A 72,089-nucleotide genomic window follows, 5' to 3' on the forward strand; every position below is an offset into this window, starting at 1 on the left:
GGGTGACTCTCCAAAGAAGGTTGCAACTTTAGCTATGCCTTATAGGTGTAACACAGGCCTAAAAACATTTGTACGTGGAGCCTAGTCTCAGTTGTAAGAAGTGCAGAGAAGCCGAAGTTGTGCAAGGGTATGGAAAGGGATATTTAGGGGTTGATTCAAGCCCAGACATATAGCATAGAGAAAGGGGATCACTGTGGGAGGAAGCCACAACAAGTGAGGGTTGTGTGGGTGACTATGTTAGGGTTGTTGCACTATCCAAAGGTGCCCTGACCAAGAATAGTTAATAACAACAGTCTCCATCAGCACTTTGTGTCATGGGATTTGTATGGGTGATGTGTTTTGTGTAGGATTGAATGCTGGAGGATTGGTCCTAGTTTGGATAGTTTTATAAGCAGCTTGTGGAAGCTAAGGAGGGAGGGATGATGTGGAGGTCAGAAGCCCTAACTAGTGGGAAGTTTCCACAATGAAGATTGGTGCCTAGATTTGTGCAATAGCTCCTCTATTACAGAACAAAGGGAAGATATGGAGAAGTCTGTTGGCAATCGTGTGTAAGGGTCTCCTAGGTGTGAGGATTCCCTAACTAGGCATAGATACTACAACATGGACTTGGTCACTCATGGATAGTTGGTGTTAGGTAAACTTGACTCGGGATAGAGTCAAAGTTGACCAGGTGAAACAATGATGGTTTTGGGGAACATGGTATTGTGCACCCATAGTATTCTGCCCATGGTATTATATGTAATGGAGCTTATAAAAGGCTGGAAGGACTTTATTGTAATGTAAGGCCTAGAGGTGAGCGGTGAATGCTCACTTGGTCGGATTGGCCAGGGTTTTTGGCCAATGCTAATGAGGTATCATTAGGTTGGGTTTTTCCCCGAATTTGGGGATTTCCCGGATAAACATGTGTGTTTATGTGATTATGGTTGTTATTGGTTATTTTTATATTTATTCCTTTCGGTAATTATTTATGTTATGCAGTCAATTTCTCAACAATTAGTATCGGAGCCGAAGGTCTATTTGGCTAATAAACTTGCAGGAGAGAAGGGTTCCTGGTTCGAGTGGGAGCAAGGCGAGAGGATGGGTCAGAATAGCAGCAGCCAAAAAAAAAAAAGGTCAAAATTATTGCATGTAAATGGGCATACTACTGTAAGACCTGGTAAGGCATGTGTACCCCTGGATAATCACTAGTAAAGTCTGGTTAGACCTAGGTGATAGGGGGGATGTCGGGTTAACAATACCCCGTGTAAAAACTCTGAGGAGGGTAAGAGCTAGAGTGAGCGGGATTGTCTCACTTAGCAGGTTTGGATGGAGTTAGTCAAGGAATCCCAAGTCAAGTTTAAGGGGGGAATCGTTAGCTAAACTTGACTCGGGATAGAGTCAAAGTTGACCAGGTGAAACAATGATGGTTTTGGGGCACATGGTATTGTGCACCCATAGTATTTTGCCTGTGGTATTATATGTAATGGAGCTTATAAAAGGCTGGAAGGAATTTATTGTAATGTAAGGCCTAGAGGTGAGCGGTGAAGGCTCACTTGGTCGGATTAGCCAAGGTTTTTGGCCAATGCCAATGAGATACTATTAGGTTGGGTTTTTCCCCAGATTTGGGGTTTTCCAGGATAAACATGTGTGTTTATGTGATTATGGTTGTTTTTGGTTATTTTTATATTTATTCCTTTCGATAATTATCTATGTTATGCAATTATTTTCTTAACAGTTGGAGGGTAGCGTGAGTGTGAACCAAGTTTGAAAGTGGATTGGGCACTTATGGTCTACTAGAGGATAGCATGATAGTGTCCAAGTTGGAGCCTGGTCAGCAACACCTTGATGGAAAATGTTAGTTCCTAGAGTGGAAGTTGATGAGCTCAAGGGTTTGATCAACTAGGAGAAGTTTGAGGAGCCCTAGACTTGTGTGTGGTGAAGGGATTCTACACCAAATGATGGGAAATCCTCCTAGCCTGTGTTCATTGTGGGAGATGGAAATCTTGCAGTGATAGGTGGTAGCCCTTCGTGCCCTATGTTGGTCTTCATCAGTGCAGTGCAGGAAGACCATAGTGGGCTGAAGTCCCTGAGTAGCTGAGGAGCAACAATGTGAAGATTGATAGTTGTTCATAAGTGGAGTTTTGAACAACTCAATAGGATTCCTGATGTGTTGATGGACGAACGATCAACTAGTGAGCAGATTGGAGAGCCGAGGTTCAGTGGTCAGATGGACTTGGATCATTGATAGAGGCAAGAGTTGCAGATCGGGAGTCGAAGGACTGGGAAGGTACAGGGTACGACTGAGGGGAGATGAAAGAGTCGACTTCATTAGCCAAATGGTCAGAGTGTCTTGTTAAGGGCAGATTGTTCGTCAATGTACTAACACCAAGCCCTAGTTTGTCTCTTGTACTAGTGGATGTATAAGGGCCATTATCCCCAGTACATGAGCCTTAGACTGTTGTATTATATGTTGTTTAATATAACGAAGTTGGGTTGAAAATTGTAAAAAATTGTCCATATTCTGTGCATGTGTGATTTATTGTTGTTTATATTCCGCTGTGCAAAGTAGTTCTGTTGAGATTCTTGGTTTGGTAGCGTTCAATATTTTAAGATTCTATCCTAGACCCAAGGTCGTGGAAATTCAACACTAACCAACCTCTCCCACATTTACCCACTTTCATTGGCTTGTCAGGGTAAACATGAGATGGAGAGTACTATGATATGACCTAACTTCGTAGATCCCCTTAAGGAAGTGGGGCCAACTAATAACCACAGACTGACCACTTGACACCTCCTATAGGAGCTACATGTCACTCAGGGGATGAATAACCACCCCAGGTGGCCAAACCTTGAGCTAGACCTATTTTTCTCAGCCCTCGACTCTCAACCTCTCGCACAACAAGTCATCCATGAAATTAGGAGCCTCCAACTGCATGAATAAGCCTACATCCTAGCGGTTTCAACCCAAAATTTCCAGTTTAGAGCACGCGGTCCTAAATTTTGAGCCTAAATTCCAGGTCAGACTCTAGACCACTTCCCATAACTTAGCAAGACTTTCCATAATGATAAATGACATCAACACAAAGTCATTCATACAAAATTTCTCAAAGACTTGACCTAACCAAGGCTAACCATGATATACATTTCGTCAAACATATTGAGAACATGTAATCTACAGGTCATGAATGCATATTTGAATATAGGGGTTTGATACTTATCTAAGAATCATCAAGTAGGTGTAATTCCCTCTCATAATAGCTGCAATAACATCTATTAGGTAATGCATTCAATAACCATTCATCAATAAATCAAACATATCAAGAGCCATAGTCAGGGATTCCATGTACCACCTGACCATAGATTGAGTTGAACCAAATATTTATTTCAACCAATCACCTTTGTGCCATATTCCAAGCATGAATATGGGACTCACAACAAAACAACCAGGGCTTCCCGGAGATTAAACCACCTCCACCCTCAGTCTTTACCACAATCCGACCAAAATCATCCAAGGTATTCCTAGTCCCAACGTGCAGATAAATAATCAGTCTTAACCACAATGCCGCCAAAATTGGTTAATGGATTATTAGGCCCAAAAACAAGAACATACAGTACTAGGATTTATCGCAATCCCACCAAAACGAGTCAAGGGATCACTAGGCCCAAAACAAGCTTAGACGTCTTAGAATTTCTTCACCAATACCTTGAGGAGTTTTCCCATCTCCACCCTTAGGCTTTACTACAATCCTACCAAAACAAGTCAAGGGATTCCCAGGCCCTTGGGAATTTTCCTGAGACCACCTAACCCTGTTCCAAAACCATTCGAAAATCCAAATATCAACCAAATGAAATAACCCCATCATACCGTGGCTATTCAAAAATGGAAATGCGAGGCTAAAACCACTTTCAAACTTGGAAAAACCCATGCCAATGATAGCAAGAGAACCAAATACACACATGCATGTACCATCCATTTACAAACCAGCTAGGAAATCACGCATGTAACCCGTAACCTGCAAGTATTCTTGTTGAAGCTGCTTGATCCAACTTTTCCTTGTTTGATCCTTTCTTTCCTATGTTTTCTTGTCCTTCTTTTGCCTTCCTTTCTCCAATGCTATAGTGCTCCAAGAATGCTCTAAGTGTGAAAGAGTATGAGATAATAGAGAGAGAGCTCCAAAACTAAACTAATAAAAGTTGTGAATTGATCCTCATAAGCCTTTTTTATCATTGAGGCCTCTATTTTCTTCATTTTCCTCTATTTTTCCTTCAATTTTCCTCACATGCAATCGTGTGACCTTTCACCTCCCTTTTATCCTAATTTTTATTATTTTCATAAATAAATTCCAATTAATGCCTCTTTTCCTTTTCCAATTTCCCTTAGCCATAATAAACCAAATGAACACCCACTAGGATTTTTTTCCCAACATTCAACTTTGATTACGTGTCCCATGACATTGGTCTTATATTTCCTTTATTAACTTCATTACATGAACTTTTAACCTGAGGTTGTTACAGACACCTCCCCTTAGAGGAACATCATCCTTAGTGTTCTATGACACCTATGACCAACAAGATTGTTGCAATAAAACATACTTTGTATGGATCTTTATAACTTAGCTTGATGTAGTATTTACAATGAACAACCTGTTGAAAAGAAAACCATGCCGCTTATTGGAGCTTTATAACACAAATCATTGTGGTGTTTACAATAACAACCATACATATATATATGTACACATACCAAAACTCCTTTACCTCAATCAGAAAATAATGAAGGATACATAGCCCACATCTGATCAAACATCTCCCATGTAGCTTCATTGGGCCCAAATGATTCCATTGCACTTTAATTTACTCAATTGCTCGGTTCCAGAGCACGAGTTGTTTCCATTTCAAAATGCACTGAGATTTTGGTTGGAATTATCCTTCTAGTTGCACCTGCAATGCAGACCAATCAATCACATGATAAACATATTTTACATACTTCTTAAGCAATGAAACATGGAAAACATCATGGAATTTCATTATAGGAGGCAGTGCTAGTCTGTAGGCCATTGGTCCAATCCTCTCAAGGATCTCGAATCGCACACAATACCAAGGTTCCAACTTCACACATGATCCAATCCTCAAGGAGCTCTTCTTGGGCTTGATGCGCAAGTGCACATGATACCCAACCTGAAACTCCTTAAATGACATGTGTTGATCTGCATAATTATCTTGTATATCCTATGTTTCCTTTATCTTCTTCTTGATAACCTACATTTCCTATTCTATCTCGCCAACATGTCTATTTGAATCAGTACCCTATTCAAGTATTACAACTCCACCCATAAAGTGCCTCAAACAGACTCATCATCAGTGACTCTTGATACCCATTTTTTCCAGCAAACTCTACCAGTCGAAAATACTCCTCATGCCTCCTCTACTAATGCATAAAATACATCCTCAAAATGTCCTCCAGAATCTTGTTGACCCTCTTTGTCAGTCCATCTTTCTGTAGATGATAAGTTGTATTGAAGGCCAACTCTATCCCCAAACCTGCAAACAACTATTTCCAAAACCTGGAAATGAATTTGGCATCTCTGCCTGACACAATCTTCCTAGCAATACCATGTAACTCCATTATCTCCCTGATAAAGACCTAGGCTACCTCACTAGATGAATAAGTAGAGTTAATCGCTATGACGTGAGCTAACTTAGTCAACCTATCAACTACAACCATAATAGAATCATGTTGTCTATATGTTCTCGACAAACCTATGTTAAAATCCATAGAAATGACCTCCCATTTCCATTTTGGAATCATAATCAGATGCAATAGACCACTTGGATGCTTGCACTCTGCTTTTATCTGTTAATAGTCTAAATACCTTGTGATGAACTGAAATACCTCTTTCTTTATATTCAACCAATAGTAGAAATTCTTCACAGTTGTTAAAGTCTTTTGATATCCCAGATGAGTTGAATATGACTTAACATGAAATTCCCTCAAGATAATATTCTTGAGTTCATTGTTGTCTAAAACATAGATCATGTCCCTAAATCTCAACAAACCATCTATCGTGAGATGATAATCCACATCTTGATCACCTGTACCCTACTGTTGTGACATGTGCCTAAGCTCCCTATATCGTTAATCCTATTGTCTTGCATGTAAGATTTGATCCTGTAAACCTATTCCATATGAGCTCATAGATGATATGTGATTTACATGTACTCTTCTGCTAGGAGCATTTGAAACCATGTTCTTAATACCCTTAATATATGTGATCTTGAATTCAAACTCACTGAGCGTGGCCAACCATCTAGCTTGCCTAACATTCAAATTAGGTTGGTAAAACAAGTATCTCATCCCACTATGATCACTAATCAACACAAACCTCCTGCCAAGAAGATAGTGCCTCCACATCACATAATTCTACTCATGCTCATTCAGTCTCCTTGATTCTTAACATACCACCTGTCCCTCCTTCATCAAGATCCGCCAAGTCCTCTCTTGCAAGCATTTGTACATAACACAAACTCTTTATATGGATCTGCAACCTTTAGAACTGCAGCATTTGTAAGCAACTTCTTCAACTTCTCAAAATTGGCTGCACATTCCTTTGTCCATTCAAATTTCTTTCCTTTCCTCTACAATGATGTAATAGGATAGGAGATCCGTGAGAATTTCTTCATGAACCGCTTGTAGTAACCTGCTAACCCCATGAATGATATAACCTCATCCACATTCCTTATGATATCTCTTATTTTTACGGATCCACTATTATGCCTTCCTTGGAGACAACATGTCACAAGTAATCTACCTTTTTCTGAAAGATACTACAGTTACTAAGCTTGGCATACAATTTATTATTTCTCAATAATTTCAACGGTGTTTCTAAGTGTTTGACATGCTCTTCCTCATTCTTAGAATATATCAATATATCATCAATGAATACAATCACAAATTTGTCTAGATAAGGACATAACACACTATTCATCAAACACATGAAAGTAGTTGGAGCATTAGTCAAACCAAAAGGAACCACAACAAACTCATAATGTCCATACCTAGTCTAGAAATAAATCGTGTATATGTCCTCTTCTTTAATGTGTACTTAATGATATCCTGATCTCAAATCAATCCTTGAGAACATTGTTTCTCCCTTCAACTGGTCAAACAAGTCATTGATATGAGGTAATGGGTACTTGTTCTTAATAATCACCTTTTGAACTACCTATAATGAATGCACAACTTGAGAGTACCATCCTTCTTCTTCACAGGCAACATTGGTGCACCCCAAGGCGAAACATTTGACCTAATGTATCCCTTATCAAGAATTTCCTTCAACTGCAACTTCAATTCCACTAGCTCTGGAGTGCTAATCCTATACAGTGCCTTTTATGCTGGTGTTGCCCCTAGTAACAACTCAATAGAAAATTCCACTTCCCTATCAGGCGGTAACTCTGGAATATTTGCTAGAAATACATCCTGAAACTGCTTCAAAACCAGATACTTCTTCAAGACTTCCACATCCTGAACATCCTTACCTTTATCAATGGAAACATGCACTGTAAAAAATACACACCCTTTCCTATGAATATGCTTTGCTTGCATAGATGTGACCATTATAACCGATGTCACCTTTTTCTTACCGTACAATATTCTTTGTTCTCCATTGTCCTCCAAGCACTCAATATCCTTCTCATAACAATCCACCATAGTCTTGTGAACATACAACCAATCCATAGAAGCATATTGTATGATGCCAATGGAAGCACATTCAAATACGTTGATGGAGGCACACCATTCAACTCAAATACACAAGCCCTTACCCAATGATGAACTCTTTCTTAGTACTTGTAGTTGACTGCACCAACCAAGACTTTGCATCCACTTATTTTCTCAAACCACACTTATCCACTAGGTCAAGGTTAAAATAACTATAATTAGATCCAGGATTAATCAAAATAGAAATAACTCGATCACAAATCTTACCTTCCATCTTAATAATAGATGTCTAGTGATCTGCCTACTTGTTATCCAATGCTACATAAATTCGAGGAATGCTCTGCCTAACATCCCCAACTATCTGCGCCTCCTAAGTATTGTAGATATGAGACGCACCACCTTGATGTGAGAGAAAATCCCTCTTGAGATTGTTATGCTCTTAACCTGCAAATCAATACCCAAGCGAAGAAAAGATACCGAGAACACAAAATATGCGAAGAAAATATACCCAGAACACAGAATAGCAATGATTTTATTATTCAGAGAGAAATGTTCACTGGCCTCTTCGAGGGGGCAACCTCCAATAGAGCATAGCTCGATTACAAAACAAGACACAATGCTCCTTGCAGGGAGTCTCTATCCTTTATATATGACTCATACATGCAATACCACGAGCCAATATCGTGGGTTTTATTAATACCATCTATCTAATACTACCGCCTATTTACCATCTATCTAATACTTCCGCCCATTTGCAACTAACTGTGGTCCCGTTATTAATTGCGGGTTAACCACTTACAAATATTAATATGGGCTTTATTGACTCTTGACTATGACGTGATCCCAAGACATAAATAAGGGGGTTAGGGTGGGACCCTAACATGCCCTCCCCCTTAAGACTAGCCTTGTCCTCAAGGCTGAAGCTGCGGAAACTGCTGAAGAATAGTGGCTGGTTCCCAAGTTGCATCTTCCGGAGAGGTGTCTTTCCATTTGACGAGGACCTCCTTAATCATGCGGCCGCGCAGGTGCTTGTCTCTTGTGTCTAGAACCTGTTCAAGTTGAAGCCAGATTGACCCTTCTTCGTCCAATTCACGTAGACTGGTTTGAACTCGGCAATTGTTCCCAATCACTTTCTTGAGGCATGATACATGGAAAACTGGGTGGATTTTTGTTGTAGGTGGCAAAGCCAACTTGTAAGCCACTTCTCCAATGCGCTGAAGTACTTGGTATGGTCCATAGAATTTTGGGGAGAGCTTTTGACAACCCTTGTCTTTGAGTGATGTTTGCTTATATGGTTGCAGCCTCAAAAATACCTGATCCCCTTCTTGAAATTGGCGCTCTGAGCGATGTTGGTCAGCCTGTTGCTTCATACGGTTCTGAGCTTGATGAAGATTCTCACGCAGATGGGCAAGCATGGTTGCGCGGTGTTGTAGGAGTTGATCCACGGCTTGTACTTTGGAGCACCCCGTGAGATAAGAAGTAGGGGAAGGTGGAAGTTGTCCATAGACTGCTTCATAGGGGGTCATTTTGGTGGTGGCATGATAGTTGGTGTTATACCACCACTCCGCCAGAGGTAACCACTGTACCCAAAGGTGTTGCTTTTCTGAAGTGAAACACCTAAGGTAGGTTTCTAGACATTTGTTGACGGCTTCAGTTTGACCATCTGTTTGCGGATGATATGAAGTACTGAGTTTGAGTTGAGTGCCTTGTATTCTGAAGAGCTCCTGCCAAAAATTACTGGTGAATATTGGGTCACGGTCGGATACAATAGAAGTGGGCATGCCATGCAATTTGAAGATCTGATCCATGAAAGTTTGAGCAACCAAGGTTGGTGTAAATGGGCGGGGTAGGGCACAGAAATGAGCATACTTCGATAGTCGGTCCACAACCACCATGATGACTGACTTGTTCCTAGACTTTGGAAGACCTGTAATGAAATCCATGGAAACCTCTGTCCAAATTGACGCCAGAATGGGCAATGGTTGTAATGTGCCTGGTGTGTTGACAGTTTCCCCTTTGTGGCGTTGATAGACGTCACATTCTGCTACGAAAGTAAGGATGTCCTGTTTCATGCCGGTCCAAAAAAATGATCTTCTGGTGCGAGCATACGTCTTCTGAAAGCCCGAATGTCCTGCAATGGGAGATGAGTGCAATTCTGCCAAAATGCGACTTTTGAGGGTGGATGTTGGTGATATTACGACTCTGTCCTTGTAGCGAAGAATATCATTCTGCCACGAGTAGCCCTTGCTGGAATTAGGATTTGCCTGCAATTGAGAAATGAGTTGGGAGAGCCCTGGATGTGAAAACCATTCCCTGCGAGCCTCTTCAATCCAGTCTGGAATGGGGAGGGAAATTGCGAGTAGAATACTTTCCTCCTCAAATTGGCGCGACAATGCATCTGCTACCCTGTTGTCTTTCCCTTTCTTGTAAATGATCTCATAATCATATCCCAGCATTTTGGCTAACCATTTATTTTTTTGAGGGGAAGAGAGGCGTTGCTCCAAAAAATATTTAAGACTGTGATGATCTGTGCGGATTTGGAAACGTCGCCCCAACAAGTAAGGTCTCCAGGTCTCGACTGCATGTAAGATGGCCATCATTTCCTTCTCGTAGGTAGATTGGCCCAGATTCTTCCCACTTAGTTGTTGGCTGGTGAAGGCCAATGGTCGCCCTTCCTGCATTAAGACCGCTCCAATACCTGTTCCCGAAGCATCACATTCAATGACAAATGATTTGGTGAAGTCCGGTAGTGCTAAGACAGGAGTGGAACACATGGCGGTTTTTAGAGCGGTAAATGCCTGTTGTGCTTCCTCATTCCAGAAGAAGGAATTTTTATTTAGGAGTTGCGTTAGGGGCTTCGCTATGCGGCCATAGTTGCGGACAAATTTACGATAATAGCCTGTGAGACCCGAAAATCCTCTCAAGCTTTTCAAGGTCTTAGGTTGAGGCCATTCTTGCATGGCCTGGATCTTTTTGGGGTCCACCTTGACACCTTCGCGCCCCACAATGTGGCCCAAATACTCAACTTCTTCCATGCCAAACGAACACTTAGACATCTTGACAAATAATTTATGTGTTCGGAGCAGTTGCAAGAGTAGATCTACATGCTGAAGATGTGCCGCCCAAGTGCCACTATTGATGAGGATGTCATCGAAGAAGACAAGGACAAATTTTCTGAGATATGGTTTGAGGAGGTGATTCATAAGGCTCTGAAAAGTAGAGGGGGCATTACAGAGACCAAATGGCATGACGAGGAACTCGTAATGGTCTTCATGAGTTCGGAAAGCTGTCTTGGGAATGTCGACTTCCTTCATGCGAATTTGGTGATAGCCTGAGCGAAGATCCAACTTAGTGAAGAATTGAGCCCCATTGAGTTCGTCCAGCAAATTGTCAACCACTGGGATGGGAAATTTATCTTTGACTGTTAACTTATTGAGGGCCCTGAAGTCGGGACACATCCGCCACTCCCCATCTTTCTTGAGGACCATGACCACTGGCGATGAATAAGGACTAATGCTGGGACGAATGACACCTGCTTCCAACAATTCCTTGATGATTTTTTATATTTCATTCTTTTGGGTGAACGGATATCTGTATGGCCGCACATTTGGGGGTTGGGCCCCTGGAACCAATGTGATGCTGTGATCATGTTCCCCTCGCGAGGGTGGAAGCTCATGAGGCTTGTCAAAGACCGTCCGATGTTTATTTAAAATCTGTTGCATCTCAGGATGAACTGGCGGAGATATGGTGTCTACTACCTGGATGGCATTAAATTGAGCTACCACTCCATGATGGCCCTTTTTTAACAATTTTTCCATTCTATGCAAGCTGATGATAGAGGGGGCTCTTGCCTGAAGTCCACGGAGGGTATGTGTGGAGTTGTTCTGCTTAAAACTCATATATAACTCCTGGAAATCCATTTTGATTGGCCCAAGGGTGCGGAGCCATTCAACACCTAGGACAATGTCGCATCCCCCCATGTGTATGGCAAACATGTGGGTTTTCAACTGATAATCCCCCATTTGAAGTTTGACATTTTCACAGCGGCCTTCACATTTCATTGTGCCCCCATCTGCAATTTGGACCTGGAAGTTAGAGACTGCCCGTACATAACAATGCGCTGCTTCGGCGATTTTTTGATGGATGAAATTATGGGTACTTCCACTATCAATCAAGACTATTACTGGGCGATGTTTAAGAAAACCCCTGATTTTGAGAGTTTGAGGGGAAGAGATTCCTGCCAACGCATTGAGCGAAATAACTGGGTCATCAGATACAATCTCCTTTTGGTTGTCTTCTTCGATCGCCTCCGGTTCCTCAAGAGGTGGATCTTCCTCGGTGGAGCTGTAGTCAGTGGCATCTATTTGAAAAAACTTGGGCTCCTTGCATTTATGCCCAGGGGAATATTTTTCATCACAGTAGTAACATAGTCCTTGCTTTCTTCTCTCGGCCATTTCCTGAGGGGACACCTTTTGGACCTTAAGTGTTTGAGTCGTGGTATGAGCTTGTGGGGGACGACCTTTAGTGGGGAAATTGGGGCGGCTGTATTGGGCTGTTATGGCACGCTCCACCTTACGGGCTACCTGGCAAGCCTCCGTCAATGTGGGAGGGTGGTGGAGTAGAACTTGAGCTTTGATGGCTTCTTTAAGACCACTGATAAAAAATTCCGTGTAGAACTCATTTGAGAGATGGTCAGTGCGGAAGGCCAAGGCTTCAAAAGCGGTGATATATTCATCCACTGTACCTGTCTGTTGGAGCTTAGTGAGACGGCCCAAAAAGGAGTCTCCCTGTTCAAAGCGATCTCGAAGAGCTTTGGAAAATTGGGCCCAACTCGAAAAAGGTGCATTGCGACGTTGATGCCATTCTGCCCATTGCCATCGTTCATTGTCCAAGTACATGGTCCCCACTCCAATCTTTGTCCAATCATCTTGGAGATGATTCAATTTGAAATACTGTTCCATGTGTGCTAGCCATGCGGACGGGTTAGAACCATCAAATTTCTGTATATCCAACTTGGGAGGTCGCTGACTATCCAACTTAGGAGGTGGTGGATGGGTGTGCCAGACGTGAGGAGAGTGGCTAGACTCACCCTCAAGGTGTATATGGTCATTATATGGTACCTCAAGAGCTGGCTCCTTGCCCTTAGCGAGTGCTTGCCGTACCATGCTCGATAGGTCTTTAAGCGAATCTTTGAGCTCGTTCATATCTGTTTCAAGTTTGTCTAGTCTTTCATTGGCCATTGCTTGAGCTCTAGTTTCTACCATACACCAACTTGATGAAAATTTGGGACCGCCAATTTTTTTTTCTAAGAAATTGAATGGTACCACCGTGCTCAGCTCCTTGTCCTGATGCTGATGGGCTAGGTCACAAATAAGCACTTCGGAAGATCTCAGACTTTTTTTTTTTTTTGGAAAACTCCTAACGCAGTTTTACTCCTTCCTAATCAATACTGCAGTCGCCAAATCCTCAAACTGTCAATGTCGCCAAAAGTCCTGCGAAAATCATATCCAGGTACAGGAACCCTTCGCAACTACTCCGATCTGGTGGATCTGAGAGATCTGAATGGTGGAACAACTGCTGCTGCTGATCTGGAATATCCGATCTGGTGGATCTGAATGGTGGAACAACTGCTGCTGCTGATCTGGAATATCCGATCTGGTGGATCTGAGAGATCTGAATGGTGGAACAACTGCTGCTGCTGATCTGGAATAGATGATGTGTGATCCCCCGATAGAAAGGGAACTATGGTCTTGGAGAGTGTTAGGTGCTATAGATCGCAATATACATAAGGGTCTGACAGTAGTACTCGGCCCAATGTTTCAGGGCTCTAACTAAGGAGGATCGACCGTACCCTTAGCCGTACAACCCGACTACCCTATCGTACGGGCGAGTAATCTCTCCGAGTGCTATTCTCGGTGTACTGTAGCAACAAGACGGCCGAAGGTTTATCTAAGGCGAGGTTTCAAGGGAGCTTCCTATATACCCAGAGGGTACGTGGAAGACAGTCCGTGCACGGTTCTGTCTAATGCGCTACTACTCGAAGGGGTACCCACAGGGGTTACAAGGGAGTCCAACAGACGTGACCACCTCTTGTATTTCCTGCGTGCATGCCTCCCCAAATCCACAGGTTTATGCGCTTAACGACAGATCCCGTGGTTTAAAGACGCCGGAACACGTCTCTAGCCTAAAATTTTTTTTGCTAAAATTTGGAGATCCCACCGAGCCCTGGAAAGTGCTCTGATACCACTTGTTATGCTCTTAACCTGCAAATCAATACCCAAGCGAAGAAAAGATACCGAGAACACAAAATATGCGAAGAAAATATACCCAGAACACAGAATAGCAATGATTTTATTATTCAGAGAGAAATGTTCATAGGCCTCTTCGAGGGGGCAACCTCCAATAGAGCAGAGCTCGATTACAAAACAAGACACAATGCTCCTCGCAAGGAGTCTCTATCCTTTATATATGACTCATACATGCAATACCACGAGCCAATATCGTGGGTTTTATTAATACCATCTATCTAATACTACCGCCTATTTACCATCTATCTAATACTTCCGCCCATTTGCAACTAACTGTGGTCCCGTTATTAATTGCGGGTTAACCACTTACAAATATTAATATGGGCTTTATTGACTCTTGACTATGACGTGATCCCAAGACATAAATAATGGGGTTAGGGTGGGACCCTAACAGAGATGCTCCTTGCCACATATCCAAAACTGCAACTGTCTCCTACCATCACGTCTATTATGCTTCTCTCTAGTTTGAGGTCCATGTCCCTTCTCTACTGCATTAAACTTCTTGTAAGGAGCAACATTCTATTTCTCATCTTCTCCTCAGGTTTTGTTCGCTTTGATGGCCATTTACCTTTAGTATTGTCACTCCCTTTCTAACCCTACTTAGATTCGATCTTACGCTTTGATTTCTCATAACAGTGCTTCAAATTACCAATTACTTCTTCCAGTGACCGAGGCTCATCATACTCAATATGATCCTTAAATGTTAATGGCAATACACTAATAAATCTCTAAAATTTAGTTTTCTTATCCTTAAGATACAACACATACCTCAACAACTCCAAAAACTTAGTCGTGTATTCCTCATCTGGCATTGATCCCATCTTCAACTCATAGAATTCCTTGGTGTTATTGTCATAGTACCTCTCTTACAAGTACTTCTTCCTGAAGAGTCTCTTGAATTCATCCAAAATCAACGCCTCTATCTTGATTTCTCTGACATTCTTCAAATCTTCCCACTAGATGTTTGCTTTCCCTTTGTGACTGAACATAACTGTCATGGCCTTCGTGTTCTTTGTGTAATCATGCATCTTAAAGAAATTCTTCATTCCACGCAACCATATCTTTGCATCTTTTTTTTTTCTTCAACTCTACATCAAATTTAGGTGGCTTGGATTTATTAAACACATCCGGAAAATATCCCCTATCACTCCTCCTGTAAGGATGATAGCGATGATGACCATGATACCTGTTTGAACCAGAACTGAAGTAGAACCCATATCCACTGCCTCTCATATCAAGTGTATCCAAGCACCTGCCATCTCTGACCATGTCATCTATGTCCGACCTGTGCCCACCATGAGACCTACTTCCATATGCCCCATTAGTCATGTCCTCCTATCCATAATTGATCTTTGGTTGTCCATGTCTCTGCAATTTTGACAAACTCTGGATAACTGCATTGACCTTTACTTGTTTCTCTTGGGTCTTGGCAAGTCTTTTTTGTTACTGAATGATTCTGTCATTATCTACCTTACAACTTCTGATCTATGCCTTTAGAGCTCTAATTTTATTTATTTATTTACGAGAATCATCAAGAAGGTATGATGCCCTCTCATAATAGCTGCAATAAAATATATTAGGTCATGCATTCAATAACCATTCATCAATAAATCAAACATATCAAGAGCCATAGCTAGAAACTGTTATTAGACCATGTTTATAGCCAACATATAACTAGGATAATAACCATGATAAAACAACCATAAAAGTCACATAATAACATTAAAAATACTCATGAAATACAAGAGGAAAAGAGCTCTTATTAACATATGCAAAATCCAACCAAGTCAGAGGCTTCCACGTACCATAGATTCAACTCAACCAAATCTTTCTTTCAGCCAATCACCACGTGCCATATTCCAAGCATGAAAATGATGCTCACAAAAAAACAAATAGGGCTTCTCGGAGATTAAACCACCTCCACCCTCAGGCTTTGCCACAATCCTACCAAAACCATTGAAGGGATTCCTAGTCCCAATGAGAAATTAAACAACAAGTCTTTACTGCAATGCTGACAAAACTGGTCAAGGGATCACTAAGTCCTAAAACAAGACCATACACTATTAGGATTTACTGCAATCCTACCAAAACTGGTTAAGGGATCACTAGGCCAAAAACAAGCTTGGATGCCTCAAAAACTTCTCACCAATACCTTGAGGAATTTTCCCATCTCCACCCTTAGGATTTACCGCATTCCTTCCAAACCTAGACAAGGGATTCCTAGGCCCTCCGTAATTTTCTTGAGATCACCTCACTTGGTTCCAAAACCATCCAGAAATCCAAAATTCAACCAAATGAAAGAACCTTATCACACCATGGTTATTTGGAAATGGAAAGGCAAGGAAAAAACCACTGTCACACCTGGAAAATCCCATCAAGAGAACCAAATACACACATGCATGTACCATGCATTTACAAACCAATCACACATGCCACCTGTTACCTGCAAGTATTCTTGTTGAATCTGCTTGATCCTTGCTTTCCTTTGCTTTCTTTTCCTTCCTTTCTCAAATGTTAGAGTACTCCACTAATTCTCTAATTGTGCAAGATTATGAGAGAATAGAGAGAGAGCTCCAAAACTGAACTGATAAAAGTTGTGAACTAATCCTCATAGGCATTTTTATCATTGAGGCCTCTATTTTCTTCATTTTCCTTGAATTTTCCTCACATGAAATCATGTGACCTTTCACCTCCCTTTTCTCCTAATTTCCATTATTTTCATAAATAAATGCCAATTAATGCCTCTTTTCCTTTTCAATGCATTTTCCAATTCCTTTTCTGATTTCCCTTAGCCATAATAAACCAAATTAACACCCACTAGGATGTTTTTCCCAACATTCAGCTTGGAATACATGTCCCATGACCTTGGTCATATGTTGTCTTTATTAATTTTATTACATGAAATTTTAACCCATGTTTGTTAAAGTACCAGTCAAAGACTGCAGCGCAAAGATAGTTGTGCAATTCTTGTTTGATAATGTAGTCACTAGATTTGGGTGCTCCAGGATTTTGATGAGTGACCAAGGAACTCATTTCTTGAACAAGACCATCAGAATGGTGACAGAGTAGTTCTAAATTTATCATCAGAAGAGGACTCCATACCATCCACAAGCAAATGGTATAGTGGAGGCCTTTTAGAGACAACGCTTACTAAGGTATGCAATGTAGAGCGTGATGATTGGGATTTGAGGATACCAAAGGTTTTGTGGGCATATAAGACCACATGCAAGAAGTTGACAAGACAAACACCTTTCTAGTTAGTGTATGGGTAGGAGGTGGTAATGCCGATGAAATTTTTGGTATCTATCTTGTGCATTGCGACAACCACACAGTTCATATAACTCGGTGAAATGGAGCAAATATTACAGGAGCTGCTAGAGCTGGAGAAAGATCACATAATAGCTAGATTTCAACAAGAAGTACATAAATCTAGAGAGAAGTCGTGGCATGACAAAAGAATTAATAAAAATACATTTCAACCTGGAGATTCAGTGTTTTTGTATGAGAGAAATTTTTTGCAATACTTGGGAATATTCCAGATGCATTAGCTAGGGCCATACATCATTCACCATGTGACGAATGTGGGTGTGCTGGAAGGTTCCCTACAAGAAGGTTTTGTTAATGGGAGTCGGTTGAAGTTGTACAAAGATAGTCGAGCTCCTACACACTAGGTGTAAGGAGACAAAAAAAATTCTACCCTTTGTACATAAATAAAGTGTGTTGTTTGTGAGTTAGAGTTAAATTTGTGCTATTTGTTAGAATATCTAAATAGTGGTTATTCTCTATTTTTTGGAGTAAGAGTTGTTAAATAGTTGTAGAATAAGTTACACTAGTATGCAAATGTGGAACATTGTGCACCAGAGGGAGTTTCACACAGCATTAACATTACAGTAGACAATGTGCAGTGTTGGGGGCATCCTAGTCAAATAAAAATCATGCATAGAAATTAGGTGATTATACTACAATATTATACATAGAACGATATTTTAATATGTATCACAACATTCAGTAGAAGTAATCTAACCGTAGATTCAAGATAGAATCACAACAATGGTAGACAATGTGAAGGAATCGACTTGTGAAGATATAGGAGCAACCGTCCCTAGCTTAGTAATAATCATTGAAGTGAAAGAAAGTGGTTGACAATATCATAAATCAGATTTGTTGCAGCAGGAAAGAGCATGTAGACCATCCTTTCAAGTATTTGGTTATCAAGGTTATATGATTGAAAGAGGTTAACGTTGATGTGGACTGGATCAAGTGAGAAAGAATTGATGTTATTCCAAGAGGTGGCACGTGTCGGTTATATTGTCGAGCTGAATCGAAGAATATCTCACACAAGTCCATTGCAAAAGTGCAGTGATTTGGATCTAATGATAGTGATATCACAGTCAATGAAATGATCATCTAAAGGAAGAGATAATTAATGTGATGGTTATAACACACCAATCAAGGGAGTGAGGGTAGCAGAAAACTGATATAGGAAATCTGAGAGTATACAGGAGTACAGAGGGTTAGAGAAGCTAGCAATTGGTAGAAGAAGAGTAGCACAAGAATGGTGTAAGGGATAGATGGAGTTACACTAGTAGAAGAGAATAAAGTGGAAGGGTTACAATCAATTTAGTAGATAAGATGAGTAAGAGCCATTGTTTCCTGGTGATATAGCACCATGCATCAATGGAAGAAGAGACAATGTCAGGGGAATCAAAGATGGAAAGGAGGAGATAGATAAATTATTCTATTGGTGGTGCCCCAATCGCACTAGGTGGCCTAGAAAAGGGAGGGGCCCTTCTACTTAGAAGGATGCTTTAGACTACAGATTACATGTGCACCAGTTAAGTTAATCTAACAGGTATTATGGGAGGAATCTACGAATATATCATGCAAACCAGTGTTGGAGTAGTCCCTATAATGGGGGCTGCAACAATGGGATGAGGATCCCCTCTCATGCATGCATGGGTGGCACGAGAAGTCCCAAATTAAGAAGAAACCCCACCTTGGTAGTTAGATAGGAAATGGCTTAGTTTGAGACTTTGTAGAGGGTGTTTACATGGTCATCTAACTAAGGATACACCACTCAATACACCAATCCTCTAGGTATCAATTAGCTACATATAAAGTTGAGGTTTTGCCAATTTATTGGAAATACAACCAATGAAGAAAGAAAGTAGAGCAACAAAAAGAAGGCAAAGGTTAGAGACATACATAGAAATTTTTCTAGCAATAATAGTGGGAGCTCACGCTCTTTGTATTTTGAAAGGAACTATAGGAAGTGGAGCGTCACACTTCCCTCTTACGTGGAATCAGAGTTCTAGGACAACTAGACTATCTAACCACCTTTACAAACTTCTCTACTAACAGTAGAAGGTTAACCTCACAAAAAATTATTGTTCTGAACCCATGGAGATAGGAGAAGGATTGAGTGTCTTGGGACGAGCCACAGTCTTGTGTTGGGGGCTTGTTTGAGGCCAGAAATTTTCATATTTTTTTTGTTTGTATTAGTGTAAGGTACCACGCAAAGGAGAGTGGCACAGAAGAAGAGCATATAGTGTGCAGTAGAGAGGCTAGCGCAAGGAGGCATCGCACTTAGAAGATTGCATCATCAAGCAGACGAGGATACTTATGAGTAGATCTTGTTAGTTAAGATTTTGAGACGATTAGCACAGGAGAAGGAATGCATCATGACAGAGGAATCTAAAGATATTTGTAGAGGGGAAGAAGTCGGTGGAGTGGTAACAAGTTGGTAGCAGATATTTTTAGCGGACACTATTAGGTAATTGATTAGCATGGGACAACTATAAGGAAGTAATCAAATAATATCTAAACAATTAGTCGATGTGGAGGACAACCAAAATAAAGGAAAAGCAGACTGAGGAGGGTCAAGAATCTACCGAAAGAATAATAATAAGGCTCTTTCATCTCAATTCAAGGTTTGGCCAGAGAAAGAAGAGTCATTGATACTATTTTTTTGTGTTAAGCTGTTGTTAGTTGATTAGTATTAGTTAGTTTTGTAGATTTGTAGTTTTTATGCAACATATGTGTAGATGAGACAGTTTCCGTTAGATTTGAGAGTGTTTTGCAGTGTAAATGTTGATTGGATGTGTTACTATTGGAGATAGTAAGATTGGTGAGCCAAATTTAAGTAACACCTGTTGTAGCGCATTGTGCATGTTCCCTCATTTTGAAGCGATGAAATATCAATGGATTGCTCCCATATATGTTTATATACGATTGTGTTATTTTATTTTATTATTATTGTCTAATTTTTTGTTGTATAAATTTATGATGTCAATTTAGTACTCATTAACATCCTGCATAACAGGGGGAATTGATAGCATTGTGATATTATTTTCATGATACTCATGTGCATGTGCAATGGTGAGCTACTATGTTACAATTGAGAATTTTGTTATGAATGAGATACTTTGGTCATAATGGTGTTTTCGATAGTGAACAACAAGCCAAATAGTTAGTCGAATAATTTGTGAAGTACCCGATGTCATATAACCTTAAAATGATTGTTATGTTTTTGTCGGTTAGGTGTCTAGACCTCCACGTGGTATGTTGAAATCTTGGCACCACAGAACCACAACAATTCCCTCTGACTGCGGAAACTTGGTTCCAACAGTCCCCCATAACACCTCGGGTGAGACTTCATCCACTTTATGGGTGATGCTGAAAGGGCCAATACTGAGGTTTGTCTGCTGGACTATGCACCAAACCCCAAACCCGAGTCTACCATAACCCCGCACCAACAAACATTGAGATTCCCTTAACCTCAAAATTTCTTTTATGAATTTCAAACCTCAAAATTCGAAAACTTTGTTACATGGGGAAAAACTTAGATTTATTGAACTGCCATCCACAATTGATGACAAATGAGGATGTTGTCCATTACTTAGATATTTTTTTGGTGTTAATGTGTCCATAAAAAACCTAAGCATCGAAATTATTTCTAAATGCACGAATTTTACTCTTGGTTGTCAAACATACATTCTTTAATAAATTTTGATAAGCTAGCCATATATCATATGTTTCTCACTAGTTTCTTTGTTGTGTCGAGAGGTGTTAGTTAACCCAATAGGAGGGAGATGTTGTCCAATAACCTTACATATAAAAAATAAAATAATACTTACATTAACAAACTAAAAAATAGTAATTAAGTTTTTATGTATTCATTAATTACATGTTATGAATTACTTTTTCATATGAAAGATGGATATAGCTCTGAAAACCCTCGTAGTGGCTTATCTAAGCTTAGATCGCGTGGGTCTCTTTGCATATCTTTATTGGAGTTTGAAAAATGGTGAATCTTAGTGATCCGGTGAAGAAGACAATATCTTATGCAGGAATGGTTGTTAGTTCAACAAGCTCTTCCTTAGTTTCATATAATGCCATGCTAAAATCTGGATTTGTTTTTCCTGTAGTTTGGGAAGTTCCTTCCCTCAATGTTCCTTTGGATGAGGAAGCTTTCAACTGTGATTTGTTTTTCAAAACAAGGTTTGATCTGTAAGTATACTGGGTTTTGGTAGCGACTAACTGATTTGCATAAATGGATCTCTGAGACATGGAAACCTTTATTGGCGGGATTTGAATATTTATCCTATGAAATATAGTTTTTGTTGTTGTTTTTTTTTACAATATTAAGGTTTAAAAGGCCATTTCTAAATCTAGGCCATGGTTATAGGGTAGTGCTAGTCTCTTCATGTAGCCCTAGTCTCCCACCTTTGGTTCAATTACAGTATCAATCTCCAAGGCTCCTATTTGGGTAAGTATTTTGCCCTCTACATCTTTGGAATCTCCCATTGTTATCCTCTATTGAGGATTTATTAGGAAAGTTTTATTGCCACAACCCAGAGAATAAAAAATTGTACAAGGCTAATTATGCTAGGATATGTATGCAGATGGACTTAAATACGGTTTTCCCACCGAGATAATCTATCAACTCTAGACTATATCTAGATTCAAAAAATCAATTATGAAAATGTTTCATTCCAATGTAGAGCATGTAATCAAAAACTGGCCCAAGCATTTGCAAAACAACAAATATTGAAAAAAAAGTGAAGACCCAACTGGTGGGAAGGAGCTTAGGGTGATCAATACATGATATACAAAGCATAAGAGTCTTAGGATAAGAAAGAATCAAAAGATAAAAATGAAGCACCCACTGCCAAATAATTGCTTCAAAGGAAACAAATATTAGTATGCAATCCAGTGAGAATCCTATGGACTCAACGAAAGTGGAAAGGAAACAAGCCCTCACGCAAAACAAATTTCCTACTAATTCTACAAGGAACGATGTTGGAAAGACAACTTCTTGGGAGGATCAGGTGGATGAGGAAGAACTCAAAAAAACAATGCTCACTTGTCGAAGAATAACCTACCAGAAATAGCAAAAAATATAGTTTAGATTCAAGTTGGGAAGAAAGGAAAAAAGTATTTTGCCAAGGAAAACAAGAAGTCAGATTAAATTTAATCAAAAGTAGTGAAAATGGGATATAAATGTGTTTGGATATTGGAAGTTTTTTGGAAATTTGTTAGTTGGAAACGGACTGAAATTTTTGTATCATGGGAAACTGGTTTTGGATTGAGCCTTTGTGCTCAATTTCAAACTTGCAAGGAAGATTGGAATATGTAAACGTTCTAGCCTTATAACTAGATTTTTTTTATACAAATCTCTATGTGTTTAGTTTAAAATAATAATAATAATAATAATAATTAAAAAATCAATTTCCCCCATAGATAAAATACTTCAATTTCCACCTTAATTTTATGTCAACTTTATATAGATAGAGAAAGTAATTGAAATTAAAGAAACTTTAATTTACTTTTTAGTATCATAGAGATATGTAATTCCTTCACTAAATATGGAGTTGACATTTGTCATGTAAAAATAATATTATGGATAGCACATGATGTGTACATCATTGTATGTTTAGTTGACATTTAAAACAAAATTATATTAGTAACAAAATATATTTTAGTGTCGGTCCTAAATAAAATATTTCATTGTCCGTATTATAACATAATTTTATATAGAGATAAATAAAGTAATTTCAAGTAAAAAAATTCCTTATATGTATAATTTCCTTATATGGAGTTATTATATAGCATTTAAAATATTTAATGTGAATTATAAATCAAATATTTTAATATACATGTTGAGTAAAATATTTAAAAAATGAACTAGAGAGAGAGAGAGGAAAAGAGCGAAAGAGTTCTTATTCCATTAATAGATTCTTTCCACTTCATTGTATGAGGAAACTCTGTAATTCCTTTAATGTTTAATATGGAATTGACATATAACATTTAAAAAAATATATCAATAACAAATATACGTGTTGATGTGGGGGCTACACATGGATGTAGCATTTTAATAAATATTAAAAATAAAAATAATTCATCGTGTCTTTATATAGAGTGTGATTGTCTCCTATAAATATATATTTATGATAAAATTTGTATTAACATTTTAATGTGGAGAATGTGAATTATAAATAAAATATTTCAATGTGAATTATTTATAAATTATATAAAACAAGTGAAAAATAAATCATTTCTTATGGTCAAAACATTTTATATGGTGTTGCATAGATTCTTCTTTAACTCTATATCTACGGAGCATTGGGAGATTTGAAATTTGTATACTGTGTTGCATAGATTCATCCTTAACTCTAGACTTTAAAGTCGTTCAATACATTTTATAAGATTTAATATTATTATTATGTTTCTTAGGATATGTAAGTTTTTTTTTTTTTAATTATCCATTTTTAAAGAATATTTAATGTTTATTTTTCATCTCTATCCATTTTTATTTGGTATATTTTATTTTTTCATAAGCCAATTTTATGTTTTAATTATGTTAGAGTTGACTTTTCCAATGCCTCATTTCCCTATGAGCTAAGTACGCTGAGTTGTAAGCTCACATAGGGCTTGTGTCTACCATGTTGTCGTAGTTATCCTTATCTGACACTAGGCATCCCCCATTGATATATAATGGAGGTATTATATGTATTGTTCATAAGGTTCTGAGTAATAGAATACTCTTGCATGGTATCAAAGCGGGCAATTCATACCTTGTTGAATTATTTTTTGAGTTTAGTTTTATTTTTTAATGGGGTTTCACAATTTTTTTTCTAGATTTACAAATTTACAAATCTATTTGAATGTCAGATCCCTTTGGATGGTTTCGAGATCTGAATGAAATTTGAAATGGCAACTTTGGCATAACATTTTCAGACAATTTTCTTTTTTAGGTTAAACGAGTTTTTCTAATCTATTTGTTTGTGTATTATGTCCTGAAAATGTCATCTTTTTGAAGAATCCTCTAATATTTTTGTTTAGGCAATGATATTGAGATGTCTATTAATGAGATTTGATTGTTTTTAACTTATAAAAGGAGATTTTTACACTGCGGAAAGAGTTGCACTTTAGGAGATATCTGCAGGATTTGTTGGCCTTCATCTTCATCACGTTGTTCATGATCCTGACCATCTTCTTGGCACTGCATCTTCACAAGCCAAGCTTTAACATGCACAATGCTACGGTCAGCGAACTGAATGTAATCGATGAATTTCTCATTTCCAACCTGCATTCAACCTAGGTCAGATCTTCTTTGTAAGTGCACTGAAGCTTCTCATATCCTTGCTCAACCCATACTTTTAACAAATTTAGAACAAGGGTATCTAGTCATGTCTGTGAAGGATTGTGCTTCTCTTTGTAACACGACATAAAGTTCTTAGTTCTACAATCTTCTTCAATCCTTGGCTAGGTTTTCATTCAACAGTTGATCAACTGGTAAAAGGGAAGAATATGATTAATTTCTCACCAAAGGACCAGAGCATCTTATCGATGATGCCAAGGACACAATAGTGTTGTCACCGTTCACAGTTGCTAATTAACCATTTTTTTTGTTCATTCACTGATGGTCATGTTGGCAGCCTGATAGTGGGAGCATTGATAGTGGCCTTGTATATGGTCCCAGGTTCAAATTATAGCTCTGACGGTTGGTGTATGGATTGGCCAATTTTAGTGGATTTTGGCCTCACAGATTTCTTGAAGAAGGTAAAATGGTAGCTCTTGGAGTCAAGAGTCCTCTTTTTCTCTCTCTCTCTCTATGCCTCAAGTTGATGAACGCTCTTACATTTTTTTTTCTTCTGTAGCTGGCAGAAATAAATTTTCCAACTTGTTATTTTAAAGATGGGCAAAAGATTGCAAAAACTTCGTGAGAATAAGGTTGTAGATGAACTTCATAAAGAGGTCATTTAATTGCAGTCAGTTGTAACTCTATTGCAAACAGAGAATCAAAACTCTTAATAATAGGTTGCAAACTTCAATAGTTGAGAAAATTAAGAAGGTTAACCATCTAGATTCAACCATGGGAAAATATTTCTAGATGCTTGCAGATGAATTTCAAGAGAAGATTGATCTCCTTGATGACTTGGAGGAGGCAGTTGAGTCTTTTTCTGACCCAAAAACAAAAGATTTGAAGGAGTTGGAAGAACAAAATAATCAACATGTTATGGAGATTAACTATTTAAAAGAAACAACATTGGAACAATATCAACTTTTGAAACAAGATTATGATGCATTGTCACAACAGTTGGTTGAGAAAGACGAGGTTATTCAAAAGCTGCAAGAGTCTAACCTATAACTTGAATTGGAAGTTAGTCGTCTTTATAAATATGAGATGGAGACAGTTGATATTGAGCTACCAAACTTATCATATTCCACACTTAATGATGTTGAATGCCAGAAACATGAAGCTGATGATCATGGCCCATCACATGCTTTTGTTGCACCCAATTTTGAAAAACATATTACATGTAATGGGTCTCGATTACTAAGAAAAATGGGATATATTGGAGGAGGACTTGGGAAGAATGGAAAATGAATTGTTTCTCCTATTAACCCTACAATGCATACATCAAGAGAAGGTATTAGATATGATCTTACTATTGCCTCATTATCTACATCCAATTTTGTTGAGACTCTAGGGGTTTCATTTATTGTTGGAGAAATTCATACTGAGATGCTGGAAGAAAATGCTCCCGCTAATTGTGATAAACATATGGATCACATGGCTCCAAATGTCATTTCAAATGATAATGTGGTTGCAATCAACTTTGAGTTTGCAAGAACTAATCCATCCCCACATCCTCATCAGAAGAAATTACCCAAACATCAACATTCTTGGTCACATGGTAGTCTTGCATTTAGATCGTTACAGAAGAGACGTGAGAGAATGACTATTGGACTAGTGTCGACCATCAATATCGTTTGTGGGTGGATCAATAGATGGTCATGGCATCAATTGAACAGATGCTTGCAAAATTCATATTGTCGTGTTCCATCATTTGTTTGTTGTTGATTGCCACTATTCCATTAGTTGTGTTTCAGGGGAGAGATTTAGTGACAATGGAGACTATTGATTCTCACTCCTTTCACAATTGTCTTCAAGGGGGGAAATTAGACGGTGACATATATTTTTGTCATTTCCTTGTTGACAGTTGTCATTTTGTGTGTTTGATCAACGTGATGGTAATGGTGTTCAAACAACTTCAGGAGTGTTGTTGTACAATGTGTGAGTTGAGTTGCCATATTTACATGCCTCATTAGTTTTTTGTTGGTTGATGGTGTTGCTTCTATTTGAAGCCCTTAACCTAGTTCTTTACTGGCCCCTATTTTCTCTAAAGCTTTTTGGGAGAAGTTAACAATGTTTGCCGCATTTGTGCCTCTTCAACATTCCTACTTCAAATAGACCGACCTCATTGAGGTTTCACAACTTTCATCTTCAAAATATTGGTACTTCAACAATTTTTACTTCTTGATTGGAATGGGCCGATGTTCTTTCCATTCATCAGATCGTTATGGGATCTACAATTTCATCTCCATGATAATTTGAGCACTAACATCTTTCCCTCTTTTGGGGGGAGTTTTTTTCTGCGGTTTTTTCTCTCTTTCTCTGCTTAAGAGAATTTGTGCATGGGTACCTACTCAGGCCTTGTTTTCGAGACCCATTCTTTGTTTCCTTTCTTCTTTAGTTACTCCTTATGTTTCGCTTTGTTGTATATGTTTCTCGAAGGCAGTTCTTGGTAGCAAAATTGTGTCGAGAAACCAACTCGACCAAACTTTAGGTTCAAGCTAGCCCTCAAACCAGAAGGGGCTCCCTAAAGTGTTACGAGGCATTGTTTTAACATCTTTCATTATCACTAGAGAACAGCCTATGAAGCACAATGGTCAGTTCTATTATTTTTTGTAGGTGGTTGTTGATTAATATCCAATCTCTACTCAGAAATAAATCCCTCTCTTGTAGAAACTTAATCAAAGTGCCAACATTCAGATTTGGTAGAATAACATAACTTTAGAGAGTTTGGTATGGAATAGAAGAGAATGTATGATAATTAAACATTCATACTTAATACTTAATCAACCAGATATAGTAGATGCATGATGAAGAATTCTACAACCAAACAAATATACATTCAAGAGATGACAAAAGGCAACAATTAAATGATGCAAAGGAGTTGTTTTAAACAAACTGTTCATATAGCTAGTCTCCATAATGATGGTAAATTTGCGGTGGGATGTCAGGGAAGTTGATACTCAAACCTAGCCTTGCCCTAGCTCCTGTGTTACCTTAAACATATGCAGAAATAAATTATGAAATCACTGGAAAAACATACAAAAGAAACAAATTATGCCATGAAATGGACCCAGAAACCTTCAATTAAAAATCCTGAAATAAAAGACTTTACAAAAATAGTAGGGTTTTGGCATCAAAAGCCAACCCTTTTACATTCAAAATAAAACAATATATAGATATTACAACTCCTGAAGTTGTTGCTTTTTTTTTTTTTTTTCTGGAATAATCCTAAATAATGTACCTAAAATGAAAATAATCTCTAAATAATATGCAAGAGACTTAGAACTACTGAAAAATCTTCTGCCTTCAAATCTAGGAATTGGTTCATTGATGTTGATTTATATGTCTGAATGTTGCCTTTAAATATGAAAATGTTTTATTAATGTTGGTCCCCTGCCTTGCAATATGGAGTGGTTGAAGTTGTTTTCACAAAATATGATATTTGTCCTTCAAACTTGGTTAACTTTGCCACTTGTATCAACTAGCTGTCCCTTTGACTGTTATTTCTAAGTCCAAAATCTGAAAATAATCTCATGTCTGCTTATGTTTTTCAACCTAGTTGATCAAGGAATTCCTTGCATTTTGGAGTTAAACCAAACTATATGTTGAAATTTTTTCCCATAGTATTTGTCTTCATTTCCTTTTAAGTGCTTAACCATTGTCGTAGAGTATTTTGATAAAATGTTTTCCAAATATATTTTTTTAACCTGTAAATTCATATCTCTATTTTCATGAATTCATAAATGTAATCTCAAAATATTTCCTCAAATGATTCTATCTCGTGAAACCATCAATTGTTTGAAATTCATGTATTTTTTTTATCCTAAATTTATATATTTATGAATAAATAAAATTCATAAACATATTTCATAAAACCATCAACTCATTTCTTTCCCATGGTTTTGAAAATGTCTTGTTTTGCCATGATTCTTAAAGTGTTTTTTAGTTTCCATTTTTACAATTCTATAAAATCTTTCGATAAGAATTTATCCAAATTTTATGTTCATGTGCATTTTCCTCCTTAAATTCATAGCATAAAACATTATTTCTCTGCTTTGTAAAATTTCCTTTTTACCTCAGTAAAATTATTCCACAAGGAGGAAAAGTCTCTTTCTAGCATTGGAAACTCCATGTTTTATATTGAAGCGTATTTTTGGAACATGTATCCTAATTTTACCTCATTTTACTCCAGCTCATCTTACCCCAAGATTTCGCCCATAATCTCATTCCAGTAAATATAACTATAAAAATGTTCTCTCCATTATTACCCTCGTTACATACTTTATAATTTTTAAATTTGCTTGCATACCTCGTAGGGATTTCCGTCTGACATTTATAAATTCAAATCAATGTAAAAAAAGGAGTTTTACAACGATCTTGCAGGAGGGGGTAGTAGATGGTAAATGGTTTAAGTATGGGGGTCTCGCAATGCATGGGATGAAGACAACTATAGAAAGTGGTAAAATAAAACCATAATTACGAGGGGTAGGTTAAAGGTTAGATATGCAGCGCTCCCCCTCCCCCCGACAACCATAGATTTATTACTTCACACATCTCGAGGTAATGTATATAATGGTGTTTTAATGTGTGAAATGAGGGGTGGGGACATAGGTTTGATTTGACTAATTGATTTTGAATTTTTAACCATCCGTAATACATGGTAACAAATGTGGTTCTCATACTTAGATATTGGGCTGACTCAATATTTTTAACGTAAGTTTAATATTTTAAATAAATAATTTTATAAAAAATATAATTATATATATTTTATAAAATTTTATTTTATTTAAAAACAAAACAATTAAAAATAACTCAAAAACATTTATAAAAACCTCATTGACAATCCATCCTTTGGCAATGGAAAGGGTTAGATGGAATGATATTTAAAGGAAGGTATTTGCCAAGGCAAGGATAATATTGAAGGAAGGTGGAAAATTTAGGAAATTAAAAAAAAAAATTGTAAGTTTTAAAGGTTTCAGAAAAAGTTACAACGTAGGCTCCAACTGGGGACTAATTCTCCCCATGGGATGCAAAGAATCTGTAGACATGTGCATTGAATCTGTTGGGCATGCATTCTATTTATCAACATGTATCTGCAGTTGCATTTGCAAACTGAAACCATATATTGCATGGCGCTAATCTAGAGACTGACTCGCACTAAAATATGAAAATCAAACTGAAATAATTGTTGAAGTGAAACAACTGACACAACATATGGAGACAAGCACAACAATGCCTAATTCATTGGCCTATGGGATCAATAGTTAACACATTTTCTTCTTCTTATCTCCTGCAACTTATTGCACTTCAACCCAACGAAACTACATACTGGAAACCTTAAATACAAACTGAAACAATTGCTGATCTAAATTTAATCAATCCATATACTGTTGAAAATAAAACCCATTTATAAACCGCACACCATAAATGAATGATGTATTGCACACCGAATCTGGAAATAACTAATTCAGTCTCACACAACCTCTACCTAACTGAACTAGAAATATGCACTGTTAGGTATGCTTCCAATGCAACCATGTGAGGATTGGATTGACTAGTAGACCACCTTCTATGCAGTTGAAAACTTGAAAAATATTTACAATGTGAAACTCAGACTCCATAGAAAACTTATACTTACAACTGAATTCTGAAGATTACATCCTTTTTAAAGATCTGAAACTTCTTGTCATTTCCATGAGGAAGAAAAATATGCAGTTGCATGCCATTATCATAGCAAGAGATGCAATTGTCATTTTGAACCAACAGAATCTGGAACCCAGTGGAATCGCCATATAAACAAAGTGGAGTCGTCAGGTGAAGGAATTGCAACCAATATCAAATGCCTACTCCTTGTTCACCAGCAAGGAATAGATCTAGTCTTGATCATTCTTCGAGGAAAGATTTCTTCGTTACTTCACTCTCTGGCAATTGCGCCAAATGTTGTATATGTTTCTTGAAGGCAGTTCTTGGCTATGAAATTGCGTTGAGAAACCAACACAGCCAAAATTTAGGTTCAAGATGACCCTCGAACCAAAATGGGTTCCCTCAAGTGTTACGAGGCTTTTTTTAATGATGTTCACTATCACTGAACAATAGCCTATGACGCACAATGGTCAGATATGTTATTTTTTGTAGGTGGTTGTTGATGAATATCCAATCTCTGCTCGGAAATAAATCCCTCTCTTGTAGAAACTTAATCAAGGTGCCAACGTCTAACTTTGACAAAATAACATAACTTTAGAGAGTTGGTAGGGGATTAGAAGAGAATGTATGATAATTAAACATTCATACCGAATAATTAATCAACATAATATATTAGATGCATGTAGAAGAATTCTACAACCTAACAAATTTACATTCAAGAGATGACAAAAAGAAACAATTAAATGATGTAGAGGAGTTGTTTTAAAAAGACTGTTCAATTAGCTAGTCTCCATAATGATGATAACTTTGTGGTGGGCTGTCAGGGAAGTTGATACTCAAGCCTAGCCTTACTCTAGCTCCTATGTTACCTTAACATATGAAGAAATAGATTATGAAATCACTAGAAAAAAATACAGAAGAAACAAATTATGTCATGAACTGGAGCCAAAAACCTTCAATCAAAAATCCTATAATAAAAGTCTTTACAAATATGACAGGGTTTTGGCATCAAAAGCCAACCCTTTTACATTCAAAACCAAACAATATATAGATATTACAAATCCTAAAGCTGTTACAATTTTTCTAGAATAAAGTCATAAACAATGCACCTAAAATAAAAATAATCTCTAAATAATATGTAAGAGACTTTGAACTGTTGGAAAATATGCAAGATGCCTGAATGTTGCCTTTAAATCTGAAATGGTTTTTTTAATGTTGGTCCTCTGCCTTGGGATATCGAGTGGTTGAAGTTGTTTTCACAAAATTTGTTATCTGCCCTTCAAACTTGGTTAAATCTATCACCTGTATCAACTAGTTGTCCCTTTGACTGCTATTTCTAAGTCCAAGATCTGAAAATAATCTCATGTCTGCTTATGTTTTTCCACCAAGTTGATCAATTTTTTTTTTGCATTTTCGAGTTAAACCAAACTATATGTTGACATGTTTCCCCATAGTATTGCTAACCAATTGTCGTAAAATATTTGGGAGGAAAATATTTTGATAAAATATTTCTTGGATAAATTTTTTTAACCCAATTCATATTTCTCTATTTTCATGAATTTCATAAATGTAATTTCAAAATATTCCTCAAATAATTTTATCCCATAAAACCATCCATTGTTTGAAATCCATATCTTGTTTTTCTCTGAATTTAGATACTTATGAATAAATAAGATTAATAAACATATTTCATAAAGCCATCCATTTATTTCTTTGCCATGGTTTTGAAAACCATGTCTTGTTTTGCCATGATTGGTAAAATGTCTTTTAGTTTCCCTATTTACTTCTGTAAAATCTTTGGAGAAGAATTTATCCAAATTTTATGTTCAGGTGCATTTTCCTCCTTAAATTCATAGCATAAAACATTATTTCTCTACTCTGTAAAATTTCATTTTTAATTCCAGAACATGTATCCTAATTTTACCTCATTTTTACCTCTGGAAAATTATTCCACAAGAAGGAAACATCTCTTTCTAGCATTGGAAACTCCATGTTTTGTATTGAAGTGTATTTATGGAACACATCATAATTTTACCTCATTTTACTCCGCCTCCTCTTACCTTAAGCTTTCACCCATAATCGCATTCCACTAAAAATAACTATAAAAATGCTCCCCTTATTCTGCCTTCCATACACAATTTATAATTTTTAAATTCTCATTCCAGTGAAAATAACTATAAAAATGCTCCCCCATTATTGCCCCCGATACACACTTTATAATTTTTAAATTTGCTTGCATACTTTGTAGACATTCCCGTTGTGGGGGTAGGTTAAAGGTTCCACAGGCAGACTCGACAAACCATAGATTTATTACTTCACACATCTTGAGGTAATGTATATAATGGTGTTTTAATGTGTGAAATGTGGGGTGGGGACATAGGTTTGATTTAACTCATTGATTTTGAATTTTTGATCACTCATAATACATGGTAACAAATGTGGTTCTCATACTTAGAGATTGGGCTTACTTGATATTTTTAAAGTAAGTTTAATATTTTAAATAAATAATTTTATAAAAAAATATAATTATATATGTTTTATAAAATTAAATTTTATTTAAAATTAAAACAATTAAAAATAACTCAGAAACATTTATAAAAATCTGATAGACAATTTATCTTTTAGCAATGGAAAAGGTTAGATGGAATGATATTTAAAGGAAGGTATTTGCCAAGGCAAGGATAATGGAAAGAGTTAGACAGAATGATCTTTAAAGGAAGACATTTGCGAAAGCAATGATAAGATTGAAAGAAAGTGGCAAATTTTGAAAAATTTCAAAAAAAATTGTAACTTTTAAAAGTGTCAGAAAAAATTACAACACCCTCATTTCCCTATGAGCTAAGTATAGCGAATTGTAGGCTCATAGAGATATGAAATTGTCATAATTATCAATAACCAACACTAACCTCCTCCATTACTATATAATAGAGATCTTATATATACTTTTATATAAATTTATAAATAATAAAATACTCTTACATATGTTTACTTGAAAATAAATTTATTAATATTAATTTTTATTTTAAATAAAAAAAAATATTATAAAAAATTCTTTAATTTTATTTTAAAATATATTTTTCCTAAAATTTTAAAAATACCAATATTATTAAAATTAAAATAATCTATAAAAACTTACGATCTAAAGGATATGAGACGTAGGAAATTGCCATCATATTAATAGAAGAAGATAAAGAATAAAATCAGTCCTTAATATTATGATATATAATAGATTGTTTATATATATATATATATATATATATATATAGATATATATATAAAATAGGCATGGAAGCCTGCCATTTCTGATGAAATTAATATCTACCCCTCTGCTAGGGGTTTCTTTATAGTAGATTTTGAAAATCCTGAAAGCAGACAATGTATTCTAGATTCCGGCCCTTGGTTTTGGGAAAACTTAGGCCTATTCATGAAGCCATGGAACCCATCATTCGACCCCTCAACAATAGTCATAACCTCAGCACTAGTTTGGGTGAGATTGCCAAGCCTACCCTTGCATCTTTGGAATCTCTCCTCGCTAAAAGCCATTGGAAATGCAATTAGGAAATTTTACTGCAGGTGACCAAAAATAGAGGAATATGACAAAACCACCTATGCACACATCTGTGTGGAAATGGACTTCAGCGCCGGATTCCCAGTTGAAATAAACCTAACAAGTAAAGACTATGTGTGGAACCAGAAACTCGATTATGAAAGTGTCCTTTTCAGATGCCGATCCTGCTTTGAGACATGCCATCTAGCCAAAAATTGCCCAAAAGCCTCCCAGAAAAATTCTTCTAGAAAAAACCACCACAGATCTACATGGTGGGAAGGAGCACAAAAAGAACACTACACTGTCATCAAAGAAGAATACTGTAGAGAAAACTTTGAATCACAAGAAATCAGGCAAAAAAGAAACAACTCTCAAGGCAAGCATGGAGAAAGCCTCGTCCCGTCAAGCATCAACAGTTATGAGGATTCGAATATCGCACAAAATAAATCTTCATTTAACAGTAAAGCAGATCTCCCAGACCAAACTTCTTCTCCGACTATCTTCAAAAGGACGAACACAATAGATCGCGAAGCTAAGACACCAATGTCCTAAGAACAAGAAGAGATGAAGGAGATGCAAGATAAAGGAAGTTGGAAGACCATAGAGAAAAAAAAGAAAGCTATAGCATCAATCTCGCCAAGAAAGACGAGGAGCCAAACAATTAAAAACTAAGAAAATTATCGGTCGATAGACCAATTTGGTCTCAATGGACGTTAACCACTATCATCATCATCATCATCATATTTATATTTAAAAAAATGATTATTTTATGTATATTTACATAAAATATTAAAAAATAATAAATTAATATAATAAAAAATATTAAATAAATTAATTAAATTTTTAATAATATAAAAAGATGATAATTTTCAAAAACATTCTCATTTATTGGTTAAACATCTCAAATTCTAAAACATAACCACTATAATTTAGATTTTAAAAAATTTCCACAAAATTACCTAATCATGCCCCAAAAACCATTCACTAAATATTAAAAAAATAACATTAACTAAATATTAAAAAATGTCAGCAACGACAATATCAATCATCCTATGAGCTCTGCTTCCAACTTAGCAATTTGTATGAAGCATATGTGTGTATATATTAACTAAATATTAAAAAAACCATTAACTAAATATTAAAAAATAACATAACGACAATATCAATCACCCTATGAGCTCTGCTTCCAACTTGGCAATTTGTATGAAGCATATGTGTGTATATATATATGCGCGCTGCGGTTTACTGAGATTGACAGCTTCCAACTCAGCAATTTGTATGAAGCATATGTGTGTGTAAATATATGCGCGCTGCGGTTTACTGGGATTGACAGCTTCATATATATGTGTAAATATATGCGCGCTGCGGTTTACTGGGATTGACAGCTTCATATATATATATATATATATATCCGCTGCGGTTACTGGGATTGACAGCTTTACAGCTTTAAAGAGGGCGGCATCTGTCTTCGTCGTATTCTGTTTCTATGTGGGCCTGAAAAACTTTTCTGTCAATCTTTTACATCAATTAAAATAATTTAAGAGCGGTTAGACCTTTATTTTCAGCAGTTAGACGTAGCCGAATTTAACCCCACAGTATTATGACTCGGCGTGTCGTCCTTCTCGGCAAAGCCTTTTGTGCATGTGATGAGTTGGATCAAGGTAAAGTCGTTCATGCTCCAAGCTCTTTTCGGATCACCGGAATTTTTAACTAGCAATCCTTCAAATTGGCAAAAGAAAACTATAGACTTGCTTAAATTGATCAAATTTAATATGTAGGCATTAGAATGTCGTGGCTGAAACGAAGCCTTTTTGTGGGATTTGGTAGCTTCGGAGCGTTACTGGCCTATTCCACACAAATTTTCCGTGAAGTGTGTGCTTTCCTTTTTCGTTTGATAAATTGACAAAAGGTAGGGTTGAATATCTGCTCTGTTCAGGTTTTGTAGGCATGAAATTTTGCCGTTTCCCAATTACGTTTTAGGGCTTTCCATCCTGCCAGATCACCAGATAGATGGTAACTCATAATAATATGAAATGATAACCTTCCAGTAGAAATCTGTTTAGTGTCATTTTCGTTTGATAAATTGACAAAAGGTAGGGTTGAATATCTGCTCTGATCAGGTTTTGTAGGCATGAATTTTTGCCGTTTCCAAATTACGTTTTAGGGCTTTCCATCCTGCCAGATCACCAGACAGATGGTAACTCGTAATAATATGAAATGATAACCTTGCAGTAGAAATCTGGTTAGTGTCATGATAACTCGTAATAATATGAAATGATAACCTTGCAGTAGAAATCTGGTTAGTGTCGTGATTCATCGTCTGGTTAGTGTCATGATTCATCGTCTTCAGCAATCTTGAAGAACATTTCTTTCCATGCTTTTAGCGTTTTGAAGTTTATGAGATGGCTTGAACTTTATATGATGAGGCTTGCGATTAAGGGAAAAGTCAGTTTTAGTAATATTAAGGCTGTTGGACTTGAAAGTCTAGGGACTCTCATAGTAACTTCGCAGTGATATCGGCCAAAGGATGGGATCGCATCAATCAGGTACCAACACTTCAGGCGGCGGTCTTCCCGTTTGTCTTTCTGGAATCTGAATTTTATTTTTCGATTTCTGCAATAGGTTCAAAATAAAAAGTATTTCATAAGATAATGTTGAGTGAAACAGATGCAACTTCCATTAAAGCAATTACTATGATAAGTTCAAAATAAAAAGTAACTTATGAGATAATGTTGAGTGAAACAGGTGCAACTTCCATTGAAGCAATTGTTATCGTGCTGGTGGTAAGATACCTAAAAAGAATTGAACAAATGAGAGTAGGTAGATGGCCTAATGTTATCTTCAATGAAGGCATCAGTGAAAAGAAAGAAAACATGGATGAAACAAAACTACACATGGATGCAAAAATGGAATATCTACCTCAATGCCTGTCCCACAGATAGCAAGGAGCTAAAGGATTTTGTTATCTAGAAGTTTTGTAAAAGGTATGGGGAAAGGAGTTGGGTAGAAGGAAGAAATATTACATTGAGGAATTCAACCCTACATGTGATTTACAACAAAAATAGTTCATTGGAGCTAGCATTTTGTGGAGGGCAAAGGTTCTTATTGCTCAATTAAGGACCAACTCACATCAACTTCTGTGTGAAACACCACGGTGAGAACATGTTAGCATCAGTTTCTTGGCATTGTCTTTTTAGGGAGGGGATGGTTGGAAGGTTGGGTCCACTCATCATCAATTTAAATCGGAAAAAGACTGAATTACAAAGAGCGAAAAAAAGGGAACTAATGATCTTATAGACTATTTTTAATCTCTCAGACTTTAAAATATCATTTCATTTCTATTTTTAATCTCTCAGACCTTAAAATATCATTTCATTTCATTTCATTAAAAATCACTTAAGTAACATGTTACTTGATCTTACCTGGAAATTGGAATCTCGTTTGTGCAAGGAAGACAATGTTCCGCAGCTTGCACGCGTGTTTCGAATTAAGTAGATTAATTTCTGAAAAATCCTTTTCTTTTTGGCCTTTTGTAAATCATGAACTTGTCTGGATTCTTGTTTGTTCTGGAATCGTTGGTGGGAAGGACAATGCTCCTTCGCTTGCCCGCGTGTTTAAAGTGGTTCAGGTTAAGTAGATTAATGTTTTGGAAAATCCTCTCTTTTTCTCCTTTCTAATGTGAAAAAATTTCATCAGAGTTTTGGCAAAACCTTGCTTTCCCTATCCTGCAGCTACAGCGTTCGAGTCGGCGCTATCATCATCGCTACAGGCTGATGGCAACACCCACACACGATTCTTCCATGGAGCCCGATGTCATTCCAACAGAAGCAAGTCTTGATCAAAGGTATTAAATAAGTTGAATAGATCTGTATTTTTCACAATCGTTTAGGTTACTGTGTTTTGTATAATTGCTTTTAGATTAAAATAATTGAATGTTTCACAATAGGTTAGCTGCGATGACCCTAAATAAAGTTCCTCTGCGACGTGACATTTTACAGGAACGGCCACGCCACGCTTTAGCCTCACAGTATGTCTCCGTTGCACTTCATTCATTCAGGTACCTGTGGTATTTAAAGATCTTAAAAGTGAAAAACTTTAGGGTTTAACGGTATCATTTTTGCAGAATGGCAGATGTAGATCGTAAGAGGGAGGCAATTAGGAAGCTCAGATCAAACAGTAGATTAACGAATTATTTGATGTGAATTCCCATATCCACCCCTCAATGTTTTAGAGTCGGCTTTGAATCTTACAATGAATGCCATCCCAGACTCTGACACGACACAGAGCCGCGTAGAAACTTTGGGTATAATGACAGGCGCTCCTTCTGTGTGGGGCAGATTGATTACGCTGCTGTGACATATAAACATCATAGATGTTTCGCCTCCTGAATTATTGTTTACTGGTGACCTTCACAATCGGAGATTTTACTTAATTTACTTCACAATCGGTGATATTTTACTTCATTTAATATTTTAGTTTTACGTATTTGGATGGATGGTTGGTGAGGCTGATATTTGGGCTTCCCGGTTTTTTTTTTTTTTTCGAATTTTTGGTTTCTCACATACTTATTATGTGAGGGGTATTTATTTTGAAATATTTTTTTTTTTTAGAGTTTTAATTTAATTATGAATATTTATTTAATTTTTATTTATTATTTTATATATATTTTAATAGTATTTATAAATTAAAGTATTTTTAAAATATTTATATTTTTTAATTAATAATAATCATAATTTAGAATAATATTATAATAATTAAATTTTATAATAAAATATGTTTTGATATTTATTATAAATTGATGTTTATTTACATTTACCAATTATTTAATCGTGCTAGTTTATTTCGTATATTTAATTCAAAATTTGCATTATATTCAAATTAGAGACTATTTTGAGCTAGAAGGATGCCTGGAGGCGGAGCTAGGGTTTGATGCAGGTTTGCCCTAGCAAACTTGCAATAGCACCAGAGCGCAGAAGTTTTGGTGGATAAGGACAAAAGACTACGAAAGCATTTCAGAGGATCAAGACGTCGGAAGGTAAGAGAGGCCTGCTGCGGGCAAGATGAGTCAGGAAGGGGGGGGCGAGAGCCCCTCCTACAAGAATGTAACAGCAGGGGAGGCAAGCAGACAAGGAACTCACGGGCCACAAGGAAGAAGGGGTAATACACCGGTGATGGGAGCGCGCTGGCAGGTGGGGCTGGGAGGAAGATGCCTTCCTCGAGTAGTTAAAAAACCCAGGTTTGTCATCCCTAATAACAAATTAGAGGAGTACAGAGGATACATGAAAGATCACGCTCTGATCTGTAAATTTATAGGAGTTTGGCCAACAGAAAAAGAACTGATAAAATGGATACAACAGCGGTGGCAACCTAAAGGACATATTGATCTGAAACTCGGTGCTAAAGGATTTTTCTCAGTAGTTTTTGCAAATCTCGCAGACAAGGAAAAGGTCTTTGAAGAGGGACCATACTTCTTCAATAATGCGGGCCTATTTATGAGGCACTGGGAAGAATGTTATAACCCAGATCAGGAAAAGATGATGGCGGCTCCGATCTGGGTTTGACTGTTCGGTCTTCCAACGGATTTTTGGGACCCAGAAATACTGGAAGGGATAGGTAACTTGATTGGAACCTTCGTCAAGGTGGCTAATACAACAAGAAAAGGAAGGTACATTTCTTATGCTCAAATATGTGTTTACATGAACATCACTGAGCCCCTCCCTGACTGCATAGAAGTAGAATATCATGATGAAGTATGGCAACAACCCCTTGATTATGAGCATATACCGTTCCAGTGTAGGAGATGTCATGAATACGGCCATCTTGTTAGATCCTACCCACTGAACATCCCAGAGAATACTCAAGGAAACAAAAATGAAGAAGAATCAAACAAGGTAAGGGAAGATGGCTTCCAGGAATTTCAAAGAAGGAAAAGGAACCAGAAACCACCAGGCAGCCATAAGCAACCACCGAAGGAAAAGGAGAAAGAAAATCAGAATAAATTTGCAGTTCTACAAGAGGAAGAAATGGAAGAGACATTAGCTGAAAATGAGGACGAACCAAAAGAACCACATCAGAAAGAAAAAGGAAAAGAGCAGGTAATGGTAATCACAGAGGAAGAGAGAGAGGTGGAAATCAACAAAGAGCAAACAGAGCAAAATCAGATGGAGATAGACATTTATAAGGAAAATTACAGCGAAGAGGAACAAGTAATGAAAAGATTATTGCAGGAGTGGCGACATTTGGACGAGAGATTCATCCCAGAAGATCAAAAACAACTCTACAAGGAAATGTTCCAACAGTACAAAATGAAAAAAGGAACGATGGTGGTACCTCAACCAGAGCATCTTGGATCACAAGGGGGACAAGGATCGGAGATGGGAGCAACAGGCAAAGTAGGGAAGAAAAGAGGCAGAAGACCCATGAGTGAATCCATACAAATGGTAGGGGAAATGTTGGTTAACTCAGGACGAGTGGTGCCATTATCGGAGGTGTTCCACCAACCAACCAAACTATTGAAATGATAATCACGACCTGGAATATAAGGGGCCTGAATAGTAAGGGGAAACAGAGATATCTGAAAGATAGATTGAGGAAAGATAAACCCAGTGTTATGCTATTACAAGAAACTAAGATTAGTGAAAAAAAATGAAAGAGATTATGGGAAACTTCAAACCCAGGTATGAGGTAGTAGGTCAAGATGCTGCAGGAAGCGCAGGAGGTATGGCAATTCTTTGGAACCCAGAGGAAGTCAGATTTGAGGATTGGACAAGTATGCCACGAATACTATCAGGTAAATTCAACAACCTGGGATCACAAGAGTGGATTCTGCTCACAGGAGTTTACGGTCCACACATAACAGGAGAGCGGAAAAACTTCATTGATAACATGATAAAAGTGAGAAGATTGTATCATAATATTCCCTGGATAATAGGAGGAGATTTTAATATGATAAAATCATTGAATGAAAAAAGAGGTGGAATACGTAGGGAGGATGCAGACATGGAGATGTTTGGGGATACCATAAATAACCAAAGACTAGTGGATCTTCCAACCACAAATGGAATTTATACTTGGAACAACAGAAGAGGAGGCAGACATCAAATTGCATCCAGACTAGACAGGTTTCTAATATCAGAGGAGATAGTAAGCAGAGACATTTTCATGGAGGCAATGATACTCCCTGGAATGGGATCAGATCATTGGCCAGTGAGATTGGAGATTGATCTCAAAGCCAACCCCAAAAGGCGACCCTTCATATTTGAAGCATTTTGGCTCAGGGACCCAAAATTCATCAGCAAGATGGAGGAATGGTGGACACAGAGTGAACAAAGGGGTAGAAACAGAATGCAAACGTTTCAACGTAAGCTAAAGGAACTTAAGCAAAACATCAAGAGATGGAATCAACAGGAATTTGGAAACATACTAAGGGACCAACAACAACTGACTCAGAAGATGGAAGCAATACAACAAGAAATCATAAGAGATGGGAGAAGCTAGGCCCTAGAATTGGAAGAAGGCAGATTAGTCAGCCAACTAGAGGAACGAAGGAAGCAAGAAGAGATATTATGGAGGCAAAAGTCAAGAGTGAATTGGCTGCGAGAGGGCGAAAAAAACACTAGATTTTTCCACAAAGCAATGATCCAACACCGGCAGAGCAACATAATCTTCTCCTTGAAGAATGAAGTCGGGGAAAGACAAACCCAACATGAGGAAATGGAGGAGACCTTGGTGAATTACTATAAAAACCTCCTAACTGAACCTCAAGTGGATAGACAGGAGGCAGTCCGCCGAATATGTAACGAGATCCCTAGGAAAATATCTAGAGAACAAAATCTTGCCATAATGAGAGCAGTCACGTTGGAGGAAGTTGAGGAAGTGGTGAAAGGGCTTAAGAAAAACAAGGCCCCGGGACCAGATGGCTTCACAGTGGAATTCTACCAAGCAGCTTGGAAATTTATAGGCAAGGACATTGTAGCAGTGGCGGAAGAATCCAGGAGGAACCAAAAGGTATGTCCTGGTCTTAATGCTACTCTCCTTACCCTCATACCTAAATCTGCTCAATCTGATGAACCTAAGGGTTTTAGACTGATTGCTCTGTGTAATGTTATTTATAAAATTATTTCTACAATAATTGCTAAGAGACTGAAACCGATTCTATCTAGCATTATATCCCCTGAACAAACAGGCTTTGTAGAGGGAAGACAGATTCTAGATGGACTGATTGTATCCCAGGAGGTGGTACATTCGTTAAAAACCAAAAAACTGGCAGGGGTGATGTTTAAACTAGACCTATCCAAAGCTTATGACAGATTGAATTGGGATTACCTAAGGAAAGTAATGGAAGCTTTTGGTTTCTCTAGAAGATGTGTAGATTGGATCTCAGCAATGATATCCACACCGGTCTTCTCAATCCTCCTAAATGGAACCCCGACGCACACATTCAATGCCTCAAGAGGGCTAAGACAGGGAGACCCTCTATCTCCCTTCCTCTTTATTATAGCAGCTGAAGGTCTAGGACGGTATATCAAAAAAGAGGTGCAGGGGAACAAGATCAAAGGGATCAGGGCATGGGGGAATGATCTCCCTATCACCCATCAGTAGTTTGTGGATGACATAATGCTATTCTGTAATGTGTCGTTGAGGGAAGTCAAAAGGATGAAGAATATACTGGATTTGTTTATGGAAGCCTCGGGCACTCAGATCAACAAGGAGAAATCTAGTGCTTACTTTTTTAACACACCAGCCAATGTCAAAGCCTTTCTATCAAGATTGATGGGCTTTAGGGTGGAAGAGCTCCCAACCAAGTACCTAGGTATCTCGTTGACAACCAACTCTTTAAAACTGGCAAATTGGCAGCACACTTTACAGAAATTGCAAAGAAGGATAAATAATTGGGCGTTCCGATCTTTGAACCTGGTAGGAAGAATAGTCCTAGTTAAAGCAGTTCTTCAATCCATACCAATATACCAACTCTCGGGGATGGCAGCACTGAAAGGAGCTTGCACCAAAATGGTAGAAATAGTGAAGAAATTTATATGGGGAGGTGCCCAGCAACAGAAAAAATGGGCATTAATGTCCTGGCAAGGGCTGACCAGAAAAAAGGAAGACGGAGGCCTAGGATTGAAGGACCCTTACCTCATAAACCAAATCATGGGAGCCAAATTATGGTGGAGGTGGATGACAGGAGGAGAGGACCTCTGGAAGAGGATATGGGCCAAGAAGTATAATATGCCAGTAAAACCAGAGGAGATCCTGAGAAATACAGAGAAAAGAAGAGGCTCCAATGTCTGGAACTTGGCCACCGAGAACAGAGACCTAATCACAAATCATGCCTTCTGGGAAATAAGAGATGGTAAAAGTGCAAATTTTTGGGATGAGGCATGGCAACAACGGGACAAACTAAAGGAAAAACAAGAACTCAGAACTATCCAACAGGCTTCAAAAGAAGCAGGGTTAAATCAAGTGAAGGAATACTGGAAAGGAGACCACAGAGAGGAGAACTGGAGAGTATGGAAAAATCCAGATGATTGGGGACAAAATATTGAAGAAGACCAGAAAAGGCACTATATGGAGGAAATGGCAACGCGTAAGATTTTGGTCAGGGAAGGACAGGATATCTTGCGATGGGGTCACACAATGAAAGGAAGCTTCACGGTAAAGGAGGCATATGACCTTAAGACTAAAACAGAACAGGAAGGTAATCAACACCTGTGGAAACAAATCTGGGAAAGGAAATGGTGGCCGAAAGTGGCATACTTTCTATGGTTAACTTGTAAGGGTCAGATACTGACATGGGATCAAATACAAAAAAGAGGGATGCAGGGTCCTGCCCGTTGTGAACTCTGCAAGATGGAAAATGAAAACATAGAGCACTTACTGAATTCCTGTCAGTTTGCTCGAAGACAATGGGATGCTCTCCTTGGCGTCTTTGGAAGAACGGATAGAAACTCGCAAAGTATAAAAGAGACGGTGCAACACTGGGGCCGAGGACATTTTATCAGCCCGGTCCTTAATAGAGCCTGGGGGCTAGCGGTAGGTTTCACTCTATGGATGATATGGAAGGAAAGGAATCGAAGGATATTCAAGAATGAAACACTAACACCGGAGAAGGTATGGGGAAGAATAATAGAGCACATAAGGGAAACCATACTGGCAAAGGAATGGCAGCAAGAGGACTGGAATACCATGACACAAGAAACCAGGATCTTGAAAAAGCTAAATTTAACAAAAGAGATGGTAGGAGAGAAGGGATGGAAAAGAATAAGCACACAGGGGGTACAATCCCAGAGGTATAGTAGACCAGCAGAAGGCTTCATCAAAATGAACTTTGATGGAGCTTACAAAGGTAATCCAGGTAATGCAGGGATGGGCGACATCTTCAGAGACAGTCAGGGCAGGACTAGGCTGATATACACAGCTTACGGAGGCAGGTTGAGCAACAACGAAGCAGAGCTAATGGCGGCTAGACAAGGACTTAGAATAGCGGTTAAGCTGGGTTACAACCAACTAGAAGTGGAAGGGGATTCACTAATGGCCATCAACTTGATGAGGAAGCTGCATTCTGGAACGAATTGGGAAAAGATTAGCCACAGTTGGAGAACAACGAGTCTCATACAGGAGTTGGGTGAAATCATGAACAAATTCGAATATATCATAATTAAGCATGTTAAAAGGGAAGGCAACAAGGCAACCGATTTCCTTGCCAATTGGGGAAGCGAACCGCAATTGGGCCATATGGAAAAAACCTGGCCCATACACCCAAGTGATATAAGAATGTCTCCACTAAGTGATATATTAGTGAAGGATGAAGATACGGCAAAAGAGAAACCATAAGGAGTATAATAAACCCCCGATCGGGGTGACGGAGGCTGTAATGTGCCATAATGGTGATGTCAGACGTATGATGGAGCAAGGACAGGCCAGTGCAGCTCGCATGAGAGCTAACAGGTACGCGGAGAGGTATTGTCATTTGGTAAGGAAAGGTGGCAGAAGGAATGTCAGGCCGGAGAGAGGTGGGGAGGATGGTGATGACGACACGATGAGACAACAGGGTGGTGGCATGTAGGAGTATAGAAGGAGTAAGGCATAGGGGAAGGATAGAAGGCGAGGGAGGCAAAGACGGAGCGGGACGAGGGAGCCAAACAATACACCAGCGAGCAGGGAACGTGTCACCGGGTATGTAAACTGTCGTCCCCTGTTATTGATTTTGCCTTTGGTAGTATGCTGGGGGGGTTAGAACCAGAGGCAGGGGGGAGGAAAACGGTCCTGCCAAGGGAGATAGGAAGAGTGACTAGTCCAGGCCCCAAGATATGGCAGAGCCTGAGAGCTGGGATTTGAACCAGGAGAGGGGTAAGGTCATAAGCAATGACAAAGTGGGGAAGGAGGAGCCTATAGCCTGTGAAATGAGGAGAGACAGTGAGAGGGGCAGAGAGGAGATGAGGATGGAAAGTCAGGGTAGAGGCACCAGGCAGAGTAGTCGATTAAAGGAAGCTAACAAGGAGTGAATAAGAAAGCGGGACTGGGAGGGCGACCCGAAAGGGAACCCAGGCAAGATGATAACGCCACCCCAGGAGGAGCCCTCTGACGAGACTGAGAGGGTAGCCAATTTACATAAGAGGAGGGGAGAGAGTGCTGGGATTATGGCTAATGGCTTTACCATGCTGAGGAATATTCGGGAAGGGGAAAGTCGAACCATAGTGGGGGAGTGGGCAGGCACAGGAGACGCGGATACCAAAAATCTGTGAGAGGAAAAAGCAATTAGGAACAGAGGGAGGGGAGGGGATAATCTCTCGGGAGACCTAGGTATAGGCAATTGCACCCACAAATAGCGAAATCCGAAGTGGATAGGCACTTGGATTGGAGAGGATTTTATCTTAACCCAATATTGTTCGTCCTGTGAACAGATAGAGGGTAGCAGGGAGATGGCTCGGGCAGGACGCGGACGGGGTCGAGGGCGTGGTCGCGGTCGCCAAGGACAGACAAGCACTCACCTGGGGCTGCAGAATATTAATACCCCAGGCCAACAGAGAGGTCGTCGGCCGATGGACGAGGCCATACAGGAAGCGGCCAACACCTATATGAGAAATACAGAAGAAGCTATTCGAGCAATAATTGAAGACATGGAAGCGGAAGTGAAGGAGGAGGAGTCCGAGGAGGAAATGGAAGAGTGGAGGGGTATGGTTTCAGACCCGGGTAACACAAGGGGCAGAATGTCTCAATACAAGCAGACACTGCACCTTTATTGGCTTATGAAGAAGCTGCTCTGCAAGGCAGTTGAACAAGTTTCAATGGGCATGGCTTTAATAACCAGAGACATGCTTGACTACAAGAAAGACTTGCAGACCATACAATTCCAACTCTACAAATAGGACACGAGATTGGACCGAATAAAGATAAAAATCCAGGAGACCAGTGCATGGGGGTTCAACAGCGCACCCAACAATGGTGGAACCAGACCAAGAAGATTAGGATGAGTAGACTTAGTTTCTTTTGTTTTCAGAATAGAATTGTGCTCTTTTTTAGCGGAAAGTCTCTTTATATTTCTGCATGCTCATAGGAACAGTAGATAAAAACTCTATTTTCAATTGTTTGGTTTACATAGCATGGCTAGAAAGACTACAGACATACCAATTTTGGATGGCCTATGTTATATTTAGGTGGCCAAAAAGCTTGGTTTCCCATTGGGCAAGTTGAGGCCACCTATGTCTTGTATGTGTTCTCAGTTTGCGTTTTATAAATAGAAAAGGACCTACCTAAACTTACAAAAAAAAAAATTAGAGACTTTTTTCTTGCCATCTAAATATTTTTCAAATTGTGTATTTGTGACACTTCCACTTTTCACAAAATGTCATTTCATATTTTAGTTTTAGGTAGTATTTATGATGTTTTTATTATTTATTATTTTTGTATTTTTTCTTTTCTTTTCATTTTTTTATAACAATATTTATTGTTCTTTTTTTTTGTAAGGTTAGGGAGGTGAGACGGCCCACAAGGATTTGAATTATTGACTTATCACAAGGAGTGCCTTAACAATGCACTCATCCATCAATCCAAAGCCTCATAGACAAATTAAAAATTTCTCATTATAATGACTATGAAATGTGCTTTTTCAAACAATCACATCAAACCAAATATATGAACCACTAAAACAAAACTTCAAAACCTTTGTTTTGATGGTGTCTACTATTTTCATTGAAACACTAATCTCATAATTAAAATTGTTGTATAAATTAGTAATTTATTTAAGAAATAAGATTAGTTTAGTCATACTTAAATATATTTAATAATATTTAACATGAATTCAAAACACATTATAATTCTTCTAATGTAATATGAAAATAAGGTTGTTCAACCAGGCCAACAAGTTTCACCTTACATACAATAAACTTCAAAATATATTAAAATAATTCTAAACTTAAATTGAGAGGATGTTTGTATAACTATAATCTATAGTATTAAATTTATTAACCATGTGATTTGATTATGGTTACCCATGCAAGCTATATAAATTTTTGAAAATTTTCAAAATTTAAGCTAATATAAGATTGGTCAACTATGTGATTACCTTATGTAGTAGTATTGGATTAACCATGTTTTACTATAGTTGAAGATGCAACCCATAAAATTCAAAGCACATGAAAAAATTCTAAACATAAACTAAGAATAAAATGTATTTAACCATACATTTATAGATTCCTAGTTGACCATTTTGATTATGGATGCAATCAATAAACTTTAGAACACATGTAAACAATTTCAAACACAATTGAAAATAATAAAAGTTTAGCCATGAGGTCAATCATTCTTAGTGGCAACATCTCTATCATGCTAAATGTAAACCTAGTGCCTCTAGGCACAACCACTCCAAGTCAAATCAAAACTATTAAACCTTATCCAAAGTGTGTTCAATCATTTTTTACATAAATTTGAAACACATATTTAACATTCTAACTTAATATGAAAATAAGGTTGGTTCAACCACAACCCCAATAAGTTTTGGTTGATCTTACATGTAATAAAGTTCAAAACATATTGAGGTAGTTCCAAACTTAAATTGAGAGTGATCAAATTGTTGTAACCATGGTCAACGATGTTAAATTTGTTGTCCATGCAATTTGATTCTATAAACTTTAAAATTCATTGAAGCAATTTAAAATTTAAATGAAGGAAAAGAATGGTTTAATTATGGTCAAGTGCATTAACCATATTTGCCATACAACTCATAAAGTTCAAAATAATGGAAACAATTTGAAACATATACTAATAATAAGATAGGTTGACCATATACTCACATTGGTTAGCAAAGCTTGGTTGACCATGTTTAATTATGGTTAAAGATGCAACACATAAAATTCTAAACATATGTAAACAATTCTAAACTTAAATTGAGAACAATATTGGTTTAACCATGTGATGAAGCAATCTTAATGAACCATTTTGATTATGGTTGATAATGTAACTTACTTTACAACACATGAAAACAATTCCAAACACTCACTAAGAAAAATAAGAGTTTAGCCATATGATCAATTGTAAATAATGATAACATCTCTATCATATTAATATAGATCCAGTGCTTTTTGACACAACTACTCCAAACAAACCCAAAAATGTTGCAACTTTGACCAAAACATAAAATTAAATATATGAAGAAAACTTATTAGCAAAGATAGATATTGCCTTAAATCAGAAAGAAAACAAATTAATATCAAACACAAACCCCATCAAATTAGAGAAATAAAAAAATAAAATAGAACCTCAAAAATTTTGTTTTAGCATTTTTCATTTATATTATTTTAGATTTTTTTAGTAAAACATTAATCTAATAAGTTTAAAAAAACGAACTTGATAATTTTTTATAAAAATAAGATTAGTTTAGCCATGGTTCAATGTATTTAATCATAATCATATTGACATGTTCTTTGAAATAAGAATAAGGTTAATTCAACCCTGTCATTAGTGTTTGATTGAGCTTGCAAGCTATAAACTTAAAAAGAATATTGAAATAATAGAGAATAAGGCTATTTTAACCATGGTCGATGGTATTTGGTTGACTAAGTAATTTTCCCACATAAAATAATGAACTAATCGAAAATTCCCATTATGTAAGTCTCTCTCTTCATTCACCTCGCCTTGATCATTATGTGAAGTATGGTGCTTCATTCACCTTGCTTATTATGTGAAGTATTGTAATTGTTACGGGGATTTTACTAGTAGAGCAATACTATATTAGGTGGGTTTATATTGAGGATATATAATAAGGAAAATTTTACTTAATATATTGGGAAATATATATAGGGGGTAAAGGGTTTTTATATTAACAAGTATAAAAAATGGAGTTTAAAGTTAATGAAAAAATATAAACGGATATAAAAAATGTTAATGAAAAATAGATACTTACAATATCTAGTGAAAGTAGGGGTTCTTTAAATTGGGGAGGTGTATTGGGTTCATATTGGTAGGGGGTTAAATAATGTGATTTTTAGAGGTATTTTCCAATATGTAGTCCAATTAGGGGTATTGTTTAGTATGCCATGAATGCGCGCGATATGTCAGAGATTCACTCCCCTGTGGTTATTGCCTATGCAACCTATAAAATTCAAAATCATTAAAGAAATTCAAAACTTAATCCAAGAATAAGATTAGTTTTGGTTTAGTGGTGAAGTATAATATTGATGGTTAACCATGCAACTCATAAACTTCAAAACAAGATTTCGTGATTATGTAATCACTAGGGTCATTATTACTTGGTTGATGATTCTTTATAGTGGCTGATAATACGAGCCATAAATTTCAAAACACATGTGAACCATATAAAACATGAAGTAAGGATAAGATGGGATTAAGTACATATTGAATCAATTATGGTGGACTATTTTGATTATTGTTGACAATGTGACCTGTAAGCTTCAAAACACATATGAACACTTCCCAATATAAATATAAAACAATATGAGTTATAGAAACTTCATTATAGAACAGTCAATAATTCTATGCACTCGATATATTTGATATATACACGCATGCATTATCATAATGTTTAATATAAAGTCTCCCCATTTCACATGTGTAGACACTCTAGGGATTTGATCTCTAGAATCAAGTATCAAGGTGGCTATAACCAAGTAAACGTTGGCTTGATGTGCCCACGTCTATTTCCACCAGGTTGCATAGTACGTGTACATATAAAATCATTTTAAGTTTTGTTTATTAATGAACTTAAACATATTTTTTTGTGAATGTATCTCACTATTTATACATTAATTCTTTTAATTAATGTTAGTTATGATAGTGAGATCTCAACTACCTTTGTTGTAGGCTTCTTTCACTAAATCAGCCATCATTCATAGGGTGCCTAAATGATCTTGTTAGTCACAACATGCCAATGTACTAGAATTCTCATAGTATAGGTCATTCTTTTTCTCATCACTCAATGGTATAGTGGATCACACTTTTTTGGAATGCAGTTTTTTATTCTCAGTAGTAAGAACATGTCGATGGCCCATAATATAGTCTATTTAAACTTATTAGCTTAGATATGATCATGCTAATGAGTCAACAAATCGGTTCAATTAGAAGATAAAATTAACATTTTTTTTTCTTAAATTCTGAGAGACATTTCGTAGGTGTTAGTTCTCAAAAAGAGGGTCTACATGAAATGAATATAATTAAATGTTCAAATATTTCCTTTTCTTAAATGAAAATACTTTTATAAATTATTCCTTTGTTTAACTTTCTAGGAAAATTGTGTGCTCCTATAGACTAATCAATATAATCATCTTGAGAGATTCCTAGGGAAGATAATATTTACAATATGATGTTTACATTAATTAGCACATCACAAGAGATTGCATATTTATCTTAGTACAAACAATACCCCACTAACAGTTCTCAAAGTTTGTAGGTTGTACTACACTCTCTTCCCACTTTGGATGGATGTATACAATTCCATTGGGCCATGCATTGAAATCATTTTTACATTAATATACAAAAGGTGAGATAAAGTTTAGATCCTAGATATAAATAAGAAAATATATGATTTTGTAGAAATTGCAAGAAATTTTCTACTGCTAATGAAACCAGATCGAAATCAAGAGACTAAAATTTCTTCTATTATTTTGTGGAAAGGAAAGCACACGATAGAAACACATGCAATAATATAAAACCATCAAAACACAAGGAACACAATGATTTTACAGCGAAACCCAACTGGGAAAAACTCGTCCACTGCTTCGCATTAATTCAGATGAGAATATGGATCAATTACAATGTCTTGCTTCAATCCTGAAGCACACCATACACTGCAATTTTGATCTCCTACTCTTTGACTTGATCTAGCCAACACTTAGCCAATTCAAGCCTCGACCTTCCTCCTATTTCCTTGCATAATCCTAAAAGATACTAACCCCTAAAAAATAGGGGAATTCCCTATTTCCTTACACAAATCCTAAAGGAATTAACCACCTGTTCAATGTAAAAACATTTTACACTCAACTAGTATACAATTGATAATTACAATGCGCCTTTTCCTCTACTCCAACTAGGCAATTCAAATTCCATGCATGATTGAGTTTATTTTTAGTAAATTGATTAGTTAACTGAGAGAACAATGGGTTAACAATTGTTATAATTACTCAATTGAACTCTTACTGACTCCACTAAAGACTATATCTTAGTTAACTAAGTTTAATTAACAATAAATCCACTAGATTGCTAAATTTTAACAATCAACTCATGCACAAATCTACTTCTAGCCTATAACTTAAGTTTTTTGACTTAACTAGGAGACAAAGTTATGTCACTCCAGATAACTATAATCCACGTCATCATGTTGATATGGAAAAATGAATTTCTCCATTTGACTAAGACACAAGTCAAATGAAGACTTTTCTTGCTACATTTTAACACTCCCTCTTAGCAAGAAAATGGTTTTGCACCACCCCTATCCTTCACATGTGGAACTCGAATTTGCCTCTTGACAATGCCTTTGTCAAAATATCTGCATCCTACTTTTCTATGGGAATGTATTGCAACATCATGATTCTCCTCTGCACACAATCTCTCAAGTGATGGTACCTGATATCAATGTGCTTAGACCTGTCATGAAATATTGGATTTTCAGAGAGTTTGATACAACTCTGATTATCATAGTAAATCATAGTAGGATCCATCTCCTAACTGAAAATACCAACAAGAATTTTTCTCATCCATATGGCCTTGCATGTTGCTTGACTAGCAACCATATACTCGACCTCTACTGAGTTGGGTGCTACAAATATTTGTTTCTTGCCATACCAGGAAATAGTTGTTGCCCCAACGCCTGAAGATTACTCCTAAAGTGCTCTTCCTGTCTGATGGACTCCCTGCCCAATCTGCATTAGTGAAGCCTTGGAGCTTCACACCATCAGTCCTCTTGTACCATAGCCCAAAATTTGTTGTGCCTCTGAGGTATCTAAGCACATGTTTTGTTGCTTTCCAATGAAGCTTGGTAGGCTTCACCATAAACTGACTCAGTTGATTAACTACATAACATATGTCGAGCCTTGTGTTCACCAGATACATCAAGGACCCCACTAGTTTTCTGTAGATGGTAGCATTTGTTTCCCCTCCTGTAGAAGCATCCTACTTCCTATAGTTGGTAGCTAGAGGAGTGTCCATAGGCTTTCAGTCCTGCATATGGAATCTCTGAAGTATTTTAGAGGTATACTTCCCTCGACCCACAAACATATCTCCATCTCCCTGCCACACCTCCAAACCAAGGAAGTAGTGCATCAAGCCCATGTCCTTCATCTCAAATTCTCTTGCAAGGTCCTCCTTGCAATAATGGATCAACTTCGCATACCCTCTTAGTATCAAGTCATCTACATACAGGATTATAATGAGCAATTTTCCATCTACCACAATGTAGTATAGATTGGCATATGCTTCACTCTTAGTGAAGCCCAGTCGACTGAGATAAGTGTCTATTCGAGTGTACCAAGTATGGGGTGCTTGTTTGAGACCATAAATGGCTCTCTTGAGTTTGTACACATGTGTCTCCTTGTAAACTGTCTCAAACCCCTTAGGTTTCTCTATGTAAATCTCTTCCTCAACCACTCCATTGAGGAAGGCAGTCTTCACATCCATCTGGTGGATCTTCCACCCCATCTGTGCAGCTAATGCTAGAATAGTTCTAATGGAGGAGTATCTTGCCACTAGGGAAAATGTCTCCTCATAATCAACTCCCTCTACCTGTGAGAATCCTTTGGCCACAAATATGGCCTTGTACTTCTTGATACTCATATCAACTGCACGTTTCACTTTGTATTGTTGAAAATGGCAACAAGAAATGCTAAAAATAGAAGTGCTAAAAATAGCACTGCTATAAATAGCAGTTCAGGTACCAGTGTTGGACATAGCAAAAAGGAATGAAAAATTGAAGTGCTAAAAATAGCATTGCTATAAATAGCATTTTGGGATACCTTCCTATTTTAGTTAGTCCCTGAACTAAAATAGTGAAGTAAAATTCGAATTTGATCTTAGTAGTTGTTTGTAAAATAATTAATTATTCATCTTGAGTTAATTAGTTGTAGAAAATCAAACATGAAGTCTATGTGGGGGCATGCAATAGTTTCTCCATTAATTGAGGAATTTATCCATCAATTAAAGAGATAAGGATGAGTTGTAATTAGTTGGCTCAGTTAACTGAGTCAAGTCCAGTTAGATTAATTCAAACAGTTTGTTGAATTAATTGTGAGTTCAATTAGTTAATGCTTGCATGCATGTAACTGCTGCTCTCCAGATAACTGAACATTCTCTCATAAATAACTCATGCATTTCAGTTCAGACAGAGACCCAATTGAGATCAAAGGAATGGACAATGTAGTATCAGTTGGAGGATTTTTCCTATATAGGAAACTCATCCATGCAGAAGGATTTATCTCCTTTAGGTTTGTGCAGTTATTTATGAGCCAAGTGAGCAGTGTGAGGTGGGAATTCACACAAGTGGAAGCACTGGACCCCAGGAAAAACTGCGCAAGGAAATAGGAGGCTTGGAGGGCAGAGGAGAAGGTTTGGAGAAGCCTTTGACTGTCTATGAGCAACATTGTTTGATTGCAGAGAGAGCAGGATAGCTTGAGAGTTGATTCTTTTTGTAACTTGAACAAGATTTCCACTTGTATGATAATACAGAGATTGGGGTTTTAGGCTGAGGCTTTCCTCGGGTTATTTCTTCTGTGTTATGTGTGATTGATTTCTCATTCTCAGTTATATGTGTTCTCTTGATCTTGCTCAATTCGATTAAGCTTCCACAAAGTGTTATAGAAGTAGATCTTGTATTGTGTTTTAGCATATTGCATAATCTGTTGATCTATAGTGGTAATTTCTACATGTATATCCATCTAGAATCAACCATTGGCTTGTTCTTTGGTCTTGGCACCACCTACCATACATTGTTCTTCATGATGGAGTCATAATCCTCCACTGTGGAATCTACCCATTCTGGTTGGGAAACTGCCTCCTCAAATGGAGAAGGCTCATAATCAATGAGTTATGTCATAAATGTTGTTAGTGTCCTATATTATAGTAGTTAAAAAATAAGTTTTGGTATTTTCAATTTATTTGGAAGATGTCTAAAGGTTAAGCTTTTATCTTCTAGAGATCAAGCTATTGGTTTTATTATAGAAAAAAGTTGCATTATTCAACGTAATTGTATCAAAGTTTGTGAAGGGTCATAAAAATAGTCATTCATATCTTAGAGGTCGAGTTAATTGGGTCTAGGTTCATGTTTCACCAAAAAATCAAGAGCAAGGTCATGGTGTCTTGTCTTGTCATCATTGGAACAAATTTGTACGATACTTGATTCAGTTATAATGTCAAATCATAACTTGTCAATCACATTGGTACAACATTTGGGAGGATAGCATTGCGCTTATGACAATTGTTGCGTTTTATGATTAACGTTCAAATATTGTCATCATCAATCTTGAAATTCAAATTTATCCACCTTGGGAGTTCAAATGTTGGGTTAAATTCTAAATGCACAAAACCATTCATTTTTTCCATCGGAAGGTTGTTGAGCATCACTTAAGATTCATTGTGCAAAGGAGGCAGGGGATGCACTACACTTACAAACAGGTGCTGCGTTTTTTCCAAGTCAGTGGTCAAATTGCTTATCTAGAGGTCAAGAAGCATTTTCCCCCATGCGTTGTGATTTTTGGCGTTGTGCATGTGTTTTTAATTTTGCCATTGTGACCAAGCAACATTTCAGTTGTTGTTTTGGGATTGAGAGATCTTTTTTGGTTGAATGAGGTTGTATAAGGAGGTCATATACTGTTTGAATATTTCTTGAGAGTACAATCAATCAGACTCGAGAAACCATGAAACTTTGTTTAAAGAGTATCTTAAACAATAGTCGTTGTATTTTGGCTAAGCATTAAGGTTAGGATTTTGTTGAAAAACAAGAAATTTGTCATCTTTTTGGTGAGTGGAGGTTTGAAAAGGAGCATCAGCATCATGTCAACATCACCAATAGGAAGTGTCTTTATCAACAATCTCAGCATCGATCAAAACCATGAAGAACAGGTAGTATTGTGCTTTCTCACTTGCATTGTGCTTTTGATGTAGGTGAAATTTTGAGAGGTGGGAGCTTGGTGTGATGAAAGAAAGTTTCTAAGGAGGAATATTATGATGTTTAGGCATTTTCAAACATGCAGGTGTCATCAAGCAACTCGGGGAGTGACCAGAGCAAAATCAACTATTAATGTGTTGTGCAATTATGTTGCACTTCTTCTACAAGAAGAATGTTTGGGGTTTAAAGGTTTGTGTACGGCATAGAAGTTTTCTCACAGGTTTAAAATGTTGTATGGACATTTCCATACCATCCCAGTACCCTAATCATGTCAGATGATGGCCGGAGATAGTATAATCTTGGAGTGTTACGCTTTCACATAGTCACATTATTTTCATTGTATCTCTTAAACCTTGTACCTATTTTCCATGAAATTTTCACAGGAGATGCATGGGGGTGAGATGAATAAACCCACTTAATTTCAGGTCAAAATTATTCATGGTTTTCGAGAAATGATCTACCATCATATACAACCACTTTTAGATTTTCTTAAGATCCGTGAGTCGAATTTGGCTCAAAATTTGTGTGGAGAATGGTTATAAATCTATTAATTTTATGTTAAAAAAATCAGCTCAATTTGGCTTACTATTTTGGAGATATTAAAAAAAAATACAATTGTTGCACTTTTCTGTTGCGTTTTTTTTTTTTTGTTTCTGCTGAACTAAGAGGTTGCATAGTGTCGGCGCTGCGCTTCCACACAGTCATCCTTTTGACTGAGATTTTCATGCCAAAACTTATTGTAATTTGTTTGTATGCTCATGGTAAATGTTATGAGGCAATTAAGGACTTATAAGCTCAATTTAGACTTAGTATTTAATGTAAATATGCTTAGAAAAGATTTGGTCAAATAGTTCCTATTTTTCTAGAAAATAGTTCTATATTCTCTGCATTAGCAAGCAAAAAAATCCTATTAGGGAATTTGGTTCCTAGATGTGGGAACTTATTTTTTTCATCTATTTATAATGCAATTATAATTGAGAAAAGGGTTGGTCATGTTTGAGAAGAAAGAACATTGTGTGTATTGAATTTTCTTACTTTTTCCATTGAATGATAGGACAAACGCTGAATTTTACAGGGATTCCTGTGTTAGTTGCTTTGGAGATGTGATTATTGGTTTTGTAATTTATCTTTTGTATCATTCATGGTTTGAAATGTGTCTTCTTGTTTATTTGAACAAAGATATTGACTCAAGATTCACTTTAAATGGTGCTTTGTTTCAGTTTGCTAAACATTTATGTTTTTTTATATAATTCCATTTAGAATTCATCTTGTTGCTTGATGCTTTGTATGTCATTTTCCATTCATCTTCTACTCACCCTCCTACAATGATTTTGACTGAAAAAAACTCGAAAAAGACTATCTACCTTGCCCCTATAGAAGATCCCTCTTTCTCTTTATCCTCTTGATGAACCTAGGTATTGCAACAAGAATGCTGCAACTCCCAGGGCTACCAGCTTTACTTATCAACCTGAGGTTCATACAAACTTGGAGGTGACAGTGTTATACACACAAGTAGAAGTGAAGGTCCTACCTATTGTCACTGTTTATCTAGTAAAAGACCCCAAAGGTTCCAAGACAGACTTCTATAGGGTCAGAAGAAGCTTAATTCTTTAATGGAAGAAGAGCAAACCTATTCTAAGAGAGAGCTACTCTACTGCAGTAATGAAGAAAATAGCATGTAATGCTAAATCACACCATAACCCAACTAAGCAACTAAAAAACTATGCTAAGCAAAATTTATAAAATAATCACTAACCTAAGGCTACTATCTAAGTTATAGAGGTAAAGAGAATTAAACCATACTAAGGTGTAAGCAAAGAAACTTAAGCTAAATCGGTTTTCAAGCGGAAGAGAAATCGAAGTTCGAAATCAATGAAAGGAGGACGTGAGGATGTAGTAGTGCATAGGGACCATTGGATCGATCAACGAGCAGAAGATGGATGGTGAAGATCTTATCGTGAAGGCTTAATTCAATAAATGGATGAACAGGGTGAATGCATAGGATGAATGACTGAGGTCTTATTGCGGAGGTTAAGTGGATAGATGGACGAATGAACAGGATGAGCGATGAGATCTTATCGCGAAGGCTTAAGTGACTAGATGGATGAATAGGGTGAATGCAGTGATGAATGACTGAGATCTTATCACGAAGGCTTAAGTCACTAGATGGATGAACAGGGTGAACATACAGGATGAATGGTTGAGGTCTTATCGTGGAGGTTAAGTTAAGAGATGGACGCACAGGGTAACGAAGTGATGAATGGCTAAAATCTTATCGCGCGGATTAAGTAAAGATATGGATAGACAAGATTAACCAGAGGATGGACAGCGAAGATCGTATCACGGGAAAAAGAAACGTGAGAAAATGATGGAGCAGGTTTCTAAGGCGGTAAGTAGTTTCTCACACGCCCTCAAGGCCGTAAGCGGAATTATGAAATTTCGCGCGATTAGCCTTATTGCATGACACGTAGCACGAGAAAACCACTTTTCTTGTGTGCTCTCGAGCAGATAACGGTCGTGCAATAATCCGTGCGAGATTGCGTGATAGTCGTTGGATCAGGCAGGGCTGATCAACGGTGGAGATCGGCCAAGCTAGTTGGCGATCGGGTGATGCGATAGTCGTTGGTTCAGGAAAGGCAGATGGACGGTGGGGGTTTAAAGCGCATAATGTGTTGAGGTGATGCGATAGCTGAATCAAGATACAGATTGACGGTGGATATTAAAGCACATAAAGTAAGTGGAAGACTTCACACGAGGCAGCAGTTGGGGAAAATAATGAATTGGATGGTGATTGTAAAGGTTTGTTGTGGATCGGATGGTGAGGAAGCAATGCATGAAGAACGTGATGAAGGAGCTTTCAAAGGAAAACGACAGAAAAACCAGTGAGGGTGAACAAATAACTGCATCGAATAGCAAACTCCATAGCTCGTGCGAGAACCAGAAAATTGTTTTTTGGGGGTTGCTGAAGGGTCTCTTCCTCAAGTCATGGTTCCAGAGGGAGGAAATGAGGCCGAGACACCTGCACACAACCTTATGGTGATCTTTTCTCCTAGCTAACCTATAAACTAAAAGAAGGCACAAATGGAAGTAAACTACAGTAAATGCAGCTACTGAAGAAAATGAACATAAAAACCATGAATAATCTACGCTATACTATTGTAATGAAAATGAATCTACTTAAGCAAATAAAACAGAAAACCATGAATCTACTTAAGCAAATGAACAGAACCAGGAAGCTACTTAAGCAAATGAACAAAACCAGAAATCTATGCTAGCATACATGTACAGTAAAGAGGAGCTTTGGCTGCTCAGGTTGGGCCCTAACCCAAGAGCTTCATCCCTCTGAGTTAACTTAGAGATGGCTTAAAACATAACTCGTTCTCATTATGAAAACCATGGATTACAGAACAAATTGTCACAAGTCTTGCAGCTCAGAAATAAAGTAGAGTTTTACAATGAAAGTCTGAATCCTACTGAGGTCCTAAGCCTCTCTATTTATACATATGAAGTCTCTAATAACTTCCTTACCCTTAGGGAGGCTTGGCTTCCCACTCAAGATAAATTGGTTTGTGTCACTTTAACTTGCTCAATTGTCTTCTAGTCTTCAAAGTGATGGTTGTTTGCACTCCGAGCTGATGGAGGAATATTCGAATCGAGGGGTAGTAAATGAGGAGGATTTACCTCCTATAATTACTCTCCCTTTTCCCACTCTAGTTTTGACCAAGGTCTTTGCCATAGTTCCTTGCTTTTATCCTTTATGCCTGCATTTTTTCTTGCTTCTATCGTTTATTCTTGCATTATATGCACATTAGACCACAAAGAAAAATATCCAACTCTAACTTATCTCATAAACAAAATATAATCAAAAGTATGCAATAAGTTGTGAGAATAGTTGGTTCAACTAAGCTAGGAGGTGAATTAAGGCCAATTAAGGCCCATATAATTACCCAGTGATGAGGCTCATCATCAACCCCCTACTGAAAGTGTTGCTCATCCTCTAAGAAACTTAGTCCATGTCCATGTCCTCCATGGCTCTGGTAGCCTCTCTAACATCCCATTCTTCTGTCGTGGTCTCTTCTTCTTGTTTATAGAAGCTTGCTTTTCTTTCTACTTCTTCTCGCCCTCTTCTTCTTTTCTCCCTTCTAGCATCCCTAGGAGTAGTGGTGGATTGAGTTTTAGGCCTATCCAATTGACCTTCATCCTTTGCATTGATTGCTTATACATAAGTGTCGTGTTAAGTTCCTTTATCAACCTTTGAGGGGAGTGATATTCTCTGATCTTCAAGTTGTGTGGTAGTGTGTTCCATCTCTTTTAGCAGGCATGTATATTATCATCTCTTAGCAGCCTAAACATATCCTTGAAATGTGGAATTGATTGCTCTTGGGCCGCAAGATATCTAGGTGCCAGTTGAGGATCATTTGCAATTAGATTATGGGTGTTGATTAGGGCCATGGGATTTGTTTGTTCAAATCTGATGAAAAGAGGTTCATTTTTCTCTCTGGCCAATATTCTTTTCATTTCTGTAGCCCTTGACTTCTCATGGTTTATCAATGATGCCAAAACCATTAATTGTAGATCTCTTAGCTTTGCATTAAGATCCCAAATATTCATGTATGTGAGGGCCATGTTGTGCAAGTAAAACTCAACCATTTTAGCCCTATCCTTTAGTGCACTCTGATAAAAAAGATCAATAAAGTGTTTGTAGTCCTGAAATGGCATGGTGCCCCTTTGTGCTAGTGTTTTAATCAGAAATTGCAGCCATTGTTCTCTGAGGTAAGGAGCATAGGATTTAGCTGGCATCCTACACTAGATGGCCTTTTGTTGTTCTTTCTCCTCTATTTCAATGCCTTCTTCCTCTTCCTGTTTCAACATCATCCTCCTTCTCTTCTTCTTCATCATGTTCCTCTGTATTAGTTTCTTCTTCCTCTTCTGTTTCAACATCATCCTCCTTCTCTTTTGCTTCATCATGTTCCTCAGTATTAGTTTCTTCTTCATCCATCTCATCCATGTCTAGCTCTATATCTTCTTTTTCTTATTTTGCCTCCTCCTCACTGATAGAAGGATTAACATCATAGGTGAAGGTTTTGATGTCATCCTCTGCTGGTAAGTCTCTGAAGACTGACCATGTTATAGGGATCTTGAGGGTTTGGAGGGCATCCTTAATGAGGATCTTGATCAACCCATGGTGAGCCAACTGTTGGGAATTCCCTTCCTTTACTTTGCCTCTAGAGTCTATGAGTGATTGCATCAAGAAATAGGGTATGATGAGTCTTTGGTGAACTGGTGTTTCTACCCCAAGTCTTAATTCTTCAAGCATTCTCAAATGGTTTCCATAACAATTATGTATCTATGGACTCTTGCATTCTATTTTGATTTATTAAAGAATTTCCTTTTTTCCACCTTTTCACTTATAAACCAACTACCTCTTAACCTTTACAACTTTTGATCAAATGATGCATATGAGTGAGTGAGTGGGATACTTACTTGTGGTATTGATGCTATGCTACAATTGTCAAAGATCAGAGGTGTTGCATTGCCTATTTGCTGCATGCTCATTTTTCTTCCTCCTCTACTATATGCTGATGGTTTCTTGGCTTTTGGAGGTGTTTATGATCGGTGATCTGATGCTATTGTTGTTGTGGAGCTCTTAGATTACCCCTTGGCAATGTTTGGTGTCTCCCTTAGAATTTCTTGATCATGTTGTTGGCTGGTGCTGTGAGGATGCTGTAATGAATGGACAGAGGGAGTAGGAGTGTGTGTGGATGCAGGGATGATGGTAATGGTTGAGGTGATTCTGTAGAAAACACAATCTTCACCTGAATTGAAGCAATGAAGTAAAAAATAATGGAATTGATGGAGGGGTGCATGGTAAGGAGTGGAGGAGATGAATATATGTGAGGCAGGGTTCCCTTTGGATATTCTCTTTGCTCCTTGCTTGTCTTTCTCACCCACATGCAAATAACAATTATGTTTTTTTTTTTAACACCTAGGCTGCCTCATAGAGGTTTTCACCCTAGATATCTGCCCTAGTTGCCTCCAGGAAGGTTTTCACCCAGGGATCTTCTCACTCTTTTTCATTTTTTCTCATCTTTGGGCTACCTCATGAGGTTTTCAACAAAAATATGGGACTCAGGCACCTCATGGAGGTTTTCACCTCAATCCTTATTCTTTTTTCTCTTTTTCAGTGCCCTGATGAGGGAGGAGCTGGAACTTGCTCTACCATCATCACTGTCTTATTGATACTGTCAATGAACTCTTTTTTTGATAAAGGCCTCTTGTACATTTTCAATCGGTGTCCATTAACTAGCAATGGAATGGCTTCTTCATCTATAGTTCTGATTTGCACTGAACCATTGTCATGGCATCTTTCCACCACATAAGGTTCGAGCCATCTTGTCCTTAGCTTGCCCTTGAAGTTTTTACACCTGGAATAATATAACAATGCCCAGTCTCCCCCTTGAAATTGTTTCTCCTTGATATGTTTTTCATGCCAGATCTTCCTCTGAAGCTGAACTATCTTTGTATGTAGGAGGGCCTACATTCTGAATTCATCCAAGCCATTCAAATGGAACAACCTTTCTTTCTGTGCATGACTGAGATCCAAGTCTAGTTGGGTTTCCATCCTCAATGTGTTCTATTCAAACTCAATGGACAACAAATCCTTTTACCCATGGACTAGCTCATAGGGTGTAAATCCAGTGGTGGTCTTCCATGTTGTATTATAGGCCCAGGTGGCCTCAACTAGTCTCTCTGCCCAATCCTTCCTGTTGCTGCTCACTACCTTGGTTAAGATGTTCTCCAGTGCCTTATTGGTCACCTCCACTTGCCCATTAGCTTGTGGATGATAGGGATTGGAGATCCTATGATTGATTTTGTGATGGTTGAGCAGTTCTTCAATCATGCTGGAGGTAAACTAACTGCCTTGGTATGTGATTAGCTCTTTAGGGTGCCCAAATTTGTAGAATATATTCTCCCTTAGGAACTCAGCCACCTTCTCTTTTGTTGATGTCTTAATTGCCTTGGTTTTAGCCCACTTAGTCAAATAATCAATGCACACAATGATGTGTTGTTTTTTCTTTGAAGGAGGGTTGATAGGCCCAATGAAGTCCATGCCCCCTTGTCAAATGGCTCGAAAGTCACTTGAGGTTGTAGGGGCATTTCATCTCTTAGAATAGGCTTTCCCATCCTCTGGCACCGATCACACTGACTAATGTACTTTTTCACATCCTAATGAAGAGTAGGCCAATAATAGCCTTCTTGCAACACTTTGAATGTTGTCCTCTTCGCTGCAAAGTGACCTCCACAAGGCCCATCATGATAGGTCAGAGGGATGTCAAAGACTTCCTCTTCCCTTACACACCTTCTCAAGATTTGATCTGGGCCAAGTTTGAAAAGATTTCCCCCAATCCAGGTGAAGGGGGTGCTTTTCCTTACTATCTTGCTCTTTTCTTTGGAGGGCAAGTTTGGTGGGAACTGTGCTAATACCGAATAGTTTGGTATATCAACAAACCATGGGGAGAGAACTGAAATAGAAAACAAATGCTCATTTGGTAACTGGTCATCCTGATCCGGATCTTGGGGGGAGGCCCCCAATATCTGAAAATTTGAAATTACTAGAAGAAAACGAGTAGAATGCCCAATAAACAACCACAAAGAAATTTTTTATTAAAACAGATAATAACTGTAAGGACTACATTGTGGTGGACAATCTGTTTTTTTCCAAAATGTGACTTGTTACTTATAGTATTTTTCAGTTACAATACCATGGGTCAATTCCATGGGTGAATGAATACCATGGGTGGATGTCACAATACCATGGGTCAATTCCATGGGTGAATGAATACCATGGGTGGATTTCACAATACCACGGGTCAATTCCATGGGTGAATGAATACCATGGGTGGATGTCACAATACCATGGGTGAATAAATACCATGGGTGGATAAATAACATGGGTGGATGCCACTTACAATACCATGGGTAAATTCCATGGGTGGATGAATACCATTTGTTGATGCCATTTTCCATTCGGATCATTCATCCCTCCTTAAGAAGCAATGGTCCCCATTGCGTGAAGTCCCCTACTGTGAAGCCTTTGTTGAATATGAAGAGCCACTTAAGAGAAGGGTTTTATGTGGTTAACCCATAACCATGATGAACAGAGATCCAAGGATAGAGATACCCTGTAATGCTTGTGACCAACTGTGATACTGACAGTGTGTGACCTAGCAAATGGACTTCAATGAAGTGTGGGTTTGTGGATGACCCATAACCATGATGAACGAAGATCCGAGGATAGAGATACCCTGTAATGCTTGTGACCAACTGTGATACTGACAGTGTGCGGCCTAGCAAATGGACTTCGATGAAGTGTGGGTTTGTGGATGACCCATAACCATGATGAACGAAGATCCGAGGATAGAGATACCCTATAATGCTTGTGACCAACTATGATACTAACAGTGTGCGACCTATCAAATGGACTTCAATGACAAGGATTTTGTGTGGTTGACCCATAACTGTGATGTTGGTTGTTGATGAAGTAGCAGGTGCCTACATAGCCTGGGGTGGGAGGGCACATCTCCAAATAACCCAAGCCGAATGTTTCTATGCTAAAATTGATGAATGTTAAGTAGGTGCCTACTAAAGTGGGGTGGGAAGGCATGTCTCGAACGGGAACCTGCTTTGAGTGCTGCTCCATAATTAGAATGGACAAAACTTGGTCAATATAACTCAGAATATTTATTATAACCTATTTTTCGAATTAGACGAACTATTTTTCATCTTCCCATGTGTTGGAAATCCTTATCTGGACACTCTTGAATCTCATATTCACACTACAAGTTTTCCGCCATCACAAAAGTTCTGAAAAAATAGTTGATTTTAAATCAGCGATATCTCCCACATTCGAACTTCGATTCGACCCATTTTTTTTTTAAATTTAGTGATTTTTCAAGAGGAGGTCAAATCTAAAACCCTTTTTCTGAAATTCTGCATAGAGAACTTCAAAAAATGATAGGAGAGTCGTCGTCCTTGAGTTGTCATCAGAAAAAATTCTACAACATAGCTGATTTTAAATCAGCGATATCTCCCTCATCTAGACTCTGATTCGGCCAATTTTTTTTTTAATTTGGGTATTTTTTCGCAAGGAATCCAGATATGGTATTTGTTTTTGTAAATATTGCACCAAATGTTTCAGATCTGATCTGAAAACTCGCTGCCCAAAAAAATTCCTGCAAAAAAATGAAAAAAGAAAAATTCTTCGTGCTTGGCCCAAGAAAGTACTCTGTGGAGGTCAGAGCGTGTGCCTGAATTTTGTTGAATATTGCTAAAAAAAATTGAAACTGAAATATGCATGAAACCCTCATTCCCATGGAATCATAACCTGCTCTGATACCACTGATCTAGATCTTGGGGGGAGGCCCCCAAGATCTGAAAATTTGAAATTACTAGAAGAAAACGAGTAGAATGCCCAATAAACAACCAAAAATAATTTTTTTATTAAAACAGATAATAACTATAAGGACTACATTGTGGTGGACAATCTGTCCTTTTACAAAATGTGACTTGTTACTTATAGTATTTTTCAGTTACAATACCATGGGTCAATTCCATGGGTGAATGAATACCATGGATGGATGTCACAATACCATGGGTCAATTCCATGGGTGGATGTCACAATACCATGGGTGGATGTCACCTACAATACCATGGGCAGATAAATAACATGGGTGGATGCCACTTACAATACCATGGGTAAATTCCATGGGTAGATGAATACCATGTGTTGATGCCATCTCCCATTCAGATCACATCCACCATTCCTTCTTCACTTGCAGGTAGATTCATCCTAGATATAAAGTCAGCAACAACATTTTCCTTACCAGGCTTATTAACAATAGTTAGATCAAACTATTGTAATAAAAGCAACCATCTTATAATTCTAGCATTCACATCTGGTTTGTTCATTAAATATTTGATTGCAGCATGATGAGTATGCACAAATGTTTGATAGCGTATAATGTAATGCCTAAATTTGTTTAATGAATGCACAACATCCATGAGTTCCTTTTTGGTCACAGTATAATTTAGTTCAGCCTTTGACAGGTTCTTACTAGTAAAATAGATGGCATAGGGCAATTTATCCTCTTCCTCACCCAAGGCTGCTCCTATGTCTTTGTGTGAGGCATCAACATGAATATGAAAAGGGAGGGCCCAGTTTAGGCCTCTAAGGATTGGTGCAGTGGTTAACATACCCTTTAGAATGTCTAAGGCCTCTTGGCAGCTCTTTGACCATATAAACTCAAAATCTTTGGCCAACAACCCAAACAAGGGAGAGGCCAACTTGTTGAAGTCCTTTATGAACCTTCGGTAGTATCCAACTAACCCTAAGAAACTCCTGACATATCTTTGCTTTTGTGGAGGTGGGACCCTTTGGATGATTGCTATTTTCTTTGGGTCAACCTGCAGTCCTTGCTGAGATATTGAATGACCTAGCACAATCCCTTTAGTCATTAAGAATTCACATTTTTCTAGACTGAGAGACAGGTTCATTTCAATGCATTTGTGTAATACTTTGCCTAGGTTAGTCAGGGCTTCTTGGAAATCACAGCCATAAGGTGTAAAATCATCCATATAGATTTCTATTGCATCATGTACTGAGTCAACAAAAATACTCAAGACTGCTCTTTTGAAAGTGGCAGGAGCATTGCATAGGCCAAAAGGAAGGACCCTATAGGCAAAAGTACCTCAAGGATAGGTTTATATGGTCTTATCCTGGTCTTCTGGGAAGATTTGGAGTTGGTTTTACCCACTGAATCCATCTAGGAAAGAAAAGAACTTCTTCCCTGCTAGGTCATCTAGCACTTACTCAATGAAGGGTAGTGAAAAATGATCCTTCTTTGTGCCTTTGTTCAACTCCCTATAATCAACACAAATCCTCCACTTACCATTTTTCTTGGGAACTAACACTAAAGGAGAGACACACTCACTGTCTGAGATAGGGTAAATGAATCTTGCATCTAACAGTTTTTGAAGTTCTTCTTTGACTATGTCTTTAAGAGCTGGATTCATCCTCCTTTGTGGTTGCTTGACTGGCTTGCAACCTTCTTTGATGTATATGTGGTGAGTACACACTAAGGGGTGTACTCCCTTCATTTCATTATAACTCCAAGCGAAGGCTTCTAGGTTCTCTCTCAACATGTTACATAAATTTTCCTCTTCTAAAGCAGAAAGAGATGGATTAATTTGCAAACATTTCTCTAGGCCAAATTCTATGGTATTGACGTGGAGTGGGTTGGAATTGGCCAAGCATAAGTCAATTGGATGATTGTTTTGTGTTTCCCTTACTTCTTATTCTAATGGTGGTGAACTAGGAGTTGGACTTTGGAGCATATGTTCAATTAAGTCATCCTCATCTTTTTGTCCTCCTCCTATGGTTGCTTCTAAAGCATAAAGTTGAGCAGAATAAACCTCATCTTCTTCCTCCTCCTCCAACCATAAAGGTAAATCATGGGGTAGGTTGAGCAGGAGGGTATATAATTAACTGTTTGGACGTATGCCCATTCTTGATGGTCATATTCCCATCTCTACAGCTAATGTAAGCATCAAATGTGGCCAACCATGGCCTCTCAAGGATGAGAGGGTAACCGGTAAGCTTAGCCTTAGCCTGGAGAACTAGAAAATCTGCAGGGTACTCCCACGACTCAATGGAGACCATCACATCCTCCACAATTGCCTCAGGGGTGACTGTGGAACGGGCTGCAAGTTGCAGAACTGTTGTGGTCTTCCTCAATGACCCTTGGAGGTTGAGCTTGAGCATGATGTCTTTGGTCATCACTTAATGGCAGCCCCAAGATCAATCAAAGTGTGTGAGACAATGGTGCCATTGATGTGCACATCTACTACAGGGCTTCCAGGGGCTAAATATTTTGGAATATTACCTGCCCCAACAATAAGTCAGATGATTGCCCAATGACATTAATGGTAGGGGCATCCCTTTTTCTCCTTCCTGGATGCTTGAAGAACTTTTCCTTAACCAACTTATTGTAAATGGGAACATCTTTTATTGCCTGGAGAAGGAGAATCTTTACACATAGATTTTTCAATTCTCCCAGAAGTTCAGTTTCTTCTGGGGTAGGTTGGAGTGGTTGGGTTAATCTCTCAGGAAAGGGTGGATTTACTTTAAGGTTTCTTTCCTCTCTTTCTTCCTCAACCTCCCTATGTGGAGAGGGAGGTTAGTTGTTTGGGAGAATTCTCCCAGATCTTAGGTTGATCTCCTGGATTTCTACAACATAAGCTGGGTATGATGTCTCTCCATTGTATGCTTGTTGAGCCTGCCTATTGTTTGGGTTCGGATTTGGCTAGGCAGGCATCTGGGGTTGCTTAGGTGGAGCAGAGTGTAGGAGTTATGGTTGGGTAGGTGGTGGAGGCAATAGGGCTGGAACATTGTTGAATTGGGGCCTCCACCCTTGGGGTGGGGTATTCCACTGATGTTGTGGTTGAACATAAGGTTGAAATGACTGGCTGGTTGGCTGGGAATGATACTGAGATGTATAGGACCAAGGAGGGGGTGTAGACCAGGAAGGATGAGCAGGGGGTCCCCAAGAAGGTATAGCTATGGTTTGGTTGGGGTTGTAATATGCATGGGATGACCCTTGCATACCCTACTGGTATGGTCTAGGCCCAAGAGGTCTCCTTTGGTTGATGTAGCAAAGTTGCTGAGTGACCCCTTCAGCTCCTTGATATACAACTTTGATTCCAGGTAAAGAAGGGCACTTGTCTGTGGAGTGGTTTTCTTTACATACTAAGCAAATATTAATGCAGTTAAGTGGACATTCATTCCTAGGATGCCTCTTGATGCATCTAGGACAAAAGATGGCCAAGGCTCTCTGCTTCCTCTTGCTTCCTTTTGATTTTCATGGTGTCCAATTGCAAGGCAAGGGTTTGCAACATATCACTTTTGAAATCTTTCATCATATTTCCAATTTCACCCTTGATGGATAAGTTGGAGGATGATGTATTGGCCATAGGTTGACTACCCCTGCCCTTTTTCCTGGCTACCCTAGAATGGTTTCTAAAGACAATCTTGATATCTTCATAGGGTAATTGGTATACATCTCCTCCTGTTATCATATGTAAGGTATCCAGAAGATCCTCCCTTACTCCTCTAAGCAGGGCCAACTTTAGTGACTCAGGGTCAATTGTGCACCTGGCCCTTTTATAACTGAGCTAGAATCCTTCTTCATAGTCTTCTAAGGATTCATCATGGCCTATAGTCATCCAAAAAATATCTTCTTTAGTATCCTTTGACCTACAGTAGTCCCTATATTTTTTGTTAAAATTCTGTTGCATTTGAGCCCAAGTTGTGATGCTATCTCCAAGTAAACCCATGAACCAGCGCAATGCTGCATCCTTGAGGGTAGATGGAAACAATTTTAACTTTTTCTCATCATCTGTATAGTCATAGGTTCGACATATAACAACAAACTCAAATAGGAAAGTGTCAGGGTCCTTTGTGGTCAGGCCATGGAAATGAGGTAGAGTAGAGGGGCTTATATTCTTCATCTTAGTGTCCCCATTGGTCTCCCTGATGGGGAAGGCACTCTCAATTCTCTCTCTATTTCCTCTGTCATTTAGGTTTTCAGCCATTGGTTCAGTAGGAATGGGTTCTTCCTCTTCTTCTTCCCCTGTAGGTTCTTTAAATATGTAATGTTACTCACCTAAAGGTTCTTCCAAATCACAGTAACCGAAGAAGAGAGAAGGTTGATTGTTGGATGCAGTGGGGTATTTAATAATAATTTGCCTGAATTGTCCCTATTCCTACGAGGCATGAAAGGAAATGTTTTTGGGTTGGCTTTTGTAAGATTTTTTTAAAGATAGAAATTACTTGCATAATGAAATTGTTGATTGAATGAAAACTACTAATAAAAAGACTACTTGTTGAATTGAAAGGAAAGAAGATAATGACAACTGAAAGAAAGGAAAAAACTAGATTACTTTTTCATAAATAGACTAATGGAAGAAAACTGAGGATAACAAGTAGAAGAAAAGAAAGTTGAAGACTAGAAATAGAAGAAAGCAGTAATCACACTCTACTTAGACACCTCCCCAGCAACGATGCCAAAAAGTGATGAGCCTAGGTATTGCAACAAGAATGTTGCAACTCCCAGGGCTACCAGCTTTACTTATCAACCCGGGGTTCGTACAAACTTGGAGGTGACAATGCTATATGCATAAGTAGAAGTGAAGGTCCTACCTGTTGTCACTATTTATCTAGCAAGAGACCCCAGGGGTTCCAAGCCAGAATTCTATAGGGTCAGAAGAAGCTTAATTCTTTGATGGAAGAAGAGAAAACCTATTCTAAGAGAGAGCTACTCTACTGCAATAATGAAGAAAATAGCATGTAATGCTAAATCACACCATAACCTAACTAACCAACTAAACAACTATGCTAAGCAAAATTGCTAAAACAATCACTAACCTAAGGCTGCTATCTAAGTTGCAGAGGTAAAGAGAATTAAACTATACTAAGGTGTAAGCAAAGAAACTTAAGCTAAATCAGTTTTCAAGTGGAAGAGCAATCGGAGGTTGAAATCAATGAAAGGAGGACGTAAGGACGCAGTAGTGCATAGGGACCGTTGGATCGATCAACGAGAAGAAGATGGACGACAGAGATCTTATCGCAAAGTCTTAAGTGAATAGATGTATGAACAAGGTGAAAGCATGGGATGAATAGCTGAGGTCTTATTGCGGAGGTTAAGTGGATAGATGGACGAACTAGACAAACGAACAGGATGAACGGCGAATATCTTATCGCGAAGGCTTAAGTGACTAGATGGATGAATAGGGTGAACGCAATGATGAACGACTGAGGTCTTATCACGAAGGCTTAAGTCACTAGATGTATGAACAGGGTGAATGCACAGGATGAACAATTGAGGTCTTATCGCGGAGGTTAAGTCAAGAGATGGATGGATAGGGTAACGAAGTGATGAACGGTAGAGATCTTATCGCGCAGATTAAGTCAAGAGATGTACGGACAATATTAACCGGAGGATGGACGACGGAGATCGTATCGCGGGAAAAAGAAACGTGCGGAAATGATGGAGTGGGTTTCTAAGGCGGTAAGTAGTTTATCGCGTGCCCTCAAGGCCGTAAGTGGAATTCTGAAATTTCACACGATTAGCCTTATTGCGTGACATGTAGCACGCGAAAACCACTTTTCTTGCATGCTCTCGGGTGGATAACGGTCGTGCAATAATCCGCGTGAGATTGCGTGAAAGTCATTGGATTAGGTGGGGTTGATCAATGGTCGAGATCGGCCAAGCTAGTTAGCGATCGGGTGATGCGATAGTCGTCGGATCAGGCGAGGTAGATCGACGGTGGGGGTTTAAAGTGCATAAAGTGTTGCGGTGACGCGATAGCTGTCGAATCAAGAGACAGATCGACGATGGATATTGAAGTGCATAAAGTAAGTGGAAGACTTCACGCGAGGCAACAGTTGGAGAAAATAATGAATTGGATGGTGATTGTGAAGGTTTGTTGTGGATCGGATGGCGAGGAAGCGATGCATGAAGAACGTGATGAAGGAGGTTTCAAAGGAAAACGACAGAAAAACTAGTGAGGGTGAACAAATAACTGCATCGAACAACAAACTCCATAGCTCGTGCGAGAACCAGAAACTTGTTTTTTGGGGGTTGCTGAAGGGTCTCTTCCTCAAGTCATGGTTCCAGAGGGAGGAAATAAGGCTGATACACCTGCGCACAACCTTATGGTGATCTTTTCTCCTAGCTAACCTATAAACTGAAAGAAGGCACAAATGGAAGTAAACTACAGTAAATGCAGCTACTGAAGAAAATGAACAGAAAAACCATGAATAATCTACACTATACTATTGTAATGAAAATGAAGCTACTTAAGCAAATAAAACAGAAAACAATGAATCTACTTAAGCAAATGAACAGAACCAAGAAGCTACTTAAGCAAATGAACAAAACCAGAAATATATGCTAGCATACATGTACAATAAAGAGGAGATTTGGCTGCTCAGGTCGAGCCCTAACCCAAGAGCTTCAACCCTCTAAGTTAACTCAAAGCTAGCTTAAAACATAACTCATTCTCATTATGAAAACCATGGATTATAGAACAAACTGTCACAAGTCTTGCAGCTCAGAAATAAAGTATAGTTTTACAATGAAAGTCTGAATCCTACTGAGGTCATAAGCCTCTCTATTTATACATTTGAAGTCTCTAACAACTTCCTTCCCCTTAGGGAGGCTTGGCTCCCCACTCAAGATAAACTGGTTTGTGTCACTTTCACTTGCTCAGCTGTCTTCTAGTCTTCAAAGTGATGGTTGTTTGCACTCTGAGCTGATGGAGGAATATTCAAATGGAGGGGTAGTAAATGAGGAGGATTTACCTCCTATAATTACTATCCCTTGTCCCATTCGAGTTTTAACCAAGGTCTTTTCCACAGTTCCTTGCTTTTATCCTTTATGCCTGCATTTTTCCTTGCTTCTATCCTTTATTCCTGCATTATATGCACATTATACCACAAAGCAAAATATCCAATTCTAACTCATCTCATAAACAAAATATAATCAAAAGTATGCACAAAGTTGTGAGAATAGATGGTTCAACTAAGA

At 38.0% G+C, this 72,089-nt stretch overlaps 2 protein-coding genes across 2 annotated transcripts; both read left to right on the forward strand.

Moving 5' to 3' along the window:
* Positions 1–36,200: 36,200 nt before the first annotated feature.
* Positions 36,201–38,144, forward strand: LOC149183565 (uncharacterized). Its single transcript, XM_089414986.1, has 4 exons — positions 36,201–36,427; positions 37,533–37,680; positions 37,783–37,863; positions 37,960–38,144. Exons 1-4 carry the CDS (start codon positions 36,364–36,366, stop codon positions 38,036–38,038), a joined length of 372 nt encoding a protein of 123 aa, XP_089271112.1. The 5' UTR covers positions 36,201–36,363; the 3' UTR covers positions 38,039–38,144.
* A 2,349-nt stretch (positions 38,145–40,493) lies between these two features.
* Positions 40,494–41,333, forward strand: LOC149183566 (uncharacterized). The gene has a single exon (XM_089414987.1). The coding sequence runs from the start codon at positions 40,494–40,496 to the stop codon at positions 41,331–41,333; it is 840 nt and encodes a 279-aa protein (XP_089271113.1).
* The last annotated feature ends 30,756 nt before the right edge of the window (positions 41,334–72,089 follow it).

This window comes from Pinus tabuliformis, chromosome 3_2 (assembly GCF_031772625.1).
Source record: "Pinus tabuliformis cultivar Carrire ecotype Pingquan chromosome 3_2, CPIR1, whole genome shotgun sequence".
In the NCBI taxonomy this organism is placed as follows: Eukaryota; Viridiplantae; Streptophyta; class Pinopsida; order Pinales; family Pinaceae; genus Pinus; species Pinus tabuliformis.

Excerpts from the sequence above, each read along its gene's own strand:
- LOC149183566 (XM_089414987.1), top strand. The coding sequence starts at position 40,494 with ATGGGAAACTTCAAACCCAGGTATGAGGTAGTAGGTCAAGATGCTGCA.
- LOC149183565 (XM_089414986.1), top strand. The coding sequence starts at position 36,364 with ATGGGATCGCATCAATCAGGTACCAACACTTCAGGCGGCGGTCTTCCC. Across the intron at positions 36,428-37,532 it reads TCCCGTTTGTCTTTCTGGAA|AGTTTTGGCAAAACCTTGCT; the intron begins TCTGAATTTTAT and ends AAATTTCATCAG. Across the intron at positions 37,681-37,782 it reads GAAGCAAGTCTTGATCAAAG|GTTAGCTGCGATGACCCTAA; the intron begins GTATTAAATAAG and ends GTTTCACAATAG.